The 59,345-nt window shown below is 39.0% G+C and overlaps 6 protein-coding genes across 9 annotated transcripts; 2 read left to right on the forward strand and 4 right to left on the reverse strand.

Moving 5' to 3' along the window:
- Nucleotides 1–6,883: 6,883 nt before the first annotated feature.
- LOC119890453 (dihydroorotate dehydrogenase (quinone), mitochondrial-like) lies at nucleotides 6,884–16,291 on the reverse strand. The gene is made up of 9 exons (XM_038701741.1): nucleotides 16,187–16,291; nucleotides 12,579–12,791; nucleotides 12,284–12,483; nucleotides 11,218–11,291; nucleotides 10,619–10,806; nucleotides 9,532–9,645; nucleotides 8,973–9,127; nucleotides 8,716–8,889; nucleotides 6,884–7,547 (listed from the first exon to the last, which is right to left on the reverse strand). The coding sequence occupies exons 1-9, from the start codon at nucleotides 16,202–16,204 to the stop codon at nucleotides 7,472–7,474; spliced, it is 1,212 nt and encodes a 403-aa protein (XP_038557669.1). The 5' UTR covers nucleotides 16,205–16,291; the 3' UTR covers nucleotides 6,884–7,471.
- Nucleotides 16,292–16,390: 99 nt separating this feature from the next.
- On the forward strand, nucleotides 16,391–33,476 carry LOC119890454 (polycystic kidney disease protein 1-like 2). 2 transcript variants are annotated; one of them, XM_038701742.1, is made up of 23 exons: nucleotides 16,391–17,084; nucleotides 18,060–18,167; nucleotides 18,321–18,346; nucleotides 18,431–18,464; nucleotides 18,661–18,722; nucleotides 18,844–18,906; nucleotides 19,000–19,158; nucleotides 19,256–19,371; nucleotides 19,502–19,625; nucleotides 19,704–19,823; nucleotides 20,505–20,730; nucleotides 21,013–21,191; nucleotides 22,316–22,546; nucleotides 23,817–23,918; nucleotides 24,364–24,542; nucleotides 25,349–25,495; nucleotides 25,589–25,791; nucleotides 27,340–27,527; nucleotides 27,793–27,925; nucleotides 28,313–28,508; nucleotides 28,614–28,830; nucleotides 29,039–29,123; nucleotides 32,677–33,476. In XM_038701742.1, exons 1-23 carry the CDS (start codon nucleotides 16,757–16,759, stop codon nucleotides 32,721–32,723), a joined length of 3,273 nt encoding a protein of 1,090 aa, XP_038557670.1. In that variant the 5' UTR covers nucleotides 16,391–16,756; the 3' UTR covers nucleotides 32,724–33,476. The 2 variants fall into 2 exon arrangements, with proteins under 2 accessions (XP_038557670.1, XP_038557671.1); XM_038701743.1 differs by having other exon boundaries at nucleotides 18,063–18,167.
- A 2,419-nt stretch (nucleotides 33,477–35,895) lies between these two features.
- Nucleotides 35,896–42,059, reverse strand: ist1 (IST1 factor associated with ESCRT-III). Of its 2 annotated transcripts, none has more exons than XM_038701747.1 (10): nucleotides 41,947–42,059; nucleotides 41,256–41,362; nucleotides 40,950–41,130; nucleotides 40,765–40,852; nucleotides 40,561–40,644; nucleotides 40,351–40,461; nucleotides 40,087–40,263; nucleotides 38,996–39,097; nucleotides 38,481–38,487; nucleotides 35,896–37,720 (listed from the first exon to the last, which is right to left on the reverse strand). In XM_038701747.1, exons 2-10 carry the CDS (start codon nucleotides 41,341–41,343, stop codon nucleotides 37,554–37,556), a joined length of 1,005 nt encoding a protein of 334 aa, XP_038557675.1. In that variant the 5' UTR covers nucleotides 41,344–41,362; nucleotides 41,947–42,059; the 3' UTR covers nucleotides 35,896–37,553. The 2 variants fall into 2 exon arrangements, with proteins under 2 accessions (XP_038557675.1, XP_038557674.1); XM_038701746.1 differs by having other exon boundaries at nucleotides 38,481–38,526.
- Nucleotides 42,060–43,102: 1,043 nt separating this feature from the next.
- On the reverse strand, nucleotides 43,103–49,978 carry mphosph10 (M-phase phosphoprotein 10 (U3 small nucleolar ribonucleoprotein)). 2 transcript variants are annotated; one of them, XM_038701745.1, is made up of 11 exons: nucleotides 49,856–49,978; nucleotides 47,937–48,582; nucleotides 47,678–47,847; nucleotides 47,428–47,575; nucleotides 45,271–45,412; nucleotides 45,060–45,127; nucleotides 44,834–44,971; nucleotides 44,632–44,745; nucleotides 44,216–44,323; nucleotides 43,894–44,124; nucleotides 43,103–43,388 (listed from the first exon to the last, which is right to left on the reverse strand). In XM_038701745.1, the coding sequence occupies exons 1-11, from the start codon at nucleotides 49,954–49,956 to the stop codon at nucleotides 43,239–43,241; spliced, it is 2,016 nt and encodes a 671-aa protein (XP_038557673.1). In that variant the 5' UTR covers nucleotides 49,957–49,978; the 3' UTR covers nucleotides 43,103–43,238. The 2 variants fall into 2 exon arrangements, with proteins under 2 accessions (XP_038557673.1, XP_038557672.1); XM_038701744.1 differs by having other exon boundaries at nucleotides 47,428–47,599.
- mcee (methylmalonyl CoA epimerase) lies at nucleotides 49,857–54,512 on the forward strand. The gene is made up of 3 exons (XM_038701748.1): nucleotides 49,857–50,066; nucleotides 50,841–51,181; nucleotides 53,070–54,512. The coding sequence occupies exons 1-3, from the start codon at nucleotides 49,940–49,942 to the stop codon at nucleotides 53,220–53,222; spliced, it is 621 nt and encodes a 206-aa protein (XP_038557676.1). The 5' UTR covers nucleotides 49,857–49,939; the 3' UTR covers nucleotides 53,223–54,512.
- A 231-nt stretch (nucleotides 54,513–54,743) lies between these two features.
- fth1a (ferritin, heavy polypeptide 1a) lies at nucleotides 54,744–58,099 on the reverse strand. The gene is made up of 5 exons (XM_038701750.1): nucleotides 57,809–58,099; nucleotides 57,084–57,189; nucleotides 56,148–56,294; nucleotides 55,715–55,840; nucleotides 54,744–55,208 (listed from the first exon to the last, which is right to left on the reverse strand). The coding sequence occupies exons 2-5, from the start codon at nucleotides 57,183–57,185 to the stop codon at nucleotides 55,050–55,052; spliced, it is 534 nt and encodes a 177-aa protein (XP_038557678.1). The 5' UTR covers nucleotides 57,186–57,189; nucleotides 57,809–58,099; the 3' UTR covers nucleotides 54,744–55,049.
- Nucleotides 58,100–59,345: the final 1,246 nt, after the last annotated feature.

Below are 59,345 nucleotides of genomic sequence, written 5' to 3' on the forward strand. Positions count from 1 at the left end.
TTGAGCTTACTCTAAATTAACACAAGCCAAGAACGTCACAAGAAAAACAAGGTTGAGCCTGCTCTTGAATAATATGCCGCAAGAAAAACAAAGCTGAGCCTGCTCTTGAACAACACATCGCAAGAAAAAACAGTTGAGCCTGCTCTTGAAGAAGACACCGCAAGAAAAATACAGCTGAGCTTGCTCTTGAACAACACACAGAAAAGCAGTTGTGCTTACTCTTGAAGAACACGTTGCAAGAAAAAATCAGTTGATCCAGCACTTAAACTGCTCTTGAAGAACACGTCGCAAGAAAAAATCAGTTGATCCAGCACTTAAACTGCTCTTGAACAACACATCGCAAGAAAAAACAGTTGAGCTTACTCTAAATTAACACAAGCCAAGAACGTCACAAGAAAAACAAGGTTGAGCCTGCTCTTGAATAATATGCCGCAAGAAAAACAAAGCTGAGCCTGCTCTTAAACAACACTGCAAGAAAAAAACACTTGAGCTTGCTCTCGAAGACCACGTGGCAACAAAAACACAGCTGAGCCTGCTCTTGAAGAACACGTTGCAAGTGTTATGACCCTGGGGTCATATTTTGTATGGTTTTATCTGTCGCCCTGTACTGTCAGCTGTCTCCTCCCTTAGAGTGTGTGTCTGTGTGTGTGAATGCAGGTAATGGAGAACAGGTGGGCACCCTGGATTAGTCCTGCAATGCTGATTGCTGCCTGGATGACAGCAGACCTCTTAAGCTCCATCTGACAGGAACTCTGTCCCTCTCTCTGCCATTACATTTATTCATTTTCATTTTAGCTGACGCTTTTATCCAAAGCGACTTACAATTGCTATACATGTCAGAGGTCTCTGGAGCAACTAGGGGTTAAGTGTCTTGCTCAGGGACAATGGTGGATGTCTCACAGTGAGTATCGAACCCGGGTCTCCCACACCAAAGGGAAGCATCTTATCTATGCGCCATTCCCACCCTGAACCTGTATGCTGTGTGTTTTCATTCAACTGTTGTGAGCATACTAAATTTTGTGAGTGAACCTGTGTAGTGACCACATTAGACTTTGAGTAACTTAACTTTGTACCTGATTATTGTCTTTGACAACCTTGTTTTGTTGACTTTTGTTGCCATTTTGTTTGCTATGTATCAATTTTCTTTGTTGTAGTTTTGTTGGTTCAATTACTTTAGTTTGCACCTTTCTTCTCCTGTTTTTGGTATTAGAAGCCTAGTTTAGAGCTTTCTTTTCTTTACTTTTTGTTTTTGGGTTAGGGAAGTTTTAGGTTTCTAGAGTGTTTTGGTTGTTGTTTTAGGCACCGCTCACCACCAAGATAATAAAAACTGCAGAATTTTGAGTGGGGAGCCACATCTTTGTAGTCCAGAATACCCCTAGACCTTAGGACGTAACACAAGAAAAACACAGCTGAGCCGCAAAAAAACCCAAAACTATTAAGCTTGCTCTAGAAGAACAAGTTACAAGAAAAAGCACTGTTAACCCTCTTCTTGAACAACTGTTTCATTTTTTGTGTAAACAGCACTATATCACTGAGACCACAACTCCGTTTGTCCTGACTAGCAGATCGTTAACCATTAAGTATGCATGTTGTAAAAAAATCAACCTGCAAGTTGATCTTTAAAGGTTTTAATGCACTGATTTTATGTCATGTGGTTTTTCCATCAGATAAGTAACTTCATTCAGTTCTCTGGATTGAAACATCCATGTGTTGTGTGTGTTTCCTGCAGGACACAGCAGGCAGATCTTCAGTACAAACCTGCTAAGCCTCTCTAACAAACTTGAGAACCTTTGAAATATATAAACTTGAAATATTACATCAACTTTCAAAATACTTATTTCAAAATACTACAAATCTGTACAAATATTACAAATCCTCTTTGCTGCCACTTAAAATTAAAGTAAATTTTCTTCTGTCCCTATTTCACTGGTGGAATAAACCAAACCAGGTTTGTGCTTGATGTAATGTCCACATATTCATTTAAAAGAAGGTTAATAATGTCTTTATGTTAAAACCTTGGGAATGTCTTCTTTTAAATTATGTACAAATTAAGGGCATATCTCAGCCCAAAAGCTTCTTAGCTGCATCATCCAATAGCTTGCTATGTGTGTTAGCCTTTTAACTTTGGTAACTAGTGCTACATATGAGGATGAACAAAGCAACCGTATTATAATTACTTATGTAAGTAATTCCATGGCTGTTTGTACTTCGTTTCAGTGGCATGCGTAACCTACCACATAGAGTCAAATTACCAGATAGGATTCACAACCGATTATTTTGAGGTTACTCTGAGGTGATGCAAGAATAGCTCTCAACAAGATACAGTCCTGTGTACTAAAAAGTGACACAATTCCTTAAGTTTCCAATGTGTACTTCATCTAAGGTATACAGTAGAAGAAAATCAGCAGATCAGCCATGACAACATATTCAATCCCAACATTGCCTTTGGCAATGGGATACATCTGTATTCCTTGAGCACTTAGAGATTTGGGGGTTTCTCTGCCTTCCTCACAGATTTGGTTGGCTCAGTCAAACTGGGTATCATCTGAGAATTTCACTAGTTTTCAGTGAGATTTAAGTCGGAGCTTTGGCATGAGTCTCAGCAGGGCTTTCATGCTCCTGGTCTGAAGCTATTCCAGTGTTGATATGTCCTCTGTGTTTGCGGTTACAGTGCTGTTAGAGTCGTGCATCGATCTAAAGTCTTTGGCAGTGCTGATTCTCACAAGCCTCCCCCATACAATTCTGCTGCCATCGACATGCTTCACAGGGAAAATTAGTTAGATGATGATGAGCTGTGCTCGGCTTTCGGCAAACTCTGCAACGATTTTGTCTCTTGCTCAATGAAATGCCTTTTAACTAATTCCAGGATTTTACATGCCTTTTTCAGGGGTTGCTTCTTTCTTTTAACATATAAAAGGTTTAGTTAATCTCTTTTTTTCCCATATCTAAATGATTAGGACAGCTGATGTCCCAACAGTCAAAATGCTGTATACACTTCCCTAGATTCCCACCTACTTGACAACAAACAAATTATGTTTGATAAAGGTTCACGTAATTCAACTCAGGCTGTTACAATTCCATTTTAGTCTACTTGTAAAAACAAAACAAAAAATATAAAAATATTTTAAATACTTTAATGTTCAGTTTATGTATCTAAATTAGGGATATTTATGTAGCCAATTATTGTGCATACTAAACCTATAGTAAGTGAGCACTAATTTCCAGAGAAGAGTGTTTACTGCATTGACGCAATTGTTTTATTTTGTACTGTGTTTTGTGATCTGTTGTGCAAATTTACTATCGCAGGCAAAATCTGACAATGTTAAACAAACTGAAGGTCATATTCATCCATCCATCCATCGTCAACCGCTTATCCTGCATACAGGGTCGCGGGGGGATGGAGCCAATCCCAGCTGACATTGGGCGAAAGGCGGGGTACACCCTGGACAGGTCGCCAATCCATCGCAGGGCACTGAAGGTCATATTAAGGTCTAACAATGTTAATTGCTTTAACACTCACATAACTTGTAACATAATCTTATACATGTTTATTTTATTTTTTTAACATTCAGGTTTGATTAGTTTTGTGACCAATGACGACAATGAATGCCTTCTCAAGCCTATAATCTCTCTTTGAAGAATTTGCCATCTCATATTCCCGAAGAAAAAAAAAATCAAAAAACACCACATATCACATTTTGCAATGTCATCTAAATAAGGTAAAAAGATAACCTGCACCAGTGTCTAAATGTCAAAACATATACGTGTAACAAATTTGGGCTCATAAAACCAAAACAGTTAGAGAAAGAGGAAAAAAAGGGGTGTCCCAGTGCCCTAGTGGTTAAGACATATACCAGATAACCACAACATCCCAGGCTGGATTCTGCCCGGTAACCCGTGTTGCACGCTTTCTCTCTGTTCATGTTTTCTGTCTGTATCTACAATGTTGACAATGATAAAAGAGAGAACATGAGTACTAAATTAGAACATCCAGTATTAACACTGTGACTACATAGGCAATGTTAGAATAACAGTACACAGGAGGCTATGAAGATGCATTCATCAGCAAGGACCATGCCACAACAATGTCATTTAAAGGTTTAATGAAGATTCTGGGAAAGGTGAGGGTGGTAGAAGGATGTCGTCTGATAGGCTGGTCTGGGAGGATGTATGGAAGACCGGGCAGAGGAAACTCCCTTTACGTGTTCCGTGTCAGAACATACCCCAGACGGTACGATGAGATTGAATAGGAAGAGATGGGGGGATGAGGGAAGAGAGGATGAGTGGATGTGTGTAGGGATGAATGGAGGGAGGGATGAGCAATCTGAGACAGATGGGGCAGGCTGAGTAGAACATGTATAGATAGGCTTGACAGGTGATTAGAGGTGTGGTTGAGGCGTGGCCCCGCTCCCAAACCTAAGTTAACAAATTAACTTTATTTCATTTTGTCACTAAATAGATAAAACAACCAACAGATAATAATCAACAATTGTAATAATCATGTAATCGTTAGCAGTCATTAGTCACTCCACAAGGCTGAGGGTTTTGCAGTCTTTTTTTCTAGTTGTTTTAAGCGTTTTGCACGCTGCTAGTGCAACCTGGGCGTCTCACATTTTAGATAGCTTGGTCAAAAAAAAAAAAGCCTTCCTTGCTGGCCAGAAATGCCTAACATTCGCCTTTTCCAATTTTCTCTAATGTAACCATTAACTGTTTCATATCCTTCAAAACTTCACAGATAAGACAAGCAGGTTGAAGAGATCGCGTTGGTCTCTGGGAAATTGCTATCTTCTGAAATTTGATAAACTTAACATTGTCTCATCGATATTGATAGCAGTCATTATTTGCAGCCCTAGCAGAGTGATGTAGTTTTATTATTCAATGAGGAAGAAAGCCAACCCATGTAGATCAAACACCACTTAACTTCCTCCTCTGGTCGTCTGCATTAGCATTAATTTGGTTACATATTCCATACAGGTATTATAACAGCAGAATGTGTATTTTGACTTCATTCATTGCCATTTTTCCTTCTTTGTTTTTTCTCCCTCTGCAGTAAAAACAAGGACAAATTCCCTCCTCTTCACTGGCCTTGTATAACCAAGACATCTGCTCTCCACTGACAACATTTTATTAGTGTGTTGGTTAGTCACACAACATACAGAATGTGGTAATAAAACAATGCTTGGACTATTGACCTTGTCAAAACATGCGAATGCTACATACGATAGTAGATATTTGTGTAATGCTCATTCATGAGGATATGGCACCAGCACTGACCTTCTCTTTCCCCCATTAGCTTTCAGATTGTATCAAAACTTGGCACAAATAGCATCTCAGGGACAGAGAAGTTGGCTGGGGGTGGCTGCCTCCTAGCTATGATCGATGTCACAAGAGGAAACCGTACATCTAAATGGCCATCAGTTTTGAAGTTTTTGCTAGGCCTTACCTCCCCTCCCTGTGACACCACCCATACGGGACACAAGTCTACACAGCCTCAGGAGAGGGAGAAGGAGGCGCCCATCAGCTCACAGCTGATCCTCACAGTGCTGCTGCCTTCACAGACAATGTCTAATGATTGTCTATTCTTGGATTAGCAGCGGGTATTGTGATAGGCTACAAAGACATCCCAATGTGTTAATGAGCGAGAAAAACCCAACAATAAAAGCAACAGCCTCCACCAGTGGGATGATACCAAGATACCCTTAGCTAGTATCAACAGAGGGGAGTGAGAGTTGAGCTGAGGGAAAGATAACTTGAAGGGCTTTCTCTATGACTGCAGGGAACATAAAAAAAGTCATCTTAGTTCTTTCAAGGCTGAAAATCTCTTAAATCATCTAAACTCTGCTGTCTGCTGCTGCTACGGATGATTATAAAAGATTTGTTGACTACACTCAGAAGTTTATCTTAAAATTAAAAACTGGTTCTTCCCACAGCTTAACTATTTATTCTTTTAAAATTTTAGTACCTTAAAGCATATTTTGTGTCAAAAACAGTCCTGCTACAGCAGAAAATTATTCGCCTTAACACGTGCTGTTCTCCACATACAACAACAAAACTGAGTTTGCTGAAACCCAGGGACACCACACTGTGCAAGTACATTCAGATTCAAAACAAGTCCATTTTTCTAATCATGTCAGAGAACACATTGCATGCCACAGCCTATGAGTTTTTGTAACTTTAATACAATGAAAAAATGGCACGTTTCTTTGATTATTGCTTGAAGTTCTCCTGGTGAAGGAAAAAAAGAGGATGGTTTCAGACAGCCAACTTAACCCAACAAAATGCAAAATTTAGTAATGCATTTGTTTAGAAAGTCTTTTTTGATAGACAATAAACAGATAATGTAAAGTTGGACTAAATAATCTCACGCTCTCATTCATGCAACATAACTCAGGGATTACAGGTTGTGAAAGGAAATTCAAAACAATTCTTCAAGTGCTTTATTTTATGGTCATCGGTTTGATTCCACTCGTGGATCTCCCACACTGGAACAAATTTTCAAACTTTTACACACAGAATACTGAATCAATGGCTACAAAGTCAGCTTGAGATGGCAGTAAAACAGAAAAAAGAAAAAAATCAGAAATACATAGAGAAATTATGTATTGGGACATCTGCAAATGGCACATGGCTCTCTTGTATGAAAGCATTTCAAGCAGCATTTTGGACAGTTAATTACGTTAGTAGAAAGTTTCCAATTTGCACTTATGTCAAATCATAACTTTCACTAAGCATGGAAGTGAATCAGAAAAACATCAGGGCTTTATTTGGGAAATCAAATGCATCTCTGTTGCCAGGGATGAAACTGACATACCTTCAAACAAGAGTACTTTTCAAAAACAGTCCTGCTACAGGAGAAAATAAATACCTTGATCCTAAACCCAAATAACATTTGAGCCGTTATTGTATTGGACTTTATTTTTGTGCAGCAACATCCTGAATATGAATAATACAATGTCAACATTTTAATGTATGTTTCTACTTCTGTATTAGAAAATTCCTCCAGGATAAGAAACAGCTTTTGCTATTTATTCTGTAAATCATCATGTCAGAATACTTTTTGAATATAGTGGAAAAAGAGTTTAAGCACTTTGGTGTCAATATGCACTTCAGATTCATTTACTGCTGTTACACTGTAACAAAGGATGGACGTCTGAAGTTACAAACAGACCTCAGTTTTTTAATGTGTAGATACATAAAAGACTTCTCATTATTGACTTGACCAGAATGTTAAAGTAAAGGTGAGACGCTGAGATTTGGTGCGTTCAGCATTTACACTTAACACAAATACCAAAATAAATGCGGTTTCAACAACAACCAGTTCAGACCTATCTTATCCCAGAAATCAAGATAGATAAACACCAATACTCAGCATTCGTCACAGTTCTGGAAAAGCAGAGGATCGTGTTGCCTAGCTGGAGGAGATGGAGGCTACAGGTGCTGTGTTAACATTTACCATCTCTTTCTGCATCCTCTACTTATGAGTCAACCCATCTGCTCCCCTGTGATCTGCTCCAACTGCCTCTGATACACAGCTGAAACCTTGTTCTCTGAAAAGAAAAAATATGTTTGTAGGGAATGAAATTTCCATAGATGAAAGATAAAAGTACAAGAGGAAAATTGTGCTGTAAGTCTTTGCAAAACACATGACTTGCAAGCAATTTTGACCACAACTGTCTCACGCAGTTGCACTAGCGTTTGTCAAACACTACTGTGTGAGTTGGCTGATGCTAAAACTCTGGAGAGAAAACTATGAAAACAACATTAAAGGATAATATTATGGTCTTATTTACACAGCTTGAGCTATCATTTTATCACCAGTTATGATAACTCAAAGTAACTGCTGAGATCTGGGAACATGAAAACAACACTAAGTCAGATGGGGCAAAATGATTACAGTTTGTATAAAAGCCATCAGTTTAGCCAGATTATCTGAACCACATTATTTGAAGGCAAAACCAAGAGTGAGTTACCTTATTTTAATTTATCTTTCAAATAAGTTTGGATGACCTGGAGATTTGTTTAAAATCTGCCTGACTGTTTTTCATCCCCTGTAATGTACTCACAGATTTCAGCAATTCGCTTGGTCAGTGCAATGTTATTTCCAATGATAGGAACAATGTTGTAAAAAATCAGAACTATCCTTCAAAGGTGGGGTCAGCGATTTTAATCCAATACATGTCTTTTTGTCAAATTTGGCAAATATTTCCTCACAGTCCACTACCTGTCTGTTCTGTGAGTGCGCTAAAAAAAATTTTTTTTTGTTTGTGCTCAGCCCTGGCTCTGTAAATAGGAAACAAAGTGGCCCGACCCCTGCCACACAACTCTACTCAAGCTGTTTTAGCCATGATTTGTGTGTCAGGTAATGTTAAATGAGTTGCCCACAGACATCCAGCTTACTTTCTCGTTTGCCAAGATATACTATTATTGTGATGTTGGCTATAATAGCTGCCTGGAGCTGGTGTGCTGGCTCTGGGACCGTTTCGTCCTCTCTGCATGTAAGCTTCACAGCAGCAACTGGAGCGACAGTTTTTCTAACCCAAATACCCAGCTAATGCTAGTTACATTACATTCTGTGTCGTTGTCCACTCTATATCATGGTATTTGTCATGTTGTTTTTTTCTCCAGAAACATTTACTCCACTTTTAATTATTAAAAAGGAACCAAATATCCGTAAACCTCCACCAAACTATTTGCCCAGACTTGAGTCCTACTCACTTAAGAAGTTGTTCCAATTCTCGCTTTATCTTCGTCACTACAGGCGGACCCTGGTAGGTCAAAGCTGTGTAAAGCTGGACCAGTGATGCACCAGCACGGATCTTATCCATAGCATCCTGCCCGCTGGCCACACCACCGATTCCAACAATTGTTACTTTACCTGCAAAAACATTACTAAGTATTAGGTATATTTTATATGCACTTTCTTGAAACTCAAGTTATTGGAAAAGGGCCAAAAATACTGGTGAGTAAATAACTACCTTTGGTGAGGTTGTACATCTCTGACAGTGCTAGTAGAGAGGTCTTTGAGAGGTTGGCCACTTAACCCACCAACCTCAGACTTATGCGCATCCTGAAGCGTGTCTGGCCTGGACACTGTGGTGTTAGACACCATCAAACCGTCCACTCCTAGCTGCAAACACAGAAACATAGACCAAGAAGAGGACAGGGATGAGTGACATATTTGCCTGCATTAACAAGAGCAAAACTCATGTAAGTAGGCAATTGTGAGTAAGGGCCATCTGACTTTCATAGCAGTATGGCAAAAACAGAGAGACAGAATGTAAAACCTGTAACAGTTTTCCCCCTGGTATTTTTCTTGTTAGATTAACATTCTGAAATGCGAGAATTACAAATCTATCTAAATTAAATCTGACCGTGCATTTCTATTTACCATATATGCAAAATACAGCTGAAATTAAACATATCAATATTATAGAGAATTAAAAAAAATCTCATGGAATAAAAATTTAATTTAGAATAATAAAATCTAAATGAAATGAAGAAAGGAAAGGACTGCAATGAATAACTTCCAACCTCAGTGACAACATCAGCAATATCTTGTTTGTCCTGGGCAGTGAGGTCAGGAGCAATCTTCACTAGGACTGGAAGTTTGGATTCTGCCCGCAGGGCATCGCGCTCCTTCAGCACCTGAGCAGATTGTATGAGCATGTGAGTATATCAGGTGAGGGGGCAGAGGGTGCTACAACAACGGGAAACTAAGACAGAAATACAGTGTACTGTGCTGTAAGATCTAAAGCCTTCAGACTGGGAAGGATTAAAAATTCAGTCTTTAATTGGATGGATGATGAGCTCAACAGCAAAAACACAGAATAATTATTTTGTTTAATGAGCAATTTAACACCAAGTTTAAGCTTGAACACATCCCCTTTTCAAATTCAAAGGATTCTTTCAAACTCTGACATGTACCTCGGGGTGGGGTTTGATAGGATTTCACAAATCTGAATCAAGTTCTGGACTTGCTTATCAATTCTACGGAGAATTTACTGTGCTAAAAGCGTGTAGGGCTTTCATCACATATTTTCTCACTGCTCTCTGACATTCATTAACCCCGTCCTGACTCATTTTCTCTTTGCTGCGAGGGAAAACAGGATTTGCTCCTTACTGGAGGTGGGCTGTGCTACAGCTGCAGAAGCCATAGAAGCTAAAGTAAAAACACAGTGGAAATAATATTAATTCATCTTTATCAATAAGTAAATATCAACTAAATAAATAAATTTTTCTGCACGCACAATGCAATCATAATGGCATTGGCAGATCCATTTAACAAAAAAGAAATCATGTTCAAAGCAAAACATTTCCTGAATTTGAGTCTGCCAGCCAGCTGGGCCCACCCAGGACTTCTTACTTCTAATTTGGTTACATAATTTTGTCAAGCTTGTAATGTTCTTTAAGATGCTATCGCTGGTAATTTTCTCTGTAAAGTCATTTAAGGCCTTTTATAATTAGGATCTACTGTATATGATGACTTTTGTTCATTTGTAATTTTAAAAAAGTTTAATTATTTGTGAGGGAAAAGGCCGAGCAATAAGGCCAGAAGATTTTTTTATTGTGTTAAGATTTTTTCAATCTATTGATATTATGAACATTCAAACAGTCCTACCGTGTGCAGGAGCTGGCGGAGCTCAGCCTTCCCCTGTAGATCCCGGAGACCTGGCGTATTTGGACTGCTGACATTGACCACCAGGTAGTCAGCCAGTGGGCCCAGCCCTCTCACCCCCTCCAAGTAATCTGCCCCCGCGTCCTGGGATAGCTTGTTCTTCCCCAGGTTGATGCCCAGGGGAAGGCCAGCTATAAACACAGACACACGCACGTATGCAAACAAACACACACACACATACAGGTTAGTTCGGACAACCATAAACACAGGCTGTGTCATGCACATGACTCAACTGGGGCAGAGGCTGCTCATGCACTAAATGGGCTGTAAGCAGGTATGATCGGATGAAAAATAAGAGACAAGGACAGGTCAAGATCATTAAACAGAACAGAATAGTGTATTTAACCATATATGCATTTAGTAGTTGGCTTCCTTATTGGAATCTAAGTAGATTAGTAAATAATAAATGCACACCACAAAAAATTTAGACAGATTTATCTCACACTAATTATAGTGATTAAACTGAAAGCAACATTTTCTTTGAAAATAAAAAATAAAAAACAGGGTGATGAGAACTCATCATATAAGGTGAGCCTGCTAACCCTTATGTTGCTGTGCGCCTCTGGCCTTCAGCCTTTCTTGTGCTTCTGCCAAACCACAGCTGTTGAATCCATATCTGGTGAGAAGTGCGAGCACACACACACAAAAGGAACATTATATATATATATATATAAAAAATAATAATAATGTCATGACATTATAATGGGACATACATATAAACTAATTAAGCAGATGAAGCACTGTCTCAAAAGTGTATTGTGGAAATACTGTACTGCTGTATTAATTACAGTATATCTTAACTTGAATTCACAGGTAAAGTGTCTGTTGCAATAACTCAAACACAAATTTCCATAAATTACCCATTTCACTGTCTAAAATTTCAAAGTAAACCCATGAACTCTGATTCAGAGCTTAATTAACGTGAACCCTATAATAGCAAACCTTTAGGAAGCATAATCTTTTTGAATATATGGAGCGATGTGAAAAGGAACATTATACAGTAACACAGACTGTCTCCTGCTCTTTATTTCTGTCTTTGTGAGATGTAACATAAAAGCAGGGTGTTAAGCTGCGGAACATGGTCATTCAAAAGATGAGGGGAAAAAAGCCATGAATCGCTTCTGAATTCAGCATCTACATGATCCACCAAGCAACAGTTTCATGCAAATGTTCGCTTTTATGATGCTCAGGCTTTTATGATGCATTTACCCAAAACATTGGCGACTTAAATGCAACATACGATGGCAAAGAAGAAATTGGGCATGTGTTGAAATTAAACTTAAGTGGTACGATTATGTGAGATTAGATGTTGCAACATTTTATTATAACATTATTCATAAATGATTAAAACTAATTAATTCAATATGGAGGGGAAATCATTTTCTTATATGTTGCTTACAAGATGCTATTTGTGGTTTTACTAATAGAGAATACACTCAGTTACCAATTTATTAAAATACATATACAACAACCCTGCAAACATCTTCATGAAGGTGGGATTTAATGTAGTGTTTTTGTATTAATTAATTAGGCTTTTTTGTTTTAGTCGTGGGCCCCAGCTGACTACAAGGGCACACAAGCACTAAATGCACTAAATCAAAATCTTACCTGTTAATAATTGCATGATCCGCAATGAGTCGAAACACACGTGGTTTGGGGTTCCCCTCCTGAGGCTTGGGAGTGATAGTGCCCACTTCAACAAAGCCGAAACCCACCTTGTACAACCCATCTATGGCCTCTCCATGCTTGTCAAAGCCTGCCGCAATTCCAATAGGGTTTCTGAACTTTAATCCCAGGACATTCACTTCCTGTAGAAACATAAAAACAAGTCTTACAGTGACTCAGATCATTCTGATGTTAACAGGAAATGTCATAGGAGCAGAAAGTAAAGTGACATGTGTACCAATGATGCAGGGTCCTTGTAGCGGTTCAAAGGAACCAGACCCAGACCTATCATCTTCACTGCCAACACATGTGCCGTCTCTGCCCCCACAATCTTCTGCAGAAGGGGCATCAGCTGATTGGCATAGAAACGCTCATCTCCAACCGCAGTGAGGTAGGAGACAAACAGAAGGCTACCTGAGCTGATGACCTTCAGTGCGTCCTTAAGCTGCTTCTGTTGACAGGAGCGTGAAAATGATACATAAAACTGTTAAAAGGGACTCAGACATTTGTTACTGTGAACAGCCCTAATAGTTCAATAAAAGAATTCATAATTGCGTCGATCCAATTCCCACATTTAAGTATGAAAAGAGTTTGTATACAGTGTTTTGCTAAATGATCAGGTTAATATCTAAAGAGGATGTGGGGTAGGGTACGGGGGGAAGAAACCGCATGGCCATCCCACATGACATCAAGCATGCTAAAACACCAGAAAGATTTCAATGGGACACCGATGGAACTGAGCCATTTTTAATGAAATTAATGAAAGATATCTGCTGCGGAAAAGCTCTATTGGAGGGACATCGTTGGTGTCTGTTGTTTTTCTAGTCAATGAGCATTAACTAATTTTTCTGGCCACCTTGGGGCAGCGGAAACAAGACATATCATCACAAGTTCATATAGCGAACTTGTTACCCAACAGTGGCATAATTACCCATCCAGCAGTTACAGATCAACATTGTCATTTATATGGAGTCATGCTTCTGGTCACCAGATGTCTGTAAGTCCAATAATCTCTTTAAGCTCTGTTTTCGGTCTCTACTAACTCCTGGGAGAAATATCTGGCTCTAATATTGATTATAGCCACTTTGAAGACTATCTGACGCTGGTTATGTTACTTGACAAATTAACTAGAGGCAGAAGATGCTGTCAGACTCACAAGCAGCATGCTACATTCATCATTCAACCAATACAGGTGTATTGATCAGGTTATAATTACACCAATTATAAAAATAAAAGTGATTAAAAGACCTTTCTGGCTTTACTACAGTATGGTAGATTTGTTGCACCTGTCACTTGGTATTAAAAGGGACAAGTTACAACTTTACAGTTATTGTAAAGAGTGCATGAAGTTCGCTTATCTCCGCACAGCGCCACACAACTTAACTGACTTAAGGGCAGAATCAACTTAAAAGACAACATCAGACGTATTCACCGCCTTAGGAAGTTGGTATGACAAATGTCTTAGTCTCTGTCCATCTACTATTAGGTGGACAGAAATTTACTTTCCTATTATCTCTGTTTTGGTCTTGAGGATACTACCTGGCTCTTCACAAGATGGTCCCAAACTTTGTCTGTGCCGTGGTACTGGTTGTACAGTGGGTTTATATAAACTTTATGCTGTGGCAGGGTTGCGGCTTAGAAAACAAAAACAATTTTCCAAAAGAAATCCACGATCTTCAACAATTTGCACACAATCAGCCAGGTTATAGATAGCTGATGTGATTCATACAAAGACTAAGTACGATGTAAAATCAGTGTTTGTTGTTAAGATTTAAGGCAGTCGCATCTGAGTTCATTTTAGGCTTAACCATGTGGATGCCATAAAACAAATCAGATATTAAGGAAAAGCCAGACAAGGAGCAACAGTATAAAACCTGCTAGCAGTGGTGGAAGTAGTACTCCAAACCTTTACTTAAGTTCAAGTAACAATGCCACAGTGTAAAAATACTCGGGTACAAATAAAAGTAAATGTAAAAAGTACTCACAATGCAAAATGGCCCCTTTTTAAGTGCCAATTATGGAGCCTTAAAGGTCCAGAGAGATGTTTTTTTTTTTTTCTTATGCACGTTGTATTAAAATCTGTACACACAAATTATTACTTTGTGCAGCAAGATAAAAAATATATGTGTGACTTAAGGGGATCTCATGTTTATCTTTTTTACTCTTATAAGTACATGATGACCTCAGGGAAAACCCAGCATAGCGATCAGACACATACTGTAAGTAAAAAAAACCTGTGAGGGTCTGTGGTCATATTTAATAGGAAATAATAACTGATCCCTCCTCACCTTATCATCCCATTGTCATCAATAACCAAACAGTTAAAAATGGCTGAGCAACACACTTGTGACATGCAAAAACACAAAGAAAAACAAATTCATCCGCAAGCTTATAGGACTCTATCCTATCTCCATCTCCTTCTACAGAGTATTATTCAACCCATCCTATTGTTCTGCTTCTTTAACATGTTATCTGTTACTCATCGGGCCAAACTCAAAGTACAAGGATTTATTTACATCATTTTACAACAAAGGGTTGTATAACAAGATAAAGTTGTAGCTGTCTTTATGCTACTCACAAAAACATAATATACAAAAATGATATACAGTAGATGGGTGACTATAATATGTTTACATGGTGCAGTACTGAAGATGAACTGAGGAGTCTCACAGCCTGAGGGAAGAAGCTGCTCTGAAGTCTGGTGGTATGACAGCGGATACTTCTGTATCTCTGGCCAGACGGCAGCAGGGTGAACAGATATTGCTGATGCTCGGTAGATGAGTACCAATGATCTCTGAGTGGTTTTTAATAGCCCATGGCAAAGTCCTCCTGCACATCCCAAGGCAGTTTGTGACAACAAACAACACAGCCGCCAGGATAATTGGTTTCCCCACATCCAACCTCACAGAACTGAACGATAAGGCTGCACTGCACGCCTTGCAACCTCAGTAATACAGGACATCACACACCCACTCAATCACCATCTTACTCTAGTGGAGGAACAGAGCACTGAGCTCCAGAAGGGCTCCCTTTGGGAAAAGTCTAATCCCCACAGCCATAGCCGCCTTAAATAATTGGCCTCACTGAACTGGCCTGTGTGTACTGTTGTCTTTGTATCTTGTTACTGTGTGCTGTCTTATGTGTACAGTGCTGTGAAATTTGAAATGGAGAGAAGTCTAATAACTTGATGGTAAGTTTTCTATGTAAAAATCAAAGTAGCTAACGTTAGTTACTGTAGCAGTTAAAGAAAAGGGAGTAAAGTAAAAAGTACATTAACAGTACATGCACATTTCCCCATGAAATATAGTGCAGTAGGTATAAAATCGCATAAATTAGATTTACTTAAGTAGAGTACAAAAACCTCAGAATTGTAACGTAACAGTAATTAAGTAAATTTACTTGGTTACTTTCCACCACTGCCTGCTATTAGCTGAATGAAAACAGTTTATGGAAACTGATTTTCTCTCAGTAACAAATCAGCTGTCGTCCTGATATCTGATTAGAGGTAACCTCCTTTGGAGGGGACTATAACGTTAGTCTGTGTGTTATAGCTGAAAACTAAGCATCCCAAAAACATGAACCTTAACATTTAGGCAATTTTCTTCCAATAACCACCCTAGTTTAATCAAAGGGAAAGCAAATAATAGCAAAGACACCACCACTACATGTGTTTCTGTGGTGATATGCAAGGACGCTGCAACGCTAACCTGGAGTGTTTCCTGCTCTAACGCTACTTTTAGGCGGATCACCCGAGCTAGCAATCAGGAACACAACATAAAGTTTCGTGGCGACGTTTCGATTTAATTGATTCTGCCAAAAACAAAAAACATTCGTCTCTTAATTTACCTTCACATGTCCCGCCATGGACGCGGTTCTGTCATTGCGTTAAGGGCACTGAATGCATTTCCTCACGTTACACAAACCACACGTGGACACAGCTTCCTCCACATCCTCTCGCGATATCTCTACCACGGGGAGGTGGAGGAGATCCAGGGATGTTTACCATCAAATTAAATTAAATTAAGGCACTTCTCAAGAGCGTGGACATTCAGGATGATTTGACTTAAGAAAAAGATACTTATTTTTAAGAATGTATTATTATAATGCATGCATGATAATAATGTAGGCAACGTTTTACATGTTAAAAGCAAAGTGAAAGTTGAAACCTGTCCTTGTTCAGCAGCAGATGGAAGGATCAGCTTGTGTGACCTTCACTGATGCCAAGTGACTCCTTGACTTTGCATCTTGTTTGAGTGTCTGCAGTGATTTTCCTAATTTATTGAGAACATATGCAGAGTTTTTCTGGGGAAAGCTCCCGAATTTCCATGTGAGTGACAGAAGTTATCTTGCTCAGTTGCTGTTCTTGCCGCAGTTTCTGCAGCACTATGTGCTTTAGCTCTGTGCATTATAGTAACTATGGGCATGTTACTCCAAATTGCTGTCTTTTTTTGGATTTCAGTTGGATTTCTATCTTTCCCGGAAAAGTCTGAGGCCTGTTCAGGCAACAACTCCCCTGCGTTGTGTGAATTTGTTTTCAAAAATGTCTGTTATGAGTTTGTTGGGGGATCCAAAACCTGGTCCCAAGCTGAGAGCAGCTGTGAAAAGCAAGGAGGGGAACTCCTGAAGGCGATGACCATCCCAATCAAAATCTTCCTGAAGAACATCAACGGAGAGAGAAACACCAGCAACTTCACCTGGTGGCTGGGAAAGGGGGTCCAAGGGCTGTACCAGGGACCCGCCATAAGTGAGTAAAATGCGCACACACAGCATTTATTTTGTTTATGTATTTTTATTTTTGTAATTTATTGTGCTTTTGGCTTGATCCTTAAAATCAGGCAGTGTCTATTTAAGACCCTCCGTCAAAGGTTTACATGCAGAGCGGCAAGGCTTTGTGACCAAAGGATATTCAACATTTTAAAGAGAAAAGGGCACACATTAGAAATTATTTCACAGTACAACAAAATTCAACTCACTTTGCATGCATTGACTAAGGCTGGGTTTCAACTGAAATCTTTTATTGAAGGTACCAACACAATCTAAATATCAACTCTGTGTGTGTGTGTGAGTGTGTGTGTGTATGGTATCAAGTCAAATCAGAAGATATTTTCTCAAACAACAATTAAACAATAAACAATACAAAGTCAGTACTTGACATATTTAGAAATTAGTAAAATAAATTAGATGTATTTACCATAACGTACTAATTGCGGCATGAAATTACTGTACAAAATATTTAGATCATAGGCAACCTCCTTCAATAAAAGTTTCATCTGATTCTGTTCAAAGCTGTTGAGATTGGCTTGAGTTGAGGCACTTTTGACTGAAAGATATTGTTTACCCCCTCCTTGACATTTTGTGAGTTGTCAAGTTTTTGTTTTTATGTCACTGAAGCACTCACACCTTTAAAGCTGTCTGTATAAGTTTTCACTTGTTGTGTGTTTGTTCATTTCTGGAGCCATCAACCGAAAATTAATGGACAACAATGTTGATAATTGATACATTTGGTCAATATTAAAAATAACTATATTTTGGTTTTGGATTGTTAATTAGACAAAACAAGCAATATGAATACTTCACACTGGGCTCTGTGAACTTGATGTATTTGACACTTTAATTAGTCTGAAAAATATCGGACAGATTAATTAATAGTGGCAGCCCTAATGGTTTTTGTCTTCACTGGCTTTTCCTAATGGTGTGTCTGTGTGTGTTCTTTCTAAAGCAGAAAATGTTGACATCTCAAAGGACAACTGCACATACATGAAGCTGAATCCTCTTCATCTCATCACATCTGACTGCAACCAGAGACGAGGCTTCCTCTGCACCCACAGTATGCAACAACAGCTTCCTAATTACTGCTTAAACTCCATTCATTCTTCCTTTAAGTGTTTTTCCTTTCTGTCTTGCTGATTTCTTTTTTTAAATGAATATGCATTTTATTTGCAACATGTCGTTGTTAAAAGTGTCCTTCTTGTTTTTAAAGATTTGCGGTCATCATCAAACACAAAGGTAAGAGTCACATTTCAGAGTCAGTAAGAAGCCATGTAAACACCCAGACTGAATTTGTTAGTTTTGTTCATGTTTTCTTTGCAGAAGACAATGGCATCCAGTCATGCAGCCAGATCCCGTAAGTTAGATTGAAACATTATGTGTCGCATTATTTCAATCAACCAAGAAAGTCATTCAACTGAATTTGTGTATTTGCCTCTCTTTCTTTCTCTTCCTCTCAAACACACACACACACACACACACACACACACACACACACACACACACACACACACACACACACACACACACACACACACAAACTCTGATTTCAGGGCTCAAAAGGGATTCAACTGACATGGGCTCGTCTGTTAGAAATATTGTCGACCTTCTCCAGGTGAGAGATTTATTTTACACACAGAGTGACCTGTGAATCATGAAGCTCACTGAATGGTACAGTGATTGGCCTTTTGTTAATTATACCTCAAAGTTCACAAGTGCTGTTTTTTTTGAGACAGGCAGCGGATAAAGAACTGCTGCGAATGGAGACAACAGAAGGGGAGCCGACTGCTGAAAGCAGGGTGGGTACCTTCACTTTGGAAAGCTTGTGGAAAGTATTCCATTTTGGTAATTGTCACGGCACATTAAATGCTGTCTGTTTTTCCCTTTTACAGGACAACTTCATTAGGTATTTATTGGAAGGCACTAAAGCTCTGACACCACAATTTGCTATCCAAAACAGCGACATTATCAGTCACATCATCAGCTGTAGCACTGCCATTAACATTCTCTCAGTGAGAAAATGTGACATCCAGACTAACCCAAACCCTACTGTAAGTTCAAAGGAATGTGTGACTGACAGCTTTAAGCAATCATACACATTATGGCTATCATAGTCAGGTGATGGTGCATTCTTTTTTCCCTCTCTAGGATTTGTTTGAGGACATCTTTGAGATCTTTAGGACAATCTCCTTGCTATTGGGTCGCGCTAATGGTACACAGCAGTTTATCATCAGGTACCCATCAGGCACCATCTATCAAAACAGGTCAGTATTAGACTTTCACTCACCCGATATTTCTTCTGTTGCAACTTTTCTTTAATTTTAACCATATAAATGTGGCAAAAAATTTTAAACAGTTATGCAATGTGTTCTAACCCCCCCCCCCCTCCCCCAGTTCTAAACCTGCTGAAATCAGCAATGTAGTGCTCGGGTCAGAGAAAGATGGGACGTTCATCAGACTCCCCTCATATTCAGCAATTCAGTCTCAGCTTGGAGGGTATAGTGCAATCATCTCTCAGGTCAGTATGTCCCATCATCATGTGTGTGTTTTTGCATCTTTGTTGCAGCCTTTTTAACAGAGCTTTTCTAATTCTTAGATGTCTACATTCTTGGTGAATCCCCATCCGTCAGACAACGTTTCAGGAATTGTTTGCAGCCTTATACTTAGTGATGGAGTCTCAGATATAAAGCTGGCAAACCTGACAGAGATGATAGAGGTACAGCCAACCTGAGAATTGGGTATTGTATTTGTATCACTGTGCGCACCCTTCCCAGATCGACAGTGGAGTTAGCAGTGAGAAGGACCACAAAAAAGGAGAGCTAACCCATCCAAAATGGGGAGAAAAGGTGGTGACTACAACTGAGAAGAAAACGAAGAGGCTTTTTATTGTTGTGTCTTGCAAATAAATATGCCAACAAGTCCAACAATTACCTACACACCATGTGCATGTGTCTGAGAATTAATCTGTTGCTTGTTAATTAGATGATGGTGCATGTTACTGTAGGAATATACATCTGATTTGTATGTTATTATTATTATGATGATATATAGAAGTCATCTGATTTGTTAATGTGACGATGTTTATATAAAACTTTAATAAAATACAAATACAATTTTTATATTGTAAAACTTACATAATCAAAAAGTTTAACCTTCATATCTACCACAAGATTATGTTATATTACTGATAAAGTAAATGCAATTTTAAGATATAAAATATATCAAGGGCAAGACTCATTAAATAGTCCGTCTCCTCATCTTTCCCACATTTTTGAGCAAAAAATTTAATCTACCAACTTTATTGGCAAGGGGAAAAATACCACACATTAATTGGGCAATTATGTCCATAAGTTTGATTTTAATAGTAGTAATACATTGCTTTCTCTTGTTTCTCCAGATCTATTTGCCTCAGCCAAATGCATCCACACCGCTGAACACTACTGTTGTGTTGGAGAAAGACACAAAAGCGATAACCATCTTCGAAGTCTCAGACCCTAATGTGACCATCTTCTTCAGCGTGATGCCCAGTGCCAATGTGTCTTTAGTTCTAGTGCTGTCTAAAGGGTCACCTAATGGTTCATATTCAGGCCGCAGAACCACCAATACCACCTTGACACAAATAGGTAACTGCCGCTGCAAGCAGGCATTGACATATTACTTCATACCCTTACCTCTGATTTCTGTTGTTTTTAGTCATCTAATGTAACAGTGTGTAGCAATAGGATCACTGTTGCCCAGGTAAGCATAATAACAACACAAAATAGAACCAAACGAATTTAGCATTATTTGTTTTACTTGTGTTATAATACATCTAAAAATATAAAATCAGATGGAAAAAGGGTTTCATTTGTTTTATTTTAATTGATTTTGGATTATGAACTCATGTTAGTTGATTTTTGCAACAGGAGACTATCGCTATATGATAACCCCAGAGATGTTACAGCAGACCCCTGGTGTCTGGTATGTTAACATCACACTCAATTCCACCTGGAAGCCGGGCCTGACACTGATCATCACTTCTTTTATGAGCAAGTGCTTGTACTGGAACACAGACAGGGATACATGGAGCACTGATGGCTGCAAGGTGAGTTTCCAACTGGATTAATTTGGCTGTATTGTTTTGACTCTGCATGTACAGTTCTAGTAGCAGTGGTGGATGAAATCCACAAATCCTGTACTTGAGTAAAAGTAAAGATACCCTTGCTCCATTAAAAGTGAAGTCTAATAGTTAAAAATACTAAAAGTATCAAAAGTAACTTTTTACTTTTGATACTTTTAGTATTTTTAACTATTAGACTATTAGACTTATTATATCTACTTAGACTAGTAGATAAAATAAAGTAGTATGGTTATGTTTGTCAGACGTTCCTGACATGACAAACAGAATTTAAAAATACACTAGCCAAAAATGTCCTGCAGTGAAAATGTTACTAAAGTCAGTATAATTTGGAAAATGTACTATAAGTATTAAAAGTAAAAGTTCTTATTGCAAAAAGAATACTGTCCTGTGACTGTTATACTATTATGTATTAGATTATTATTATTACTCCAGTGCATTAATGTAAACGCAGGACTTTACTGTTGTAATTGTTGAGGGGGAGCTTAACAATTAACTATTTGTTTCGGAGGGCAAATAATGATTATTTTTCTTATGGATTAATGTGCTGATTATTTTCTCCTTTAAGCTATTATTGAAAATTTAAAAATAGGGAGAAATGCCATCATAATTACCCAGAGCCCAAAGTGACACATTTAGAATGCTTGCTTTATCTAACCAAAATTACAAAGATCAAAATTATTACAAACTAATTAAAATAATTTAAAAGGAAAAACAGCAAATCTTCACATTAGTGAAAGTGGAACCATGAAATGTTTTTTACACGAAAAATTTCTCTAACATTTAAACTTTTTGGCAGTTAATGTCAGTGTCAATCTAATAATCGTGTCAGCTGTTCTTAAATTTTTGGTAGTTTATAACAAAATATGAAAAGTACAAGTAACTAAAGCAGTCAAATAAATGTAGTAAATTGAAAAGTGCAATATCTCCTGCTAAGATGTGTTAGAATAGAAGTAGAAAGTGATATGAAAAGAAAAAACTCAAGGAAAGCACAAGTACCTCAAATTTGTAATTAAGTACAGAGTAAATGTACTTAATTACTGTTTAGTAGTTGTTGTATATCAGACAGTGATGTGCTGTCTTTGTCTCAGGTGGGAGAGAAAAGCACTCCAGAGCAAACACAGTGTCTTTGTAACCACCTGACTCTCTTTGGGAGCTCCTTCTTTGTGATGCCGAACAAAGTGGACCTATCTCGAACAGCAGAGTTGTTTGCCACTGTGTCTCAGAACTATGTGGTGCTGGCACTGCTGTGCGCTTTCTTCGGCCTCTACCTGGTCACTCTGCTGTGGGCCTGCTATGCTGACCGCAGGTCACACTCTAAGGTAAGTCTCTCCAGACTATTATGAAACAGGGCCGGTATTTATCAAGCTTCTCAAAAGTGCCATATTCGTCTTAAGTGCTGAGAATTCATGAGATGTACTCCTGCTTTCAAACTTCAGAATAAAAGCAAGTTTCTTCAAATTTCTAAAAGCTAATAAACAAACTTACTCTCCCAGTTAAGACAGCTCCAGAGGTCTCTCAAGTGGTTAGGAGTTGCCAGTAGGGGCTTGTGATAGCACTGTGGAGACAGAGACATGCACGAATATTTCAGGAGAAGAAGAATGTTTCTAAATTATTTGACGACGCGCACTTGATCAGTTGGGGTCACACAGTGCAGGCATAACCTTTGTCAGCGAGTTGGTGAGGGACGTCAACTAACCACTGACTTTACGCAGCAATAGGCTACGTTTTCATCTAAACTGAAGGTTGTGATGACGCTTTGTTTATTTGTCACAGGAAAAATGCATCAATGCTGATGATTTTGGCCCGTGACAATCAGCCGAATTGTCATGGAAACAATTATGCCACTTTCAGCTCCAGACACTGTCACACGTTTCATCAACTTTCCAACAACCCCCCCCGTGATCCGACAAAGAGAGAGAGATAGAGAGGAGGTGTTGCACAAATATACACTCACCTAAAGGATTATTAGGATTTCTCATTTCAATTTCTCATTAATGCAATTATCTAATCAACCAATCACATGGCAGTTGCTTCAATGCATTTAGGGGTGTGGTCCTTCAATAAGTATTACTTATAGTAATTCAATGTGAATTTATCTGAGGATATTCTTAAATAAGGAAATCCATTCAGTGATCGGTCCTTGCCTACATTGTCATCCAAAATCCTGCTTGCAGCACAGCAAAGTGTCCTGAATCAGCTCTAAGACAGACACTTAAGATTTAGTCCTACACTTCACTCAAAGTAGGAGTGATGCTGGATAAGTTTAAGCAGCTCTGAGGCAAGATGTTTTTTTACTCTTAAATCAATTCTTAGCAGTGTAATTCTGATAATCTTGGTAAAAGGGCCCAATTCTTTTTGTATGTGTTTTCACCAGGTAGGAATTCAGCTACCTGAAACTCATCAGGCCACATTAGAAAAATGTTCTTAATTATGAAGTATTTCTAAGCATTCCTGTTATGTCCTTTGTTTTAATGGTGGATATTTTGTTTGGAAACTAAACTGTTCATATTCATTCCAGTGCCCGAATAAAGCAATTCCTGCCAGTACATTTATATTTATGACCCACAATGTTTTATGTTGAACTATCAGAGGAAGGTGACTCTGCTGGAAGACAATCACCCGGGTGCTGGGTACAACTATCTGATCAGTGTCCATACTGGCCATCGCAAGAATTCTGGGACTACTGCAAATGTAAGAATATACTTTCATTAACAGAATGTATTTTTTTTTTATATTTCTAAAAGGTAATAGCTCATAGAATAATAATTTTACTACGGGTAACATACACCTTGGCTTAAAGAACCATACTGTATGTTTAAGCTTGTTTGCAACAAATTGTGTATTCTTCAGATCAACGCTTGATTTTCATAATATTCAGACAAGTTACAATATAGGTGATGCTAAACATTTATGATGTTTTAAAGCACTGACTGTTTGCTCAAGGAAAGCAGCAAGCACACATAGCCATTATAAAAAGGGAAATGTGAATTTGGTAGAATTACTAAAGCATAGGTTCGCAATTTTATACACAGTTTGTAGTTAATGAGCTAAACTATGCACAAACACACAATCTTGATTCAGGACACTGATGTGAGAGACTAGTGCTGTTGCATAAATATGATGTGCGGTCCTGTAGGTGACAGTGAAGCTGACTGGCACAGAGGGAGAGAGCAACACACACAACCTCACAGATCCCGACAAGCCTGTGTTTGAGAGAGGCGCTGTCGATATATTCCTTTTGGCCACTCCCTTCCCACTGGGCGAAGTGCGAAACATCAGGCTGCAGCACGACAACTCTGGAGGTCACCCATCATGGTACTAGAGGCTGAGACTGAGCATATTACATACATACCTACTACTACATACATAGAAATTAATCCAGATCTGGACACAGCGGTTGCCATAAAATATCCAGAAATGCCAATTTCCCTAAATTATGAATGGCAGCTATCTGAAAAGGTCATAATTTGTTTTGAAACTGTTATTGATAAAGTTTAATTAATAATGCAGATAATTTAAGTTTATTTGCAGCTTTATGTCATATTACGGTTGTACCTTGATGTGACACTTATATAGTTGTTGATTCAGTTCAACACTGAAAATGTGGATAATTTGTGGGTGTCAGTGTAAACCTGTAAACAGGGTTGTTAGAGTTGTGTACAGGTAGTGTTTATGGCCTCTCTGCAGGCTTCTTCACAGTGACACTTTAAAATGTCAAATCTGCCACTCATTTGGCACTACCTAGTAATTACTTCTCTTATATACTCTGAGCATGATATATACATGCATACACACACACTTTGGGGGAGAATATATCTGAGCTATGGTATCATATTGAAATAAGATTGGTCATAAAGGATTCCACAAATTGCTTTGGGCAATATACTGTAGTAATATACTAATATTGGCTTCAGAAGAAAGAAATTTCTGTGTAGAGTGAAGTGGTAATGGGAAACTTAGAAGTAAAATATACACCATATACAATATGGGTATAACATTCTCTCTTTTTGCTCCCAGTTTGCAGAGTTTCCTAGTGTAGCTTAAATATTATATATTGTTTGCATTTTTCATATAAAATTATACATATGGTAAATGTGTAATCTTTGTTGATTTATAAAAAGGTATATAAACAAGGTGACCGTTCAAGACCTCCAAACACGACACGTGTGGCACTTCCTCTGTGACTGCTGGCTGAGTGCTGACCATGGAGACGGCATGACTAAAAAAACTTTCAATGCTGCAAAGAACAACGAGATTGCCAGCTTCAGGTCAGAGTTGGACCACTTTACACTCCGACACGCTCTTAAGAAAGTCATGTTAATTGATTAGTGTCATTTTGGCTTTTTGTTTTTCTCTGTCAGAAATATTTTCCATACCAGAACATCGACTGGCTTTAGGGATGAACACATCTGGGTGTCCGTAGTGGATCCTCCCTCACGTAGTCCGTTCACACGTGCCCAGAGGGTGTCTTGCTGCATGAGTCTGCTCCTCTGCACCATGGCCATCAATATCGCCTTCTGGAACCTTCCTACAGATCCGGCCTCGCCAGTAGTCTTTGGAATCGGTGATAACTGAGTCTTCAATTATTTTGGCAGTTTCTTAGCTTTGCAACCCGAAGAGCGAAGTTTCATTCAAAAGGGAAACCTACTCTTATGTTAATTTCATCATTGTTATCGTTGGTTGATAATAATTGTGTTATAGGCATCTGAAAAGGACTGGTGAACATTCTACTTTTAGAAAAAGATGCCTATGATTCTTTTAAAACTGGTATCTAAAATATAAGGTCACTAACACAACAAACCCACAGTTTTGTAAGAAATGTACTATATTCATCATAAATAACTTCCAAATATCTAAAATGTAATATGAGAGGTTTTCTTTGGGTTTTAAAAGTTTTGGATGAAAGTTCAAAAGGTCAATATGCGAGCTGGAGCAGAAGGTGTTATTAGAAACAATTAAGTGGCTGCTGGTTGTCTCTTGATATATTGTAGAAATCTGTGTGTATGTTTGAGATTTAACATTTTACACCTGGGCTACTTGTTAGCTAAAATGAAATAATACATACCGTGTAAATGGAATATTATCCTCTATGTTGTGCTATTCTAGCAAAATGGATTGATGTTAAAGGTTCAGTGTGTACGTTTTAGTGGTATCTAGTGGTGAGGGTTGCAAATTGAAACCAACGACTCACTCACTGCTCGCCCCTCCCTTTGCAAGCGTGTAGGAGAAAGGCTCTCTGTAGAGCGGTTTGTCCGTTTGGGCTACTGTAGAAGAATGGTGGTGCAACATGACAACTTCTATTTGAGGGACCCGGGATGAACTTTGATAGAAATGGCTCAGTCTAATTTTTAAAAAACCCATAATGGTTCATTATGTAAGGTCTACGTATACACTACTGAAAACATAGTTATGGATATTATATTGCATTTCAATAGATCCTCCTAATTATTACACACACACTGGACCTTTAAAGCAATAGCATGTAAGATGTGGTTTTCTGTGCAATTTGGCGCCCCTACCATTTCTGAAATAAGGACAGCTGTACACATCTATTTCAACAGTGGTTTCTGACATAGCCATTTACGCACTGAGATGTCTCCAAATTCCCTGAATCTTTTCCCAATATTATGTACTACTGATTCTGAAAAACCTAAATTCTCTGCAACCTTGCGTTGAGAAATCTTCCCTTTTAATCACTTTAATTACTTTGCTTTTGCCTCCTACCGCCACTTTTTCACAAATAAAATCTATCCTCTCAACCCTCTAACCAAAAGTCCAGGAGGACAGAGGACATACAATGACACACAGAGAACTGTTAAAGCTCAGCATTTAGTAGAAAAATGCTCCACTTACCAAAACAATTGGAATATAAATTGGTACTCATTGCCTGGAGGTGGTGCAAGTAGATGCTTTTCTTGCCTTTAGCTGCCAAATGCTTCACAGTATTTACCAGCTAGTTTTAGTTTTAGATTTTTTACGAGACGGTTGAGTAGAGCCATTAAACCAATGTGCTGACTTCTCGGTGATTGAATGATCCTGGCTGGGCCTTATTTCAGTTACTTCTCATCACGACAATGTGTCCTTGTTTTGTTTTTGTTTTTCCTCTCTCAAGGTTCATTGCAAATCACCTGGCAGGAGCTCATGGTTGGGATAGAGAGTGGTCTTCTCATGTTTCCAATCAACATCCTCATCATCACCATCTTCCGAAGCATCAAACCTCGTATAACTTCAAGATCTCTAAAAGGTGACTCTGAGGAGAACTTGAAACCCCGCGCAGTTACCACACCAGCTATTCTGAAGGTGTGTTTTGCATTGTATAATCTCTATGGGCGTGAGTGTGTGTTCAGCGCTTGTTTGTGTGACTTGTTTTGTGCATTATACTTGCCTCAGCACTGACCCTGTAAGCCCAGAAAAACATTTTCCATTCAGTTTATGTTGCAGTTACTGTCAGTGTTCTGTGTGGATTTCTGCTGACCTTTTACCGTATAATATGTACCCTTACTTTTCTATGCATTTGATCAAAAAGTACATGTAGCATTTGGTATTTGTTGTGCATCCTACCTAGGATACAGAGGAGGTGATTTCGTTGGTGAGCAGAAGTGCGAGGAACAAGATGTCAGAGATTCCCAGGCTTGAGTCCACCGCTGACCTCTTCCCTGCCTTGGATAGGGTGCATGAGTTCATCCAGCTTATGCAAGGTATTTTAGTTTGTTTTTTTGCACAGAACAATAGCAAACATTGATTACCTCCTTTCAGCCTGACTCAATTTCTCTACGACTGTATTTCTGTTACTGTACAATCGAGGTAAAACATACACTACAACAAAACACACTCAAATAAATCTGCATCTACATATAAGGAGCTAAGGAATAAGGGCAGAAATGAAGCATGACAGTGTTGTTATTAGGGCACAGATACATCCTGATGCAATAAAGGTTTAAAAAATAAGGCGGGGGCGACATTGTATATCTTTGTTAAAAAGACCAAACCAGCAGAGTGCATCTTCCAACACTCTCCAACTTCCCTAACCTGTCTTTTGCCCTCAGAGAAATATAATTTATTTACTGTATTTAATTCTGTCAAAGGGGAGAGTGAGAGTGACCCCCACTGGGTGCACTGCAGCAAGTTCCTCCTAGCTGGTCTTTGTCACCTCATGATGTGCCTGGAGAAACTGGATGAAAAGAACTTCCCGAGTACACAAGAGTACAAACAGGCCCTCAACACCATCAACCTGCTGGTTCGCAAGGCTGAGATGGTCTTCACCAGCCACTCGGCCTACTGGTCAGCACTCCCGGCAACATACACACACAGAGACAAAAACATATTTTTAGAGTAGAAATGTCATTTAATTTATTTAATTGGAACCTTTCCATTTTCTTGGCTCAGCCCACCTCCCGTGAGGAAGAAGAAGAAGTCGGGGGGCTGCTGGCTGCCCTGGTGGTGTGTCTTCTTGGGCTGGTTCCTGTTGCTGTCTATCAGTATAGTATCCACTTACTTCACCCTGTTATACGGCTTTGAGTACGGCAAAGAAAAGTCCATCAAGTGGGTCATGTCTCTGGGCCTCTCCCTCTTCCAAAGCATCTTTATACTGCAGCCTCTCAAGGTTGGTAAAAATAGGAAAACTTACTGAATCAAATTATTAATCTAGTTGCTTAATTCGGCATTTAGTCTAAAAACGGTATCCACTAGTTATAGGATAATATCCATACATTTAAGATGACTTGTTCTCTGAAGAATATTGCAATACCGTATTTAAAAGTCACTTACACAACATTTATCTAACATTTTCTGTGGATTGTTTTTGTTTACAGGTGATATGCCTCGCTGTATTTTTTGCCCTGCTGCTGAAACCTGTAGCTGTGGAGGAGAGTGAAGAAATTGAGCAAGTGCTGTTAGGTAAGAAAAATGTCATGTAGCCTATCTGTTACCAGAACAGGTTTGAGTGCACAGGCTGTTAATAAAATACACTCACCTAAAGGATTATTAGGAACACCTGTTCAATTTCTCATTAATGCAATTATCTAATCAACCAATCACATGGCAGTTGCTTCAATGCATTTAGGGGTGTGGTCCTGGTCAAGACAATCTCCTGAACTCCAAACTGAATGTCAGAATGGGAAAGAAAGGTGATTTAAGCAATTTTGAGCGTGGCATGGTTGTTGGTGCCAGACGGGCCGGTCTGAGTATTTCACAATCTGCTCAGTTACTGGGATTTTCACACACAACCATTTCTAGGGTTTACAAAGAATGGTGTGAAAAGGGAAAAACATCCAGTATGCGGCAGTCCTGTGGGCGAAAATGCTTTGTTGATGCTAGAGGTCAGAGGAGAATGGGCCGACTGATTCAAGCTGATAGAAGAGCAACTTTGACTGAAATAACCACTCGTTACAACCGAGGTATGCAGCAAAGCATGTGTGAAGCCACAACACGCACAACCTTGAGGCAGATGGGCTACAACAGCAGAAGACCCCACCGGGTACCACTCATCTCCACTACAAATAGGAAAAAGAGGCTACAATTTGCAAGAGCTCACCAAAATTGGACAGTTGAAGACTGGAAAAATGTTGCCTGGTCTGATGAGTCTCGATTTCTGTTGAGACATTCAGATGGTAGAGTCAGAATTTGGCGTAAACAGAATGAGAACATGGATCCATCATGCCTTGTTACCACTGTGCAGGCTGGTGGTGGTGGTGTAATGGTGTGGGGGATGTTTTCTTGTCACACTTTAGGCCTCTTAGTGCCAATTGGGCATCGTTTAAATGCCACGGCCTACCTGAGCATTGTTTCTGACCATGTCCATCCCTTTATGGCCACCATGTACCCATCCTCTGATGGCTACTTCCAGCAGGATAATGCACCATGTCACAAAGCTCAAATCATTTCAAATTGGTTTCTTGAACATGACAATGAGGAACGGGACCTTCGTGCCCTGGATGTGCATCCCACAAATCTCCATCAACTGCAAGAAGCTATCCTATCAATATGGGCCAACATTTCTAAAGAATGCTTTCAGCACCTTGTTGAATCAATGCCACGTAGAATTAAGGCAGTTCTGAAGGCGAAAGGGGGTCAAACACAGTATTTGTATGGTGTTCCTAATAATCCTTTAGGTGAGTGTATTTTAAGGACTGTGCTCAAATGTCATGTCACCTCTTTATGAACAATGTTTCAAGCAATATGTAAACACTCTGAAGCTCTCTTTCCTTTGTCTTTAATACTTTTTAGTACTGCAATGTAAACAGCATGGTACCTTTTCACCAATCAATATTTTTACATTAACAATGGGTCAACACTGTAACTTTGTTTTGGTTCACTTTCATAGCACTTTCAGATGTGGCAGGCAGCTGTTTTTAAGCAAAAAAGCTCTAAAAAAGCTCTAAACACCAACTGTACACTTCCTGTGCAGTACCAATGACAGAGCTGGTGACTAGCTGGTGAACATAGAGGAACATTTAGCAGCTAAAGAGCTAGATATTTCCCTCAGGAGCTGGTGGAGACACTTTGCTAACATGTTCACCATTTTCAGCTTAAAGGCGCCATATGTAGCTTTTTAATTTAACTGCAATAACAACAAGGAGTTCCCTAAAACAAAACAAAAAAACATGCTCCCAGCACAACACAGACTCCAACACAAACTCCATCACAAACTCCATGTGAGGATACAAACCAACAAAGTTTTATGTGTTGAAGCCAGTCAGGCCAAATGAAAATCAGTTTGAAGTCGAGTGAACATCGGAAAGGCTTGAATCAGAGAGAGACCTATGCTTTGTTTTGAAACCGACAAAACTGAACCATAGTTTTCTTTCATCCTATTGGACAGGTAAACTAAACTGCAAAGCATGTGCATATATTGTGACATTGTGCTTTACAGTAGTTGACTCAAGTTAGATAACGTCAACGCTGACCAGTTGGTAACTGGTATCCGGTGCAGTTGTATAACTTTCCAAATTACCTCACGACCTATTACGATCCTGTGTGCCACCGTTTTTATGTCAAAGTGTTGATTTAACCAGCAAGAAATTATATAACGTTACAAAGCAAACGTGGAGTGATTTGTTTACATTAGCCAGCTAACATTAGCACAGATCTGCTGCTGTTTGCTTTGTAATGTTCAGTTTAGATTTATTGTCGTTTTACCGATACTCAGGTACACAGCTTCTGCACTGTCGCTGTTAACTTACGTGACCCACATAATAATAATGCAACATAATGGCACAGGACAACAACACAGTAGAAGACCCATTCACTACAGTAATGTTACTTACAGCGGTAAACTGTCATAAAGTGTGGCAAAAATTTATAATATTCAGTCCAACTCACTAACCATTTCATTATCATCCAATACATTTAGCTGTAAGATGCACAAATTTATTGGCAGGCAAGCTAAGTCAGATATTTCATGTCTAACTGAACTATATGCAGTCAATGTAACATAATTATGTCACAATTGATTAGTTCAACGTTAAGATGATAAACTATTACTGTAACGTTGCAGTGGGAGTTTATGTGGGTTTCCAGCATGCTGTGTGTTCTCTGTTCTCTCTCCCGGTGTGTCGGATTTTGCTCGTTTGTGAGTTCCAGCATGTGAATGAGCACATACCAAGTTGCGATCTAAAACCAGCACGGCCAGTGGCCACAGAAAACTACATATAGCCCCTTTAAGGTGATATGTCAATATTGTGTTCACAGCTTGTTTCTGCTGCCCGCAAGTGGCCAGAAATTCTGTTTGTGCAGGTTGCAAATAAAGTCCCGCACACAGGCAAGAATTTGCCTGATGAAGGTCTAGCCCTGAAATGTCGCAAATAAATGTATTATTGCCAGTTAGACCAGTATGCGGGAATTTATTTGCAAATTTTGATTCACTTGTGCCTCTCTTACGTAACTGTCTCATGATATAGATATGCAAAGTATTTATCTGTACTGAGTTAATGCAGGTTAAAATCGTTTTTCAGAATTATAATAATAATTAAACAACAATATATCCCTAAAGGGCATAAGTTACTGGTTTCAGTTATTTTATTTGCATCAAAATAAAAGTTCTTTTGAGCTTTTCACTTGAAACAAAAACATCAGACAACTGAAATTCTACAAACTAGCAAAAACATGAGTGGAAAGAACGGCCTTTTAGGATAATCCAAAGCAGGGATAAACAGCCTCTAAATTTCATTTATCACATGAATTGTTTAGTCCAAACTACCTATTCATAATTCATAAAGCAGATAGAGGTATCCATTCCACATCCTTTCAGGTTGACTGCTGAGAGCTCTTATGTAATGATGCATATGAAACAGTAAAATATTTGCTTTGACAACTATAAACTAGTGAGCCATTTAGTTTTCTCCTCCTCTCAAGTGACTTCTCTCTCTTAAGTGTATCAGTGCATCCTTCCTTCCATTACTGAGAAGTGAGGTACTGGAAGTCTTACTGCACTGTCTTCTCCGTTTAACAGCGCAACAACACAAGTGTAGTCTGTACTCTGGCAGGCACACACTGTGAGGAAGATGCATTTACCGGGATAAGCGGTCTTATCCAATGGGCTGCAATCCATGACACCCTCGCTTCTTAAACACTCTTTTGCACTTACTGGAAGTTTTACTTTCTGAATATAACAACTGCATAACACATTCTGGTGTTTTGTACGTGTACATTTCCAATGCCTGAGAAAGTTTTCTGAAATGGTGAGTCAGAGTAAATGGGTAATAAAAAAAACTATTTTCCTTGCATGTCAAAGTTGTTACTTTTTCAAGTAATTTACTATCCATGATATCCTGCATGTTTTTTGCATTAAAATGATATTTATTGTTGGCACAAATCATATACTATTAGCATCTTTGAAAATAGTCATATGGTCAGCGTTCAAAGACTCGAAACAGCTGCAGCGTACTGCTGTCAACGTGACATGACACATCATCACTTTTATGTAATTGCACATATGGGAGTTAATTTATAATTCATCACATTGTAAAACATGCTGACGGTGCATGTCATGACTTTTCATCATACATGCCTGCTAATATGTGATTCAGTATGTCCTCCATGAATGATTTATGTAGCAGATCTAACTACTGTCAAGTTTGTGCATTGGGTTTGGGGATACAAGCGGGTCTGCGGGCACTTTAATGTCCTGTCTTAGACCTTCTGTGCTTTTATTTAATCATAAACGACAGATTTATTTGTTGTTTTTATTTATTCATATTGTCTGTATTGTATGCGTGAACTTGAATAAACTGATCTCTATCAAAACCTTAATGTTTTTAATCTGTTAGTGACTTTTAACTGAAAGAGCTGCAAACATACAGTAGCTGATAAGTCTACATAAATATTTAAGATAAAAATTCAATTACAGCATCTACAATTTCCACAATATGATGACAGTGAATACTACTAATACAAAACTCATCATGCACCAAAAGCCATTATGATGACATAATATCATATTATGATTTCAACTGAAATTCCTCAAGTGTAAGCTTTATTTTGTTACAAATTGTGTTTTTTTGCCTCCATGTCACTATTATGTTAAAAAAATGTCCCACACTTCCTCCTCTATACTGCATTACAAAATGGATATATAGAGATATTTAAAGAACAAAAATAAAGCAAACATGCCAAATCATTGGAGTAAAATGTGAAATCCCTCCTCACCACTCCTAATTCAACTTATTCAGTTTTTTTTCTTAACAACCTTTCAGATAAACCAAGCTTCAGCATTAGCAGTTGTACACTATTTACACTAAGTACCTTGCTGAATGGCCTAACTCAAAAATCTGTGTGTTTGTAAAAATGGATATTTATTTGTCATTCAGCCAATATTACATTTGTCCATGTAGAGCAGATACATATGTTTGATGTTGTGGTAATCACATCAAAATTTGTATAAAATGCAATAATAAAAAAAAGATTGCTCTCTAATTATTTATAATCACTACTGAAAAAGCAGTGTTCGACCTACTTCACTGACTTACATCACCGGCATTGGACAGGCCATCTTTGACCTCACAAACGACACAGAAGATCAGTACAACGATCACATATCCTCTCAACACTGGTGTGATAAGCCAACAACAAAGCTTGCTTGTGATTATTTCCATTGCAGAATGCCTCGTTTCAGTGGAATAAACTTTGAATACGCGTGAAAGAAACATTCAGCTTTGGCAGACAGCTCACACCACAAACTGTATCAGCAGCCCTCATTTTCTTGACTCCAGCAGCACAGCTTGACCCACATTCATGCCACAGTAATTCCAAACTAATAATGAAGAGTTTGTCAGTGCTTTTTTTTTCGCTCTTTATGTCAGTTTGCTGTCATGTTTTTAGGAGCCTGGAGAAATCATATTACATGAAGAAAAGGGACTGAATCTGTCAGGGTCACTGGACCACAAATTCAGATACCCTGGCCATGAATTGTGATGTAACCAGGGCATATTTAAAAATCAAACCATGCACTTATATTTTAAACATCTTTGATGACATCAGGCTCTTATTCCTACATAGGTTGAATGCACTTATTGTAAAGAGTCAGTCAAATGCATGTCATGTAAACAGATGCAATTTATTTTATTCAACAAAGCTAGCTTTAAAGAACAGTTGACCTATATAGCTTATAATGTCCTAATCAGTCTCACAGAAAGCAAAGTCTTCAGCACACACTAGGTTTGAGTACTGAAACCAGAATTATATGGTGGATTATGTAAAAGGGACTCTCTTCTCAGTTGTTACATGTCTGACATGTAACCTTTCTGCTGCTGATCTTGGGTTTGGTTTGGTATCTGAAGTATTAATAGCTGGGTTCTTAAAAATATCTTAATCCCAGATTCACTTTATTCACTAGGTTCAGTAAGAATAAGACCTCCAGCACACAAAAACACACAAAACCAGTGACTTAGAGAAATTAATATGAAAATATATTTATAAAAGGTCTAATGTTCAGTATAATTTCTCTGGTACACTTCCCCTTTTCCTTAACTCTGTGTTCAGTTTCTTAAAACCCCAAAAGAATTCCACTTGACTGAAAAATATCAAGTCAGATATACCATGGGAATAAAATTATAATGTACAACCAAAGAAACACACGTTAATGACAAATAAATGTTGAATAGAAAAAATTCTCAATTCTTGGTGTCATGTGTAAAGTAAAATGAAATAGCCTCTGTTCAACCTAAATTGGTTCAGTTATTAGTTAACAGTCCACAAAGAGGACTACATCAAATGAGTAGACTCTCATCCTCTTATTCTAGTGGATATTATTTCTAAAATTCTCATCTTCAAATGCCACATTTCGCATTGCACAATGAGCTCAACAAACTCACCAGAACTGCAGATCTCTCTCAGTTTATGAGCGAAATTCTACTGTCTCTGAAAGTATCGTCAGACATTGGGATGCGAGCAGGTAAGGTCTCAGTATCATGAAGGACCATTAAGACAGAAGTATTATGATCCATGAAGGTGAACAGATTACCCTGAAATAACATACATGAAACCTCAATGACACACATTGTACTTCATCTGTAAAGGTTTTGTAGGTTACCGCCACTCAAGCGCTTCCTCTTTCGGGTGTAATTCTTTACCTTTCCACTGAGGACCCCTGCTGGTTACCATTTGACATTACAGCATTGCAAAGAACAAGTGTTGTCAACATTAAGAGCAAATAGTGTAAAAATCTCACTAGTTTCCAGTTCCAAATAATCTTTTATTAAATTGTTATTTTAGTATACAGTGGAAAAAAAATCCTGTTTTTGCAACATGACACCATGGTGTCTCAAGGTTTATGCATGAAAGAACAGTCCAACATAGAAAAGACAGTGAGCAGATCACAGTTCTGTAGTGTTAATCTCTCTACTTTTTCCAAAACACGTAAAACCTATTAATATTCTCTGTCTACCAGCTGGAAAGATTTTCAAAGTGCTTTCCAGAGATTGCTGAATATTTTTTAAAGGCCACCATCCATCTGCAAATTTTAACCAAACAGGTTTCAGAGAATTGTTTGAGTAAAGCAAATAAAGAAAAGTGTAATCTAATCAACTGAAACTCAATGCAGTCAGCAGGCTCCCAGTCTTGATGGGTAACAAAAATGCAAAATCCTGGTACAGACTGGCACAGCCTCTGATGAGAGATGGGGTCTAAGGCAAATGCAGTGGTGCACATACAGCATAAAACATGCACACACGATCACAGAGGACAACACAAACTTTTTACCTCTGGGGTCAATTTTTACATCTAATCAATCAAATTAAGTTCTTGTATGACTGCTTTTGTCTGCACACATTTTGCTTGAAAATGAAGTACTTCAATGAAAAGAAAGTGCAACTATTTGTTAAAACTGACATTCAAAAGGGCAAAAAAAACCCCAACCTTAGATGATGTATATAAAACAAATTTTCAAATATTGATGACACTCCCTACTACCAAACTCTTTTTGCTGTACAGATCAATCATTCGTGTAAATAGCTCTATCATTGTAGATGTATTATTTTACAGATTTCCATACACTGTTGTATTAATTAACCCCACCACCCCTGTAACGTGTGTGTCACCATGCACTTTTCCTGGAGGGCTCACACACACACTTTCCCCCCGGTATAAATAAACCATGACGTGTGAGGAGTGTCCCTTCCACAGTGACAAAACAACATGACTGCGCAAGATACTGAAAATATGGCTTCTATCTGTCCCGATACCTTCAGGCAAAAGAAATTGTCGGGTATTGAGAGCCTCGCCTCGGAAACAACCTGTAGCCTGTGTTGTCAGATCCACACCAAACTGGGCGGCCAGTTGGACTTGTTAGACAGGTCTGAGACAGGGCTGTGTGACACAGAGGGGAAGATTGGAGCGAAACAGCGTGTGCAAAATGGAATCAAGGCATGTACTGTTAATGTTGGCCAAACCGAAACCCCCCCGAGAAAAACAACATTTAAAATCTAAATTTGATTATACAGTACATCACTCAGACAAAGCCGGCGTGACCTTAAATGAGAGAACAGGGGTCAACACCTGCATGCTTGTACGTAAGAATTTATATAATGTGTAGCATAGAAAGAAATTAAAATGTGGCACTCAATGGTACTACCAACTGAAATTAGTTTTCTGTGAGTAACCACAGCCTCAGTACGCTGGTCCTATGTATATAAATGAGGTAAGAATACATGTTAAATATCTATCTAAGATTACGTCACCGTGGGAGGGGGAGGAAAACTATTCAAATCTGATTGGGAGCCTTGAGAATTTTCCATTTCCTGTTCTGAGTTGCGTAGGTGACGACACAGGCCTGTGTATGTATATCGGGGTGTGTGTGTGTGTGTGTGTGTCTCTAGACCAGGGACATAGCAATTAGGTCTTCTTTTTCAGCTCCTCAAATCGCCGCGTTAAATCGTCAAAGTCGATGTCATCCGAGGTGCTGGTGTTTCCGCCGAAGGAGGACGTGGGGAGTGTGTCAGGAACAGAGGGGAGTTCTGGGAGAGTGTTGTTGTTGAATAGCTGAGACGAAGGCCCAGGAGCTGGAGAGTAATATATGGTATTTAATTTAATTTATACAGCAGCATTTACAACAGCAAACAAAATAACGGTGGCGAGTTTCCCCACAGTCAGTTGGAAATAACAGCTTTGTGTGTGATGACAAAAATGTAAAACAGCACATAATGCAAAGTCAGAAAGAAGAAATACTCAACAAAACATTTAATTAAATAGAAATGGTCAAATGCTGTTCTTACATGAAAGACCTTGGGGATTAATTTTAATATTTCAAGAATAAATCAAGTGATATCCAATCATTTTCTTAGACTGACAGTATATTCTTCACTGCCACAGAATCACATTGTTGTACAAAAACTATTAAACAACTCTGTGGACTGGGTGACATGTGCCTTTGTTATAATGAACAAAAGGCACTGTAGTTTATTTTGAATAAACACCACGGACACTGTCCTGCTGCAGTAAAAACTCACCAATGCACCAGATCTGCTTCTGAACATAGTTCACTACAAATATGTGACTAACATTAGCTAAAAACAGTGCCCACATCATAAAATAATATATATTATTTAGCTTTTGAAAATGAAACTATGTATCTTTGACCGGTTTTCAGAGACTTCCATCTTCAGAAGGAACGAAAGGGCTTGGGGTTAAGTGCCACAGACAAAGTAGAGAAGTTGGAAAGCACTCAGAGACAGGCTAATGCACTGTTGGTTTTGGTGTTTTAATGGGCTTTGTTGACGATAACAAAAATATAGCATAACCTCAACTACTGGCAGAACTCACCTATGGCCTGGGAAGGAACAGAAGGTTTGTCAGTTAGGTCATCAATCTGAAACACACAGAAAATGTATAATGGATCATGTCTTCAAATTGAAATAAATTAATATTATGTGTGTTAGCACTGAGAAAGAATGAATTATGTTCAACGACAAAGAAGTAAAAACAAAATATAAATAAAAATAAAAGGGAAAACTTCAGGTTTTTTTTTTTTGAGAAACCATCACCTTAGTGTGAGACTTTAGAACTAAGCTAGCCTAAACGCTCTCTAAAATGCACTGAACACTCTCGTCTGTTCATGTCAGTTAGTTGTTACACTATTAGCACTTCATGCTACCTATGTCCATGCAGATGAAGCAGAATCTAGGCCTACTCTAAGAAACATTGTAAAAAAGTAGAGGACAGGCAAAACTGCAAGCAAGCTGAATGAAGTGCTCTTCCCTGAGTGGTGCCCTGTCCTGTCCGTCTGTCCATCTGTGAGAACAGGAAGGGCGCGGGGATGGGAGGGTTCAGTCACTTACAGACTCATATGTGGGGGGAGAAGTGGGCAGCTGAGGGGGCGGCCCTCCACCCATGTGGGGCTGAAAGCTGTTGTAGGTTCCAATGGGAGCATTATACGGTTCCTAGAAGAAAACAACAGTCAGGTACAAGTCTGAACATCTGTAAATGCATATTTCTCTTTTCTGTCAAGCCAAGATAAGTAAGGAAAAGAAAGTACAATTGTTTTGGACCATACATTAAATTTTGGGTGCAACGATCACTGTTAAAACTACATCTTTCTCACTTTGCCACATGGTCATGTCATCACAATAATCCGCAATGGCCCTGACGGACTTCAATAGTTTAAATGAGCCAAAGTGTCAATTTGTCTTCAGAATATAATGTAGACTGGCACCAAGCCTTCCGGTTTTTAAATCACAACTTAAAACACATTTTTATTCCTTGGCTTTTAATCTGGCATGAGAACTGTATGTTGTATTTGTCTGGTGGTGTATTTTGTCTATTTTTTGTTTCATGTCAATGTACAGCACTTTGGTCAACCTGGTTGTTTTAAATGTGCTTTAGAAATAAAGTTTGACTGATGTCCAGTCGGCCGACTCTTCCAGATATTTGGCATGCTAGATATCTGGCAGACGATGTGATGTGTCATTGAGTGGTTCACACAGAACGCCTGGCGACTGCCGACTAATTTACCCCACGATTTATTAAAATCGTGCTAAAAAACATGTAGTGTAAACTAGGCTTTAGTGAGACAATGAGTTGTATTTGCGATTTTGGGTGAACTGTACCTTTAAAGCTAGTCAGAAGAATGGCCAAAACATACATGATCATCTTTGCTGTTGTTAATTATAAATAAGTTTTAAATCCATAAAGTACTGTGTGTTTTAGGATTTAATCATCATCAAGATAATACCGTCCATCCTAAGCATTTTGGCAAAAGGTAACTGCTCTCCATGATGGTTAGTCGATATGACAATGTATTTTATACATGTAACATTGGGACTGAAGCCTTCATCCATGTCATCTACTATTGCACTCTAAGGTTTCCTATAACCAAATGTATAACTCACAACAAAATCATTAAGAAGAATCTTTAAAAGAAATCACTTACGGCTCCGTTGGGGGGTGGATAGTTGAACGCTGTAGGCATAGGCATGGGCATAGGCATAGGCATGGGCATGGCAGGAGCAGTGAAACCTCCACCACCCCCTCCTCCTCCTCCTCCTCTAGGTTTCTTGTCCATGTCCACGTCAATCAGGTCTGCCTCCTCTCCAGGACACACCTCAGGCTGTCCGGAGAAAGAAGTGGATGAGTGGTTAAATAAACAAATTGCATGACATCATCATTCTTAGAGACAGATTTTTTTAAGGCTCACCCGGACCATGGCGTCAGGTTCATACGGCACATTATAGTTCTTGGCGATCTCTATCAGGTAGCGCTCCACCAAGATCTTGGGAGGGGCCTCCACACTCAGTTTGTGCATCAGCTGTAAACAAATCAGAGATGTGATTAGAAGCTGCTAAAAGTTAGGCAAACATGCATTCTTGAACCGACTTGTGGGCAGTCAGTGGAAAAAAATGCCTACCCTATCGTTGACTGTGCCAATCTGGTTTGTCCTGCACAGCTTGCCGTACTCCTTGCTATATTTTGCACATAGCTGGTCAGATACCTGAAAGAGCATTTAAAGATAAGACTGTCAAGACTGTTCTAAATGGGAATAAATAGAAAGAACTTGTTCAATATAGTTGGCAATGCGGCCAACATTATGTTCCATCTAGACAGTACTTACAGTTTTTAATTCAGACACCTCTGACTGTAGACGAGGTGCTGCCCATATGAGGGTGGACACTGCCTCCTGTAAACCTGGGTCCAGTTCCCTAATTGTGGAAAACGAAAAGGGGGTTAACAAGAAAGACCACGTACTAGTATGTTCAATAAAAGTGGTATTGGTACACGTTTGGCTAAGTTACTCACTTCATGGACTGAATGAGGCCAAAGCGAGTCAGCAGCAGGTCACAGTAAAGCTCCAGGATCTCCATGGCTTCCACCAGGTAGTCTTCTCTGATAATGTGCTCCACACGGATCCGTGCCCGTTCATCCTTCCCTGATGACAGGTAATCTGCAATCTCCTTTCTTGCCTTTTGAGCAAGCTCAGCTTCAATTTAAATGTGTGAATTGGAGTGAGAAAGGGAACTGTCATTACTGGGAGAAACAGAAAACATTTGTCTTGCAAGTAGGTCAACTCTACCAGAGTGTGAATTTATCCAGCCCAGGACTTACTTTTCTTTTTCTCAAGGAGTTTGAGTCGGTTGATGACCAGCCGGAGGTTAACTCTTAGCCTCTCTGCTTTGAATCCTCCTCCCAGCATGACTATAGACTATCTGTATCTAACAGGGAGGAGATGAGAGTAGCAGAACCACTCGGGAACATACAACCAAAACCGACCTACAGAGTCCAGCTAACGTCGCCCTCACCTCTCAGCCAGTGAGTCACTGAATCATGTGAGCATGACCAACCCATCACAACAGAATGACTCCGCAGATTTACTCCAAACAAATACCACACACGCGAAAACATTAAATTAGCCTGCTATCGTAAACTGCGTTAGCATTAAACGTTTAACAGTTCAAAACAGTTAGCCTGACGGACAGCTAACGCGGCTACGTAATGTAAAGCCATGCTACTTTAAACCTTACCATCTTATCGATTTTCTTTCTCCTTTTCCCCATCAATTTACTTAACAATACTATTACACCCACATTCAAAAAGCAAATTGTGTCTGCGTTAACCAAACCCGTCAGCTAACTGTTAGCCTCCGCTTTGCTAGCAATAGCAGTCTCCTACGTTAAGTTACCTAGCTCTCGCTCAACGCTAGCTAAAATCAAAATAAACAGATTAAACACTCTCGAATAGTTTGTAGAATTGGACAACATTAAAGCGACAAACATTTGATAAAGCGATACTGACTTACCTGTAAGTATTAGTCAACCGTACACACCAACTTATTTGGGTTTCTGTCTGTCTTCCGTCGCCTGGTTCACTTCCGCAATTATCTTTAGTGACGTCATATGAGTGGGCGGGGTCTACATTCTTCGTGTCAAAAGGAGTCAACCAAAAGTGTGATCCTTATACAGCCTACTGAAATACTGTATTTTGTATTAACACACACAAACACAACTGTTTTATTTCCTTATCTAATGAAATGTATGAAATTAATTGTCCTTATGTACTTTATATATAGCTCTGGCAATTATTGTTAAGGACCTTGAGCACCGCCCGTTTTTTTTCCTGGAGATTATCTGTGTGTGTGTGTGAATACTAATGAAGACCATGGTGTTTAAATCTACCCAGATGCAAATTAAAAAAATGCACTGTGGAATGTTTGGGGTGTGTACGTGCACGTGTATAAATAACTATGTACTGTTTTATTTTTATGTTACCATATTTTAATATAGGCCTACACTTAATATGTTGTGTGTAGCATGAACGAACTACAAAATTCGTTTCGTAATGCAGCCTTGTGCTGTATAATGGCTAATAAACTACCTTGTACTTATATCTCTGTGAACTTATTTTATTTTTTTATTGAAATCTGTTGAGTATGAAATAATTGCGTGTGTGAGGGAATTAAAATAAATTGGTAAGGAGGTCAGAGTTGTGTTAATATATTTATTATTTTGTTTAAAGAAAATGTTTTATGTTTTATATAATGACAACTTGTTCCATTCCTGACCTGTACTAGATTAAGGTCTAAAATCACTTGATTTCAGGTGATCTCAATTCTGTATTTTCGATGTTCAAGTTGTAAGTCATATTTTAAGTTTTGCTAATACACACAAGAGTATCGAAGATTGTTAGCTTGAGACGTCTGTGGTAATGATCTGATTTACGTTTTCTCCTATTACGTGCCAACCTTTTTCCTATACAGTCTATGATCCCAACAAGACAAAACAAATGTGTATGCGAACCCGTTATTGTTTCTTTTAGGATTTTCTAATGAGGAAAATACTTGTGGATCTTCACACAGGCATTGAGCATTCATTTTTAGACAAAGGAAAGTACTCTGATCTTTTCATGTGAATGAATATTATAAAGTTGAAAATGTTGTAGTTATTGCCAAACACAAATCTGGGCACTTGATTTATTTGAATGAAAATGGAAACACTTAACAGGGACTTTCAGATTTAATATATTGCAGCTTTCTCATAAAAAAAGAATCTGTACAATAAAAAGTTGATCTTCCACGACAAACTATCACAGTTATTATAACTTGAGTTTGCTGACAGAAACCTCTTTGCGTTTCTTCTTTGTTGAAGATGGGTCTTTTGCAGTTTTGATCTGGCTTTTGACCTGGTCCTGCAGCTGAGAGAAGAAGGCTTGAGAGGACCGCAGAGCCTTGTCCTTTCCCTCGTCCTGGAACAGAGGAACACTGAATCACCTCAGGAACACACAGTATTATCTAAGAAGTAATGTAATGGTTATTTGGCACTGGTTCAATTGCCTGCTCTAACCAGTTCTTCTTCTTTTGTTGATTCAGTCAGGGGTGGTAGAAGTTCTCAGAAACGTTACTCAAGTAAAAGTACTAATACTTTAAAGTAAAAGTACTCTTTTACAAGTAAAAGTACAAGTACCCCTTACCTCTACCACTTAAGTACAGCACTTACTTTCCACTACTGGATTTAATCTGCCAAGTTTATCATCATCATCATCTAAATAAAATCAACAGTTTGGGATTTGGTCCACTTAACTATTTGGGGCACAGTCAGTGTTCATATCATCAGAGCTGTCTGTCTCTTTTTACTTAAAATGTGTGAACAGGCTAATACCAATTTCCTACTCTGACATGCGTGACAACCACTGGGGCTGAATGCATACTGAACTGAGCAATGAGAGATAGAACATGGGAGAAAACACTCACCTTGAGTATCGTGGCTTTGCCTCCTTTTGTGAGTTTCTTCAGATTTTCTGTGACTTCAGCCTTTGAGGGCTTTTTGTGCTCACCAGTTGTACTGGCCTCTTTAAGTTTCTGCCTCTTTTCCTTCTCCTTGATCTTCAGACGCTTCACCATCTTTTTGTGGCGTCTCTCACGCTTCTTGTCTGTTGACGTCTTCTCAGTATCACCCAGAATATCTCCTGCTTTGCTCTTCTCCTTTGGTTACAGAGGGGTATTATTAGACAACACTGTGTAACTAAATATACCAAGATCTAAATCAATGTTTGAAAAAGGATTGATGACGAACCTTGATTTCTTCTGGTGCGAGCAGCGTAGCATCACTAGCACTGACTGGAGCCACCTCCTCCATTGTAATAGATGGCAAGTTAGACACCACTTTGACCTCAGGAACAGGCTGTGGACAAAGGGCAACATGAATGCGCTCATCAATAACTTCGCTGGCTTGCTAGCATATTACAGTACATTTTTTTCTCAAGGATATGTTCAAATTATCAGTTTACAATTTATTTCATTTTCATGCAACAGCTCTATTTACAGACGTGTTCTGTAAATCTATCTCGCTAACCAGAGTTAGATCAGTAAAAAAAAAAAAACCTGCGCAGATTTTTGCTAAAAAAAGCTTGGGATTTCTGGTGCCAACTTCTACATCTTTCAGAATTTTTCAAAAGGGCAGTCAATCTCAAACTTTCAGTCAAAACTTACTGGTTTTGGTGTGAAGTGGAAGTTGGAGAGAGCATCCAACTTTAGGAAGAGTGTGTCCATAAGCTTTTGAATTTCTACATGGGCTGGGTTCTCCTTCTCCTCCTCCGTCTTTTGCTGAAATAAGAAAGAAATTTAAAAAAATTGGATGCAGCACAGGTTCATATGTGTTGGAGTAGCAGTGTAAATGAGTTAGAAGTCAAACCTGAGTCTGCTTGAGGTATTCTTGCTCATAGATTTCTGCTAGACTCTGCTTGCTCTTCTCATGGTCCAACGTTAACCTCTTCTTGTACTCAAACACGTCCTCTTTGGGTTTTTCTTTGCGGATCACATCATCAAATGCCTTACAGAAACACAAGTCAAAGAAACTGGGTTATAATCAGGTGAACAAAAAACACCATATATTTTTTCAGACAATTATTGTCACTAACCTGATCTTTAATTCTCTGTTTGATGATGTCTTCAAGCTGTAGTGTGGTTTCCTCTGTGATAGCAGGGGCTAAAAGAGCAAAGGTAAAATATTGTTGACTGATTTGAACTAGATCATCATTTTAGTATTCTTTATCAAACAACATAACCCTGGTGAGAATAATGGCAAAACATCTAAATACAAGAACAACACACAGAAGAGGAGACACTCACCCATCCTGGATGCCTGCTCAAACTCCACATCTTCCTCCAGCATGCTGTTCTCTGGACGAGTCTGTGCTGTCACCTCTCCGGACAACTGCCAGGGCTTCGCTGCTAGAGCAGCTTTTTCCAACTCATCGATCTTCTCGGACATCTTCAGGTTAGAACAACAGGACATCGCTATTAGCAGATATTTCAGACCACAATCAGCCCTTCTCTAGGTACCGGTAATCTGATGGTAATTAAATATGTCGGCCTCATGTCTGAAAAAGTGCACTGGTCATTTTGATGTGAAATTCAAGACAGCAATCTTACTAGGTCGAACCATTTTCATATCACTTTCAAAACAGCACAAGTCCGAACTGAATGCTGTCAGATTAACAAAGGCTGCAGCAGCAAGAAGGTAAACATGTAGAGAGAGAAAAATATCTTGCACTGCCCTCCAAGACCAGCGTAATTTATTATCTTAATCATCACCCCTTATGCGTATCAGTTTATTAAACTAGGGAACATTGTGAAAGAGCCAATTTGAAATTCTTGAAATATCAGATCAATCTGTAAAAACAATTCTCCCCTCATTGCGTGACTTGGGCAAAAGAGGTTAAAAAACCCTCAACCAACCACTGTAATAATCTGACAAATACACTTTCGTCATGTTTTCTAACAGCATGTACGCAAACCGGTCATTAAACAAAAGGACCAAATAAACATCCTGTCAATAGCATTTGTGCAGTCAGAGAGTATAAAGAAGGCAACAAAGTTCTTAATGATGTTAAATGATGAAACCGATGTGAAAATGTATCAGTGGATTCACTGTAGGAAGTATCCCTCTCCCTCCTGATGGTCTTTAAATACAGCTTCAATCGCAACATTCATTTCAAAAATCAGCGCAACCTGAAGGAGAACATTCTTCTTCCTTCAGATCACATTTTTACCTCACTGCTCTGTCTTTCTCTCCCTCCCTCTTTCGCTCCTCCCTCTCCTGCACTAGGTGCCAAATCTTGCATGAGCACAAGGCTTCTTCTGTAACTGTAATGTCCGAATGAAGCCGCAAGGAACATTAAAGTACAACTCACCTATGTCTAAATGAAAACAAGACGAGGGCTGTTTTTTTTGTTGTTGTTGGGTTTTTTTTACAGAGAGCTAAGCTTGGTCTGAACTAGGGCTGAAACAATTCATCGATTAAATCGATTACTAAAATGCATTGACGCAAATTCTTTGCATCGAGGCTTCGTTTAATCCATATAACTATATAGCACACTGTTTCGCACGGACATTTATTCGCGCTTGCGCTGTGTGAACACGACATGGTTATCATGGCGCTGTTTGCAAAGTGGAGGGAGAGAGAGAAAATAGCGAGGGACAAAGAAGAAAGTGTCTAAAGTGTGGGATTATTTCAAGCTAAAAGAAAACAGTCATGAGTTAACTGGGTGTCGGGAAGCTGCACCTTAGTACAACTTGTATAGCACTCGGGTGATGTTTCTGTTTGTAATGCAGCTGTCTGGTTGTTGGTCTGATGTTTGCTGTATGACACTCTATGAAGTTTTGAAAGGACCAATAAATATCTATCATCTATCAACTTACACAGCTGATTCCGTTACCGGCGGGGCGCAGTCGGCGCCAAGCAAAAGTACTTCTTAAACGAAGCATCGATGAAATAATCTATAGAAACTTCGAGTACTAAAATCATCGTTAGCTGCAGCCCTAGTCTGAACACAGCCATAGTCACATATGCTGATGAAGCAGCTAAAGCTGCGTATCAAACTTCAAAGCTTATATAAGTGCTGGCAGAAATGTGGCGCACAGACTACCGAAAAAAGTCAATTTGGCATTAAATACCTGGTCAGATTAGTCATCTCCCTTGTACTCACTGATTACATATTCAGCAGTGAAGCATTACTTTTGCATTTTATTTATAGTTCTGGTACACCTGCTTCATTAATGCGTTCGTTAATGCATGATTCAACACAGGCGCATTAGACAAGTTTGGCTTATGTTGTTAAAACAGAAAAGGGGGTTTTGTAATACTTCATATTTCTCAGTGTGAAGAATAAAGTATTGCTGCCTAACAAACTAACAAAAACAAAAACTCACCCACTTATTTTGACATATGTTGCACCACATTTAAGCCACACATACTGGAAAAGAAAATTAGCAAAGCCCTTTTACCTTTTCTTGCCGTTTCTCAAATGACGACTTTGATTCAGACTTAGCCGTTTTTCCTCCAAAAATGTCCTCCATGTCCTCTCCCTCGCTGTCCTCGTCCCCGGAGAAGTTAAAGGTCACTTTCTTACGAGATGGTCTGGAGTCTTCGTCCCTGGAAAAGGTCGACACAAACATGCTGGAATCAACAACACTCAACCAAGCGTTCTTCCCCCACGCATAATTATCTGCATTACATAACTTTAATCACACTTACTCATCGTCACCCTCCTCTTCACCATCATAATCATCTTCCTCGTCATCTATTTCTTCTTCACCTTCTTCCTGGCTTTCATCCTCGCCATCTGACTGGTCATCTGCTTTAGCTGGCTCACTATCCACAGCATCAAAGAAGTCCTTGTACTTGAGATTCCTGGAGCTCTTTACCTGTCAATATAAACAAGAATTTCCTGTATTCTGTACCATGAGGACATAAAGAATAATAAATAGTTGAGAATATGAAATCAAATACATACAGTGTTTTTCTTTTTCTTTTTTGTGGAAATAATTTGATCTAGGTCGAGATTATCGTCCTCATCCGAGGGCAGGTCTTGAAAATAGTCTACGTCGTCTTTGTCCTCATCCTCCTTTCCCTCTCGCTTATCCATATCATCAAGAAACGACTCCATCTCAGACAGTTTGAAGAACTTATCATCAACCTCAGAGGGAACCACCTTTGTTTTGGAGCCTTTCCTACCCATCTCCTTCTTCTGTTTCTCTCGCTTCTCTAGGGCATCCACATCAAAATCTAAATCAGAGTCCTCATCTGTGAATTCCCCATCCTCAGCCTCCACAGCCATTTTCTCAGAGTGTCTGGGCAGTTCTTTTGCGTCTTCTTTTTCATCAGACTCTACTTCTTCCTCATTGCTATCCTCTTCCTCCTCTTCTACCAGCAATGTTAATGTCTCATCTGATAAAGCCTCATCAGCTGCATTTTTAAAGTGTCTCAGTACAGCATTATTCTGCAGCTCCAGCTCCTGCCAGATCTGCTCCTCATCAAAGTTTTCCACCACCAGCTGAGCCAGCGGGCTGCCTTTACATTCTGCAGGCTCCTGAGCTTTGTGGAGGTCATACAGGGTCTTAGTGAGAGAGGTAAAGTCAGCTGCCACATCATCTTGAAGGCTGAAAAGGTGGAAAAACATGATCAATATGGCAAGTCTGGAGTATTTTTTTTTTAATCCCCAAAAGACACCCATAAAGTTGGGTGCAGGTCTGTGGTTTGCAATCTTCAATACTACGGTACGGTTGGTAAAGTACTCAACACAATAATGTAATGTATTACATTCATCTGTGATACACTACCTACTGTTAGCATTAGCCATTGGAGGTATGGAATTAGTTCTTATGAAGTATTATGTCCTTTTCTATTACAATTTTGTATTTGTAAGATTTATTTAAAAGACAATTTCTGGTTGTTTTTTTCCCCCAGGGGCAAATGGTTCATTGCAGAGTTGGCCACCTCACCTGAAATTAAGAAGATATCTGCAAACATCATAAAAAATGAATATACATAACAATAAAATTCAAGATAAAAGGAGTTGCAAAAAAGGAGTTTAATGAGTATGTGGAAACCTTTGTCTTCTAATTATATTACATTATCAAGAGATGAGATGCTCAACAAACTTTCTGGCTAAAACCCTAACTTAACACAGGCCGACCAGATATGAGTATATATCAGTGCATCTTTCATTATTTTGGACATTTTAACCCCCAAAACTATTTTGCTTTCTGACAGTTCTGTATTTTTACTAGGGGTTTAAATCTATTTGAGTTCAGGAACTTATCCATTTTGCACTGTGTACTAAAGAGCCCCATCCAGCATTACACTAATTAAATCTGAGTTACCTATAAGGGTTTTCTGACACTAGATAAACTTCAATAGAGCAGTGGATAAATAAAGAACTTAACTCAGGTCCTGCACCTTCAAAACGCATTTTGCCATGTAAGTGCGGCTTCTCTTTGGTTACCGTTACATTTTGATGTATCACAGCAGCTGGTTGTCTTGCAATATATAATGTATCACAATCTCATTGTCCTTATTACGTGCAGTTTTTGATGGTATTGTGGAACAGATGCATGCTCCTGGTAATGAACACATGGGATAACTGGGTTCCGTTTAAAGACATGTAGTAGCCTACTATTACATTGACAGAATAGTTACTGCAAAACAGCGACTTGGTAAAAAAAAAAAAAAACATCCTCCCAAACTATCCTTAAAGTAACCAACAGGCTGACAGATAGCTGCCCAAACACGATGCTAACGCTTGATGCAGTTTTAGCTTTAGCTAACGGTGAGCTAGTTGAACCTTTTCTCTTTTTCTGTTGCGTCAACGACGCTGCAACAACATTAAACAGATTTTTTAACAGCGCACCCGTACAGACAGCAAATACTTGCCTCAGAAAATTCTCTGGCTGTGCGGTGTTGGCATTTATTTTCTTCACACACTCCTCCAGCACGCTCCACACATCTCCACTAGCCATGGTTGTCCCCCACATGCCTGACCGTCTGGTGTCGCAGGTAAACAGACTCACCGAGAAACTCTTCCGCCCGCCGCCGTTTTGGTTCCGAGACACAAACATGGCGTCCGCCGTGCTGAAGGTTGCAGGTTTGTTTGTGTCAATAATTTTCGAAATAACGAAGTCATGCTTTTCTGTGCTGTGTTCTGTAATCGCAAATATCAGTATGATTGTTCTCTGATTTACTGAAGAACATTAGCTGCGTTACACTAACTTACTATCATGACATCATCATGGGCTAGTCTTGTTCTTGTTGCAGCGTTTGGGTAACTAAGACTGGATTTCCTTTATCTTAAGGCATGCAAAGATTTTTCTGTATATAGTTAAATGCATTTCTGTCTTGATCACAGTCCAGTAAAGTCTTATATTCACCAATGTACAGATGTTTTCTTCAACTCAGATGTGAAATGACTCAACTTATCTCATGGAGACCCAGAAACAGACATTTTTATGAATGCCATACCTGCTTTTCCATAATGGAGTATGTGTGTTGTAACCTGCTGTGTGTGTATCAGTCATTAAACTCAAACCATGCAGCCAAACATTGTTCAAACCCACAGACCTCTATTTTAAAATGTAGTGGAGATTCAAAAGTCCCCTAAGCCACTTTTCGGCCAAAAGTAACAAAAGTACCATAAGATACCAAAATCTTTGAACCTGAATTTGGTGGAAAGTGTGATACGCGATGTAAATTACATCTAAAATATTTCTAGTCATTCATTTGATGAACATATTGTGGAATAAGAAGATTTTTTCAACCTTGAAGCTACTTGACGAGAAAACAGCACATAAAAACGTTTAGGACTAAAGTTCCAACAAAACAGCTTCAGCTAATCTCATTATATTTCAATCTATTTATTCAGTGGCAGGCCTTTCCAGATGTTCTCCTCTCACACTCCTGAGGGCACATTCAACGACAGCACCCCTCCATCAGGGTGTTCCAGAATCGCTGTGGAAGCTGGGGAGGCTGAACCACATTGCCATTGCTGTCCCTGACATGGGGAAGGCCACAGTTCTGTATCGGGACGTGCTGGGGGCCACAGTGAGTGACATGGTGCCCCTGCCCGAGCACGGCGTCTACACTGTGTTTGTGGAGCTTGGCAACACTAAACTGGAGCTGCTCCATCCCCTGGGGGAGAAGAGCCCGATCGCTGGCTTCTTACAGAAGAATAAATCTGGAGGGATGCACCACATTTGTATTGAGGTGAGACAGCATTAATAGCATGCCATAGGGATTACACCCAGTAGACGCTTTTTAGGTACACCAAGTCATTATTTTGTATGACCCACTTTAACCCCCAGATAAGCTTGGAACAGAACTTTCTCACAGCAAACATTGTTATTTGACATAGCTGAATTTGCACAGGTGTAACTAATGACAGTATTATGTGTGGTAGTAAGCCAGCATACACCATAGGCTTTTTCGAAGCAGACATTTTGACCTGTCATTCTTGGAAAAGCAAAGGTGTTACATTATTGATGGCTCTGTTCTAGTTAAGTATCCCCCAGTAAGCTGAGACAGAGTGAGCCAGCATGCACAATACGGTACCAGAACCTAACTGAAGCAGCTAAATAGAATTCAGCCACCATTCATTTTATTATTTACACCAGTGCTTTTCCTATTGTGACATGTCAGTATGAATTTTGTCTGATGAAAGTCTGAGGAAACAAAACCTGTTGTGTTGATACACTGAGTTCAAGTGATGGACAGTGTGCGGGATTTTTGGTTGGCTTTTTAAGCCATGAGTTTTTGATGTCACTAAGACTTTATGGTGCGCAAGAATTTTTTGAAATGACTACTGTGAAAATGTCTTTTGTGAACACGGCCAACCCCAGAGCCCTGATGACACCTGCGTGGAATGCATCCATTATTCATTCATTATTCATTACACCTGTGTTTGATAAGTCAAAATGTTGGCCATGGTCTAATGTTAACGTTAAATGGCGTATTTGTGCAAAAAAACATCCTTTCCATTACATCCTAGAGGTGCTCCTTTGGGTCTGGAGCCTGAATTCCAGCTTTTACTAGTGATGTGCGATACCACTTAATTCCTATAGGATCCAATACCAAGTCAGGCTGGTATTGCTGATACCAATACCAATACTTTTTACATATTTTATTTCTATTTTAATGTGACCTCCCCCCTCCCGTTTCTGTATTTATGAGAGAAATAAGGAGTAGGCTGTAGCCTTACCAATTCAAAATAATAGCTGCATAATGACAAGACATCAAACTACTGTCAAATTCTTATTCTTAATAAATTATAATAAAAATATCCTGCTCAGAACTGCCGCTTCATAACAGCATCTTATTATTGTGACAGACTTAATCTCAGATGTTTAGCGAAGTTTGCGGTGTTGCCGAAGTTTTTCACTGTCTTTGCACACACATCACACAGAGCAACATTATTACCTTTACAGCTAAAATTCAGCCAGACCTGGCTGTTTTTACAGTCAGCCAGAGTCAGTATTCAATCGCGGGAAATGTAAAGAGCTGCAGCGGCTCACTTCAAAGAAGGTCCGTAGCGCAAGCATGACTTTGACAAGCGGAACGAAAAGTAGTTCCTATCAACAGAGTATAATTAGACCATCCTGGTGACAGTAAGATACTTATAACAAAACACACACTCACTCCAAATGACTGAGTTTAGATATCTATCCTTTTATATGAGTATCGATCCTAGAGCAGGAAACGTTGGTTTCAGAAATATCGGTACTGTAGGTTCGATCCGCACATCACTAGCTTTTACCTCTTAGTAGAAGACTTACGGTCTTTTACATTTACATTACATACGTACATTACAGAGATGTATACTGTTATATTACATGGGTTGTCCACCAGAGCGCACTGGTAAGTTGTTTTGGGGAACAACGAAGTGTCCCATTCAGTATTACATGTGTAAAACAAATGTAAACATTTTTGGTTTTATGTGTTTATGTCAAAACTCTAGTAATAGTCAGTCTGTAATTTGTTCCATGTCAGTTAAACACAGTCTATTTTTGCATTTCATACTTGTGCATTTAAAGATGATCAGTACAATAGTGTGTGTCAGACTAACCGAAGTTAGACGAATAATTCCTCTTGGTTGCAGGTAGACGACATTAACGCTGCAATAGCTGACCTGAAAGCAAAGAACATCAGAACGCTGTCAGCAGAGCCCCGGATAGGAGCTCACGGGAAACCAGTGATGTTCCTTCATCCTAAAGACTGTGATGGTGTGCTGGTGGAGCTTGAAGAAGCGTGAACACCTCAGTCAGACAGGGATTGTGGGAGCTGTTAATTCCCTTTAATATGTTCCACAGTTGGTTTTGATAATCGCAATGAGAACAAATATTGATTTTGTAATATTGTTCTTAATAGCACTTACGTTTTGATCTTCTCATTTCAAAAGGTGCCTCAAAGTTGTCTTCCAGTCCTGTTTCAGTGCTGTTCCTGATTTTTCTGTTTTGTTGGGAATAGATTATGTGGTGTGGTGTGTTTTGGCAGTTTGTTTAATTTCAGTAAATGTTCAGTGAATGTCCATTTGCATTTGAGTCAGCAGCTATCCTAATGTTAGTAGAATTACTATTTTTTAACCATAACATGACATGTGATCCAGTTTATTTGCACATGGTCTACAACTCCTAAAGTTTTAATTTCACTATATACATAGAGATGGAGACTCCAAAATGAAGAGAAAAATATGACATTTTTGGATATTAATGCATTTTTAACAGGTACAGGCCAAGTTTCCAAATTGGATGGCATACTTTCTCACACAGACAAAGGAATAAAATATTAAAATCCAAATAGGAAACATACTTAAGTTCAGAGCATGTTAAGGACTGTAGTTGCCCAAAATTCCAGTATTTGTGTGTAATGCAGGACATCCACTCAGAGTCTATAATTCTTGGCACGCAGCATATAAAAACTTGTCCAACACTTATTTTTTTATTAGTGGCATTTGTTATTAGATCACCACCCCAGGAAAGGACACTAGTAGAACAACATATACCAACAGCCTGTATCAATAAACAATTGTGATTATAAAACAAAGGGAACTCATGGTGGTGCAGGTGTACTTTCAAACATTTCCTGTAAAACATTTGTTTCCGAGCTGGAAGTCCCCCGATTACTTGGCTTTAATAAGCCCTATAGATGGTCCAAAAAATTCAACAATTCAACATAAATAACTTGAGAAATGAGATTTTAACAGTGTATGACATACTCCGACACAGAGCGTAGACCCGTGGCACTTGTTTTGAGACATGAACAGCAGATGATCATAATTAGTTTCACACAAAGCTGTTTACATTGTATCTCTGGTGTGTATTTTCTAGAGTCTGCAGGCTCTGAGGAAAACGGTAATTATGTTCCTCACTCTGATAAACATTGTGATTATTTTCTTGACTGCCAATCTTTGGAGTCTCCTTCAACTACCAACACTTAGCCCCCATTAGTTCATTAATACATTTGCAATAGCCAGATCTCCAGGAACGTTTAACTTGCAAAGACAGAAAAACAGATCCTACAATAAAGGTTTAGAGGGGTTCTACCATTTCTGTCTATTATTGGGACTTTGAGCGCACAGTTCCGTTTTCTCTGGTAATGGAAGTGAAACCACTCAATACTATAATTACCTTTTTTTGTCAGTGGGGGTGTTATGCCATTTTTCCAGATGTGAAGCTCAATTAAACCATTCAAATGGTGCATTGGTTTCAACATTTGGTCAACACTAAAAACACACCAAAAAACAAACAAACAAAAAAAAAAAAAACACAACTGATCAGAATCCAGGGGGTTTGTTTTATTTGGTTTCATTAACAGCTCCTGACAAAGCACAGCAAATACATAGTAATGACACAGGCATAGCTGACAGCAGAGCAGTGCAAGATACAAGAGTGGGCTTTGAATGTACCACCTCACAGCTCTGGGGACGGGGGAACTAATGGAACGGAAATGGTAAAAATCGATCGAGTAACATAAGATGTTTAAATGACTAGCCAGTATCATGCAGATTGCTTCATATTTTGAAAACAAAGCAAGATACAAATATATATAGAAAGCGTTTGCAAATGTGATCTGGATGGATTTAGCTGCTTTCTTTGCCCAGGGTATGCTTGTCAAACAGGTACTCGGCCAGGCCATTCTGAGGAGCTCCCATGCGGCGCAGGTTGGTTACCCAGTCTGACAGCTCTTTGATGGATTTCACCTGCTCGTCCAGGTAGTGTGTCTCAATGAAGTCACACAGCTGGAAGAAAGACAATTAAACAGCATTAGAGCTGACACACACACACACCCCGAAAGACACTCGTGATGATTCTATTCTGACGAGATTATCAATGTTAGTGTTGTTTTGCAGCCTTCAGTGAGTTATAGCTTTGTCAAATCCACTGGTTTCAAAAGAAACGGAATATTGATCTGCTGCATAGTACATTTGATTCAAATGTTTTTATATCTTGCAAAAAACTGAAAAGGAAATGTGCAGAATTTGCAGCTCATTGCAATGATCTCTCAAGTCCAGATGTACAACCAATGTGTACGTTTTAAATGCTTCAGTATTTTTAAAATTCTGTAACTGGCTTATATTACAGGCATGCAAGGGGTGGTACCTAGATTACTTGATGGATGCTTGACACTTATTTCAATTTTGAGAATTTGGGATAGGTGTCCTCTTAAACTAAAATGTGACATGGATGGAGAAACTATTTCACGGCGCTCTGCTGTGCAGTGGTCAAGCAATGATTTAATACTCACATGTGGGTCATTGTGATCAGAGCTGACTTTGTGCAAGTCCAGCAGGGACTGGTTCACAGTCTTCTCGAGCTGCAGGGCGCATTCAAGGGCCTCGATACCACTGCCCCACTCATCCCTCTCTGGCTTCTGCAATTCAAAAAAAAAAAAAAAAAAAAAAAAAACACACCCCACACACACAGGTCAGGGGAACAGCGAGATAGTTAATGACAGGTAAGATGCCAACGACCTGACCCAGACGGCGAGCTTTCTGATTAGTAGCTTGCGGTTTAACGTTAAAACGGTGTTGTGTTTGTGTGTAAGTGAAAGATAAGTGGCACAGTACACTCACGCCCTCGGTATCTTTACGTTGCCCTCCCAACATGGGCCGTAAGATAGCCCAGAACAAGAAATCTCACACCCAAGTTAAAAACACAAAAAACAAAAAAACTCATACCTTGACATCTTGTAGGAAGATCCTTCCTCCCCTCTGGTTCTGCAGTTTCATTAGTTTCTCAGCGTGCTCACGCTCCTCGTGTGACTGACTACGGAAGAACTTGGCAAAGTTGTGCAATGCCTGGTCATCCCGGTCAAAGTAGTATGACTGTGGAGGAAAGAGAGGAATGCTGGTGTTATCAAAACTATCCATTTCCTTAATGTGAAAAAGCAAGTTGAAAAAAGTAATTAAAATGTCGTATAATGAAAGCCCATAGAGGGATGGCAAAACTTTCATAAACATCTAAAAAATATTTAATTATTTATATTTAATATAAACCTGCTAATATTTAAAAAGTAAGTTTAACAAACATAAAGGTATATAAACTGTTTTATTTACACAGCTGTGTGTGCGATGAATGGGTGAACGCTGTGCTTAGGGCGAAGTGTTTTAAGGGCAGGCGATGTACTCTCTGCCCTTTCTCTGTATATAATCTCAAAAGGAACTTCAACCTTTGTTTTACAGCTTGACCACACAATAGTCTTTTCACCTCAAACACGTGATATCAAAATGACACCTGAAAACTCGCTCACATGTTTATTAATGTTTAATGAAAATGGAAGCTCTGACTGTGGCTATTATTTATTAAAAGGCGGTGTGCTGCCGAATGGCCCTAATCCAAACTTCCCACATGCTTTTTCATCCATCTGAAAGATGTCGGCACACTGGGCACACTTGGGAGGATACACACCATATAAGCCTACTAAGCACAACAGTTACATAACCACAATACAGACTAATTTAAATAATTACTTCTCAATAATAACAGTTAATATGACAACTGTTCCTCTTACGCTAATCACTTCTATCTGTATTATCAGCAGTTCTACTCTGGGTTTCCCAGTCATCGCTATTTTATTGTCTGAACACTTTTCTCTATCCACCTATTGGACTCACCATAGACAGGTAGACGTAGGAGGCATACAGCTCCATGTTGATCTGCCTGTTAATTGCAGCCTCGCAATCTTGGTGGAAGTTCTGTCTCACCTGGGAACTCATGGTTCTGAAACACAGCACACAAAAGTCTTACTGGACAAACAAACATGTCTCAATATAATCCAACTCATGTGTGTGTTTAACATAAAACATGACTGAGATAAGTCTATACAGTTAAAACTAGAGTAAGAGTTATTTATCAAGAAATACTGAAAAAAATTGCACGCAAAACCTAATTATTACTCTGTATCACTGGGTTTGGCACAGCGACCTTTTGTTATGTAATGCTAATTCTTGTGAACGAAGTAAAAGCTAACAAAGGACAAAATCAATTTAACTTTACAGCTGGGTTGTTTTACCATTATAATGTTAAGTTGACGTTACCGCCTCGTCAAACATCGCATTAAAACGACTGCTAAAATATACAAAAGTTAAATCGAAGTAATGTTTTGTTTGTCTGAAGTAATGTTTTGTTTGTCTGAACCAATGTTGTTGCGTGGCATACCTGGCACTGGAGACGCAGAGGTTAGAGAGCCAACTGCGCGAAGGCCACACTGCCGTCGGAACAACAAGCACCTTTGCTACTAGAGGTTTTACTCATTAAGCTAGTTAGTCGTCGGTGTAACGTTAGATACATCACCGACAAGCAAAAGGTACTCGTGAGAAGCTTAGAGATTAATTCTTACCAAATCTCAGTGAAGGATCTTCTTCTGAGGGCGTCGAGGAGCTTTGAGTGGATTGCGTTGGTTAGCAAAACAGTTAGCTGGCAAGCTAAATGTTTGTTAGGATACCTTAGCTAAACGTTCGCTGCTGTTTTAAAGTAATGAAAGGCTGAAGTTATCGATGGTAGTCTGAGTGATGAAAGCGATTATTCTCGTCGTGTGTGGGAATTGAAGACAGCTGAAAGGTTGCCGTTCAAGCACTGTTGAAGCAGGTAACCTTCACCGTCCGTTGAAGAAAGGAGAACTGTGCGTTTCTGCCTGAACCCCGACAGATAAACAGATGGTGTGGACCGTTACGTCAATGACCGGAATAGGGCGGGGCCTTAGAGGGAGGGACATGTTACTATTATTTTTTTGTCGTTTCTATAAACTTTATCGCTTCTATACAACATACAGCCAAACAGTATAGGTACAAAATGGAGAGAAAGAATGGGGAATGTAAAAATAACAAAAAAAGGAAAAGAAAAAAAGCTGGGGTTATAAATCGAAAGCGCACAGTTTCTTGTTTTGGTGAATATATAATTAAATTTTTCTTAAGTGTGTTACAGTGTATATTGGTTTGGCATTAGTAAGTTTACATTTCTGGATATAATACTTTGCAAAAATGATTTAAAGATTAATTAAACAGTGTCTTTACGATGATATTCATGATGTGTAAAACCAAAAATGTTTATACAGTACTCCAAAATATCCACAGTAAATATTATCAATTACAAATCTACATGCATCTTTCCACAGTTTCTTGGTGTAAGTACAATGCCAGAATAAATGGGCTATAGTTTCTTCATGAAGATCACAGAGGGAGCACATACTGTCAATATCTTTTTCTTCACAAGAAAGGATTTTACATGGTAGAAACGACACAAAATCTTAAATGAAATTTCCCTGACTTTATTCATCAACATATATTTGCATGAAAGAGTCCACACTTCCTTCCAGCATATATCTTGAACATAAAAGTTCCAGAAAGCATAAGCAGTTGGCACTGCTGGAAAGTTCTTTTGAAACAAAGTGTGAATATTTTTATTGCTTTTGGAGACCGTACAGTTAAAACAAAATTTGTCCTATCAAAGTTTCTGCAGGCTCAAGAGAGGAGGGAGGGATGTGTTCTCTTTATACATCTCTTACCCATGACATGTAGGTCAAGGAACTTCGTGGAGGCTTTACCCTGAGCTTCTTCTTACAATGGCATATTGTTGCCGTCAACTGTTTGTTTTCAGTTCCAGTTATTTTTTAAACACAGTCCAATACTGTGCAAATATTCCATCAGTTACTTCATTTTGGTCCAGTTATCCAGACTGAGTAAAGTGTGGAAAGTAAAAAAAAGTGTCTTCAGCTGTTCCCAGGTCTTTGAACAGCTTTCCTCTTTGAAGTGAGTAATTCTTAAAGTGGATGAGGATGTGCCTTTACTGTCTCTGAGCCTCCACACTCAACATTTGTCATCCGGGTGTTTCCCAATCAGAGCCAGCCCACTCCTGAACCCACAATACCCTAACTTCAA

The sequence above is a fragment of the Micropterus salmoides genome, unplaced genomic scaffold, assembly GCF_014851395.1.
Source record: "Micropterus salmoides isolate LMB-PRFRI ecotype aquatic unplaced genomic scaffold, ASM1485139v1 Ms_hic_scaffold_6, whole genome shotgun sequence".
NCBI lineage: Eukaryota > Metazoa > Chordata > Actinopteri > Centrarchiformes > Centrarchidae > Micropterus > Micropterus salmoides.

Excerpts from the sequence above, each read along its gene's own strand:
- LOC119890453 (XM_038701741.1), bottom strand. Across the intron at positions 9,646-10,618 it reads TCCGCCAGCTCCTGCACACG|GTGCTGAAGGAGCGCGATGC; the intron begins GTAGGACTGTTT and ends CAATCTGCTCAG. Across the intron at positions 8,890-8,972 it reads GTACAACCTCACCAAAGGTA|TAATGTTTTTGCAGGTAAAG; the intron begins GTTATTTACTCA and ends CCTAATACTTAG.
- LOC119890454 (XM_038701742.1), top strand. The coding sequence starts at position 16,757 with ATGGGCATGTTACTCCAAATTGCTGTCTTTTTTTGGATTTCAGTTGGA. Across the intron at positions 18,907-18,999 it reads AGCCGACTGCTGAAAGCAGG|GACAACTTCATTAGGTATTT; the intron begins GTGGGTACCTTC and ends TCCCTTTTACAG. Across the intron at positions 28,509-28,613 it reads ACCAGCCACTCGGCCTACTG|CCCACCTCCCGTGAGGAAGA; the intron begins GTCAGCACTCCC and ends TTCTTGGCTCAG.
- ist1 (XM_038701746.1), bottom strand. The coding sequence starts at position 41,343 with ATGCTGGGAGGAGGATTCAAAGCAGAGAGGCTAAGAGTTAACCTCCGG. Across the intron at positions 40,853-40,949 it reads GGCCTCATTCAGTCCATGAA|GGAACTGGACCCAGGTTTAC; the intron begins GTGAGTAACTTA and ends TTCCACAATTAG. Across the intron at positions 38,527-38,995 it reads CTCCCCCCACATATGAGTCT|ATTGATGACCTAACTGACAA; the intron begins GTAAGTGACTGA and ends TGTGTGTTTCAG.
- mcee (XM_038701748.1), top strand. The coding sequence starts at position 49,940 with ATGGTTGTCCCCCACATGCCTGACCGTCTGGTGTCGCAGGTAAACAGA. Across the intron at positions 50,067-50,840 it reads CGCCGTGCTGAAGGTTGCAG|TGGCAGGCCTTTCCAGATGT; the intron begins GTTTGTTTGTGT and ends CTATTTATTCAG. Across the intron at positions 51,182-53,069 it reads TGCACCACATTTGTATTGAG|GTAGACGACATTAACGCTGC; the intron begins GTGAGACAGCAT and ends TCTTGGTTGCAG.
- mphosph10 (XM_038701744.1), bottom strand. The coding sequence starts at position 49,956 with ATGTGGGGGACAACCATGGCTAGTGGAGATGTGTGGAGCGTGCTGGAG. Across the intron at positions 47,848-47,936 it reads AAAAGAAAAAGAAAAACACT|GTAAAGAGCTCCAGGAATCT; the intron begins GTATGTATTTGA and ends TTATATTGACAG. Across the intron at positions 44,972-45,059 it reads AACAGAGAATTAAAGATCAG|GCATTTGATGATGTGATCCG; the intron begins GTTAGTGACAAT and ends TGTTTCTGTAAG.
- fth1a (XM_038701750.1), bottom strand. The coding sequence starts at position 57,185 with ATGAGTTCCCAGGTGAGACAGAACTTCCACCAAGATTGCGAGGCTGCA. Across the intron at positions 56,295-57,083 it reads CCTACGTCTACCTGTCTATG|TCATACTACTTTGACCGGGA; the intron begins GTGAGTCCAATA and ends TTTCCTCCACAG. Across the intron at positions 55,209-55,714 it reads CTGATCACAATGACCCACAT|CTGTGTGACTTCATTGAGAC; the intron begins GTGAGTATTAAA and ends TCTTTCTTCCAG.